Here is a 72,089-nt window from a genome sequence, read left to right as displayed (position 1 = left end):
GGACGTCGGCAGAAAAATCCAAGAATAGGTAAGATAATGTAAAAACATTAAATAAATGAGTACCTGGTACCGCGGTTGTTTTTTCGCCGAGGCGACTGAAGACGCTCTGCTCGGGGTCCGTTCTTTGAGGATGTCGGCAGAGAAATCCAAAAATAGGTAAGATAATGTAAAAACATTAAATAAATGGATACCTGGTACCGCGAGCGTTCTCGCGCCGAGGCGACTGAAGACGCTCCTCTGCTCGGACTCCGTTCTTTGAGGACGTCGGCAGAGATTCAGTGATGGAGAACGAGCCGAGCTCGTTGGCTGAAGCCGATGGAGAACGAGCCGAGCTCGTCTGGTCAGTGAAGACCGCACCCCAACGTATCGGGGCATCCCGACGAATCGGGGCATCTCGACATCTCGAGGCAACCCGGCCGAGGTCGGAGTAGGAGAACGAGCCGAGCTCGTTGGCCGATGGAGCACGAGCCAAGCTCGTCGGTGGAAGTCGATGGAGAACGAGCCGAGCTCGTCTGGTCACTAAAGACCGCAACTCGACGTCTCGAGGCTTCCCGACGAATCGGGGCATCCCGACGTCTCGGGGCATCCCAGCCGAGGTCGGGGTAGGAGAACGAGCCGAGCTCGTTGGCCGATGGAGCACGAGCCGAGCTCGTCGGTGGAAGTCGATGGAGAACGAGCCGAGCTCGTCTGGTTACTAAAGACCGCAACTCGACGTCTCGAGGCTTCCCGACGAATCGGGGCATCCCGACGTCTCGGGGCATCCCGGCCGAGGTCGGGGTAGGAGAACGAGCCGAGCTCGTTGGCCGATGGAGCACGAGCTGAGCTCGTCGGTGGAAGTCGATGGAGAACGAGCCGAGCTCGTCTGGTCACTAAAGACCGCAACTCGACGTCTCGAGGCTTCCCGACGAATCGAGGCATCCCGACGTCTCGGGGCATCCCGGCCGAGGTCGGGGTAGGAGAACGAGCCGAGCTCGTTGGCCGATGGAGCACGAGCCGAGCTCGTCGGTGGAAGTCGATGGAGAACGAGCCGAGCTCGTCTGGTCACTAAAGACCGCAACTCGACGTCTCGAGGCTTCCCGACGAATCGGGGCATCCCGGCCGAGGTCGGGGTAGGAGAACGAGCCGAGCTCGTTGGCCGATGGAGCACGAGCCGAGCTCGTCGGTGGAAGTCGATGGAGAACGAGTCGAGCTCGTCTGGTCACTAAAGACCGCAACTCGACGTCTCGAGGCTTCCCGACGAATCGGGGCATCCCGACGTCTCGGGGCATCCCGGCCGAGGTCGGGGTAGGAGAACGAGCCGAGCTCGTTGGCCGATGGAGCACGAGCCGAGCTCGTTGGCCGATGGAGCACGAGCCGAGCTCGTCGGTGGAAGTCGATGGAGAACGAGCCGAGCTCGTCTGGTCACTAAAGACCGCAACTCGACGTCTCGAGCATCCCTATAACCGGGGCATCCCGACGTCTCGGGGCATCCCGACGGATCGGGGCATCTCGACGTCTCGAGGCATCCCGACCGTGGTCGGGGTAGGAGAACGAGCCGAGCTCGTTTAGTTGATGGAGAACGAGCCGAGCTCGTTGGTGGAAGTCGATGGAGAATGAGCCGAGCTCGTCGGTCAATAAAGACCGCACCTCGACGTCTCGAGGCTTCCCGACGAATCGGGGCATCCCGACGTCTCGGGGCATCCCGGCCGAGGTCGGGGTAGAAGAACGAGCCGAGCTCGTTGGCCGATGGAGCACGAGCCGAGCTCGTCGGTGGAAGTCGATGGAGAACGAGCCGAGCTCGTCTGGTCACTAAAGACCGCAACTCGACGTCTCGAGGCTTCCCGACGAATCGGGGCATCCCGACGTCTTGGGGCATCCCGGCCGAGGTCGGGGTAGGAGAACGAGCCGAGCTCGTTGGCCGATGGAGCACGAGCCGAGCTCGTCGGTGGAAGTCGATGGAGAACGAACCGAGCTCGTCTGGTCACTAAAGACCGCAACTTGACGTCTCGAGCATCCCTATAACCGGGGCATCCCGACATTTCGGGGCATCCCGACGGATCGGGGCATCTCGACGTCTCGAGGCATCCCGACCGTGGTCGGGGTAGGAGAACGAGCCGAGCTCGTTTAGTTGATGGAGAACGAGCCGAGCTCGTTTAGTTGATGGAGAACGAGCCGAGCTCGTTGGTGGAAGTCGATGGAGAACGAGCCGAGCTCGTCTGGTCAATAAAGACCGCACCTCGACGTCTCGAGGCTTCCCGACAAATCGGGGCATCCCGACGTCTCGGGGCATCCCGGCCGAGGTCGGGGTAGGAGAACGAGCCGAGCTCGTTGGCCGATGGAGCACGAGCCGAGCTCGTCGGTGGAAGTCGATGGAGAACGAGCCGAGCTCGTCTGGTCAATAAAGACCGCATCTCGACGTCTCGAGCATCCCTATAACCGGGGCATCCCGACGTCTCGGGGCATCCCGACGGATCGGGGCATCTCGACGTCTCGAGGCATCCCGACCGTGGTCGGTGTAGGAGAACGAGCCGAGCTCGTTTAGTTGATGGAGAACGAGCCGAGCTCGTTGGTGGAAGTCGATGGAGAACGAGCCGAGCTCGTCTGGTCAATAAAGACCGTACCTCGACGTCTCGAGGCTTCCCGATGTATCGAGGCATCCCGTTGTAACAGGCATCCTAATATATTGGGGCATCCTGACGTCTCAGGGTAGGAGAACGAGCCGAGCTCGTTGGTCGATGGAGAACGAGCCGAGCTCATTGGCCGATGGAGAGCGCATCACGAACTCACGAACATCTTCAGGGAGTCCACGTAGATACTCCATCATCCCGAGACATCGGGGCATCCCAACCGTGGTCAGGGGAGGAGAAATAAACCTGACACCATGGGGTAATCAGGAGAATTGGTGAGCTTGAAGTAAACACGCAGACCATCATAAAACAAAATTCACAAAATGAAATTTATAGTTGAATATTGAGGGACCCCTTGGGGTTCTATTGGTGGTACGCGCGGAGATTTTCAGAGCTCCAGCTTCGTGGAATGGGAGTCCCGTCTAGAGACTCTAGTTTATAAGTTCCGGGTCGGCGGATGCGCGTGACTCGGTAAGGTCCTTCCCAATTCGGGGCTAGCTTCCCTTGCTCAGTTGGTCGGGAGGCTTCAGCTCTTCTGAGGACAAGGTCCCCTGGTCTGAAGGATTTGACCTTGACCCTGGCGTAGTAGTACTGAGTTGTCTTTTGCTGGTACTTCGCCATACGAACTCGGGCGGCCTCCCTTGTTTCCTCGATTAGGTCGAGGTTGCTTCTGAGTTGCGAAGAGTTGGAGCTGGCATCGTGATACTCAACTCTTGGAGAAGGAAGTCCGATCTCTAGTGGAATGAGAGCCTCCGTCCCATATGTTAGGTTGAAGGGAGTCTCGCCAGTGGGGACGCGGAACGTGGTCCGGTAAGCCCACAGGACATTGTATAGGTCTTCGACCCATTGTCCTTTAGATTTGTCGAGCCTGGCTTTGAGCCCCTGCAAAATAGTACGGTTCGTTACCTCTGTTTCTCCGTTCGTCTGAGGGTGCGCGACCGAGGTGAAGCGGTGGTCAATGCCAAGCTCGGAGCAGAATTCTCTGAAGTGAATGTTGTCAAACTGGCAACCGTTGTCAGAGATAAGGATGCGGGGGAGCCCGAATCTACAGATTATGGACTTCCAGACAAAATTCCGCATCTTCTGCTCGGTGATTCGGGCAAGGGGCTCGGCTTCCACCCACTTTGTGAAATAGTCGATGGAAACTACCAGTAACTTTCTCTGTCCGGTGGCCAGTGGAAATGACCCTAGGATGTCGATTCCCCACTGGGCAAAAGGCCAAGGGGAGCTGATTGAAGTCAAGGGAGCCGAGGGCCGGCGTTGAACGTTGGCGTTCCTCTGGCACCGGTCACATCTTTGGACGAAGTCCACAGCATCCTTCTGGAGTGTCGGCCAATAGTATCCTTGGCGTAGAATTTTATGGGCCAATGCTCGTCCTCCCAGATGATTTCCACAAATTCCTTCATGGACCTCGCGCATGGCGTAATCAGCCTCCGTTGGGCGAAGGCATCTGAGGAGGGGAGATGTGAAAGATCTCCGATAAAGCTTTCCCTCATGCAGTATGTACCGGGTGGCGGAGCGCTTTATTCGGCGAGCTTCTCGTTCATCAGTGGGGAGGACTTCGTCTTGCAGGTAGCTGATGAGTTCATTCATCCAGCTTGGCTCGAACTCAGTGCAGAGGGTCTGCTCGGGCTCGTCTGTACTGGGCTTTTGGAGATACTCCAGTACGGCCGCTTTGGGGAGCTCGCTCATGCGAGAGGACACCAGCTTTGATAGCTGGTCGGCCCTGAGATTCTCCGACCTGGTAACATGTTGAATGTGAAAAGAGTCCAAGGTCGAGGCGAGGTCCCGTACCTTCCGAAGATACCTCTGCATGGTCGGGTCTCTGGCTTCAAAGTCGCCCATGATTTGGTTGACGACGAGTTGAGAATCACTGAAGGCCTTCAAGTCCTTCATTCCTAGCTCTTTGGCTAGCTTGAGCCCGGCGACAAGCGCTTCGTACTCCGCCATGTTATTGGAAGCAGAAAATTCGAGGCGCAAGGCTTGCTCGGCGACCACCCCCTCCGGGCTGGTGAGGATAAGTCCTGCTCCGCTACCCCCCGAGTTTGAAGAGCCATCGACATGCAGGGTCCATGTCAAACTCGGGGTCGGCTCCGTTGGTAGCTCAGGTTCAGGCTCGGCCTCGTCTGGTATGGTGCACTCGACTATAAAGTCTGCAAGCGCTTGTGCTTTGATCGCCGGTCTGGGTCGGTACTCGAGGTCGAATTTCCCGAGCTCGATAGCCCATTTCGTGATCCGGCCCGCACGGTCTGATCTTTGCAGGATTTGCTTGACTGGCTGGTCGGTCAGTACGGCCACTGTGTGGGCTTGGAAGTAGGGTCGGAACCTCCGAGCTGAGATGACCAGAGCATAGACAGTCTTCTCCAGTTTGGAGTATCGGGTCTCGGCATCCCTCAAGATCCGGCTGGTGTAATATACTGGCTTTTGGAGCTTACCCTCCTCTCGGACCAGGACCGAGCTTATTGCCACAGGGGAAACAGCTAGATATAAGTAAAGGAGCTCACCCTGTTGAGGCTTTGTGAGCAGGGGAGGGGAAGCCAGGAGATGCTTGAGCTCTTCAAAAGATTGCTGGCACTCATCCGACCATAAAAAGTTCTTCGGCTTCTTGAGGGCTGCAAAGAATGGAAGGCAGCGCTCGGCCGAGCGGGAGATGAATCTCCCGAGAGCTGCAACTCGGCCTGTTAGCCGTTGTACCTCCTTGACCGTCCCGGAAGGCGTCATCTCCTGGAGGGCTCGAATCTTCTCAGGATTGGCTTCGATTCCCCGTTGCGTAATGATGAAGCCGAGGAATTTGCCGGAGGTGACTCCGAATGCACATTTGGCTGGATTGAGCTTCATCTGGTACTTTCGGAGTGTGGAGAATGCTTCATTGAGGTCGGCTATATGGTCTTGCACCATCTTGCTTTTCACCAGCATGTCATCTACATAGACCTCCATGTTTCGGCCTATCTGGTCTTTAAAGATCCGGCTGACCAGCCTTTGATAAGTTACCCCGGCATTTTTTAAGCCGAATGGCATCACTTTGTAGCAGTAGGTTCCTCCGTCGGTGATGAAGGCTATCTTTTTCTCATCTTCTGGCGCCATGCGGATCTGGTTGTATCCGGAAAAGGCGTCCATGAATGCCAGCAGCTCATGACCCGAGGTGGAGTCTACGAGCTGGTCGATGCTGGGGAGTGGGAAGCTGTCCTTTGGGCAGGCTTTATTCAGGTCGGTGTAGTCCACGCACATACGCCACTTCCCGCTGGCTTTCTTGACGAGGACCACATTGGCGAGCCACTCCGGGTAGGATATCTCCCGGATGAAGCCAGCTTCAAGGAGCTTGCCGACCTCCTCGGCTGCTGCTCGCTGCCATTCAGGGGCGGCGCCTCGCTTCTTTTGTCGCACGGGCTTGCAGGTTGGCTTTACTTGGAGCCGGTGGACCACGATCTCCGGATCTATCCCCGGCATGTCTGCAGGCGACCATGCGAAGACGTCCATGTTGTCTCGTAAGAAGTCGACAAGGCGACCCCTCTCACGCTCGTTGAGGCCAGAGCCGATCTGCACGGTTAGCTCGGGAGTGTTCTCTCGTAAAGGAACTTGAATTAGTAACTCACCAGACTCTACCCGCTCTTTCTGAGGGTTGACCCGTGCCTCGATGACCTTAGTCGAGGGCTGGCCAGTTGCTGGGACGGGCACCTTGACTGGTCGTTTTGCCTCGTGGGTCGCTAGGTAGCATCGCCTTGCCACCATTTGGTCCCCTCGAACTTCACCGACTCCCTGGCTGGTGGGGAATCGCATGAGCAGGTGGCGGGTCGAGACCACTGCTCGGAGGGCGTTGAGACCCGGCCTTCCGAGGATGGCATTGTAGACTGAGGGCAGGCGTATCACGAGGAAGCTTATCCCCATGGTACTTTCACGGGGGGCGAGCCCGGCTGTGACCAGAAGGTCGATCTCGCCCTCCACTGGGACTGAATCCCCAGTGAATCCGACTAAAGGAGCATTCATCCTCCGCAGCTGCTCTTTTGTCATCCCCATTTTACAGTAGGCACCAAAATACAAGACATTCGCCGAGCTTCCATTATCAACCAAGATGCGTTTTACATCAAATTTATTTATGATCATGGAGATAACCATGGCATCATCATGGGGAGTTTCGACTCCCTCTAGATCATCATCTGAAAAGGAGATGGTTTCAGAGGCGCGCAGGCGCTTTGAGGAGGTTTCTTCCCCCGGAGCTTCTCCAGCCGAGGCCCCGCCTCGGATGGTGTTGATGATGCCGGCGATGGGCCTGTTGGCATTTGAACCTTCAGGCTGTGCAGCTCCTTCGGCTGGCTTCTTCTCTTCACGCCGGCCTTGCACGAACCGATCGAGCACCCTTCGGCGGATGAGTGCTTCGATCTCATTTCGGAGCTGATAGCAATCCTCGGTATCATGGCCGTGATCCCGGTGGAAACGGCAATACTTCCGGGGATCACGCCGGGTTCTGGTATCTTGTTTCAGAGGTGGGAGCCGGATGCAATCCTGACTCTCAATCTTCATGAGGATCTCAGCCCGAGGGGTATTGAGGGGAGTGTAGTTTTCATACCTCCCTTCGGATGCATGGGCCCGCAGTGGAAACCTCGGGCGGAGTGGTGACCTTTGCTGTGGTGGTCCCCTCAACCGGGGTGGACTCTTCGGGCGGGGCGGATTCTTGGCTCGTCGCGGAGACTGGCTTCTGGGCTGGCCGCACTCCTCGCGGCATCTCTTCTTGGGGTTCTGCTCGGTCCCGCCCCGCCTAACAGCCACGGCTTCCTCAGCCTTGGCGTACTTCCGCGCCCGAGCGAACATTTCGGTGAGGTCCGTGGGAAAATTCTTCTCGATTGAGAAGAGGAACCTGTAAGATCGGGCTCCAGTCTTTAGCGCTGACATGGCGATGGACTGGTCAAGCTCCCGGACCTCCCATGTTGCGGCGGTAAACCGGTCCAAATACTCCTTGAAGGATTCTCCCTCCTTCTGTTTGATATCAAGGAGGGAGTCCGATGTCCGCCGCTGGGGCTGGCTGGCGGCAAAATTGCCAGCAAATTATCTGCCGAGCTGCTCAAAAGAAGAGACAGTACTTGGCTTCAGCCCGGTAAACCAAAGCCGGGCTGGCCCTCGGAGTGTTGCCGGAAAAGCCTTGCACATCATGGCCTCCGAGGCTCCTTGTAGGGCCATTAAGACCCGGTAACTTTCCAGGTGGTCAAGGGGATCAGCTTTGCCGTTGTAAGGCTCCACCTGAGGCATCTTGAACCGTAGTGGAACCGGTTCATCTTCAATCTCCGGAGAGAAGGGCGACTTCGTAATGAACTCGAAGTCGCCATCACGTCCTGATTTTCTTCCGTGGAGTGCCTGGATTTGGCGCTCCAGCTTCTCGACCTTCTTGTCGAGTTCGTCATTCTGGAGGACCGCTGCAGCGGTTCGTTCGGGTGCAAGTTGCCCTGGAACCGACTCAGCTTCTGAAGGTTGTGGCCAGCCTCCGTGGCCTCTGACTGGGTGCTCCCTCCAGTGGGAGGCCTGGACTTGAGAGTCCTGGCCTTGAAGAGGAAGTCCGCTTGTAGGGGACTCCGGTTGGACTGGAGCCGGAGGAAGCGGTGCCGTTGGGATGCCCCTGGGTTGCAAGCTTTGGACAGCGGTAGCCAAGGCTTGCACCTGTTGCACCAGGGCATCAAACTGCTTCGGCCGAACTTGAGGGGTTGACTCGGCCGGAGGCGGCGAGTTTTGGACAGAACGTTCGGGACTAGGTTGAGGATGTCAAGAGGCATTGGAAGCCCCTTTACTTCTTAGCTTCATGGCAGCGAATCGGGCCCTTCCTCTAGCGCCAACTGTTGCTGGAAATTGGACCCGGGGGCCGCCGCGAAACCAGGGGAGGAGGAGCTCCGCTGCCGGGAGGGCGGACGGCGGTGCGCCGGCCGACTGCGTCCTCCGTGGGGATGAAAGAGCGGAGAAGAGTGCGTCCTGTCCTGTCCTGCAAAAAAACCGGTTGCCGGGCTCTCCGGCGCCGACCCTCCGATGCTTAAGTCAGAGGGGGCCAATATGTGGAGAGAGCAAGGAAGAGATATGTGAAGAAATTAAAGAGAATATTGTGTTCAATTGTGTCTGTGCTGTCTTCTTCCTTTTTTCTTCCGGTCCCCTTCCTCTTTCCTCCCAGGTTCCCTTTTATAGAAGGGTATTATGTTACCTGGGAGGTGACAGGGGAATTTGTCTTCTTTTGTGATAATTGGGTACGATTTGGCCCATTAATGGCGTAGTGGAGAATAAGGCCGAATCAGGCCGGAGTCAGGGAGTTGTCGTGGGTGACCAGACCCGTTGGAGTGGTTGAACCGTCGGCCGTAGTGGGCCTGGGGTTCGTAGACGGTAAGTGCATCTATTACCGAGTGAACCGGTGGTCAGGGAGAGCCATATGCTTTGATGGTTCAGCGATCCGGAGATCGTCTTGGGCCGTGTTCATTAAATGACTGAGTGCTCCGGAGACTTGAGTGGGTCTCGTGCATTAATGATAGATCGTGCCAAAATACCTGCGGAGATCTTGTGCCTTGACGGCTCAGAGATGGCGGCAGGTGGCAAGTTGTAGTGGAGTCGTGTATATAGCCGTCAGATCTTTAAAAGGTTAGGCGGAGATCGAGTATTTGGTGAGGGCATCGGCTCGGCAAGGATACCGAGCCGAGCTGGTCGCCCAGCGGGGCGTCCTGTGGCGGGGTTGCTTCTAGTACTTTTGGTCGGCGCCCTTTGGGCGAGCGCCTTCTAACCGAGCGCCTCTACTTGGCGCTTTGGTTGGGCCTCTTCTGATCGGCGCTCTTTTAGCTGAGCACCCTTCTGTTCGGCGCCCTTTGGTCGAGCGCCTCTACTCGCCGGTATTTCCCTCTGGTCGGCGCTCTCTAATCGAGCGCCTTCCTGGTCGGCGCTCTTTCGCCGAGCGCCTTTCTGGTCGGCGCTCTTTGGCCGAGCGCCTCCATGGCGGTGTGACTTAGGTTTTTCCCCCAACACTAATTATTTTTCTATATGTGTGAATTTAAAAAGCTTAGTATTTAAGTCTTCTACGTTTGATTTCAGATCATTATTTTCTATAATTAATTGATCCTTTTCTTTTCAAATTAGTTCTTGTTCTTCAGATAGTTTGGAGTTTATTTTTCTAAGTTCTCTATTTTTCTTTTCTAATTGGTATAACTCAAAAAGAAGATCTTCAAAGGCATCTTGCAATTCATCTAAAGTAAAATCAGATGAGGATTCCGGTTTTACTTTATCTTCTTGTGTTATAGAGCACAAATTGTTTAACTTTGTTTCATCTTCTTTGGAGCTAAATTTTTTGCTGTCGCTCTAAGTTTTCTTCTTCTTTTTCTTGCTTGGCTCGCCTTTAGCCAAGGCTTTCTTTTCTTTCATCTCCTTCTTCTTTTCTCTGTTTAACTCTCCCTTAGCTGAAGCTTTACTTCTTCCTTCTAGATTTTTCTTGTTCGTCATCTTTAGAAAGTTTTTGAATTTTTTGGTGATTTAAGATATGTCCTCATTTTTAGCACCAGATTTCTCACTCTTTATTCTTTCTTCCTAATTGGAGGATATGAACGCTAAAATTCTCTTTCCTTCATTGCTATCCTCTTCTTGGTTCATCATGCTCGGCTCATTGGTCATGAAGGAACCCAAGAGCTCCTCTAAGGATAGTTCGTTTAGATCTTTGCCTCTTAAAGAGCTATCATTTTCTTTCCTAAGGCCCGGGTAATGATTCAAGAATCTTCTTCACATGATCAGCATTTGTATATGGTTTTTCTAATATTTTCAAATCATTAATAATATTTGAAAATATTTAAAACATTTTAGAAATAGAATCATATGATTCCATTTTAAACATTTCATAATTTTGTATTAACATATTAATCTTTGATTCTTTTATTTTATAGTGCCTTCATAAATTATTTCTAATATATTCTAAATTTTCTTAGTAGAAGAACATGTATAGATTTTATTAAATTCTTTATCATCAAGTGCATAATAAAGTATATTCATTTCTTTAGCATTTAGTTAAGCTAATCTCTTTTCAATATTGTCCCATTTACTTTCATGTTTGAGAATCTAAATTCCATTTATAGTTTTAGTGGGTGTGTGTGGCCCATATACTATTATATTCTATATATCATAACTTTGTGCTTGAATAAAAATTCTAGCCTTCCAATAAATGTACTCAAATCCGCTAAAAAGAGGAGGCCTAATAAACGAGTGTCCTTCAGCAAAAGATATTCCAAGGGTTTCCATATGAATCTTGAGCTCAAACAGTTTGGTCTTCAAAAGATACAAGAGCACCTGCTCTGATACGAATTATTGCCCATCACAAGCCAAGAGGGGTAGGAGATGAATTGGGTTTTCAAAACTTTTTATAAACTTAAACAACTCTTAAGTAAAACTAATCTGAAAATTAAGTACGCACTACAAATGAATGATAAATAAATGCAGAAGATAAGAGCAATCACAAACAAATCAAACACCACAATTTCATAGTGGTTCATAGCCAAACTCAAACTCCTACACATCCACTTCTTAGGGCTTCCTTCTTGGAAATTTTACTATAATCTATTATACTCAGTTGTTTTTCGAGCATCAAGCCACCATGTGTAGCTCCTCCACCCATACTGTCGTGCAACCTAAATCTATGGGACAGGGGGGCAACCTTATGCCAATGTTGCAACTTATAACTTTTATTTCAAATCCTTTGTACCATCCAGGACCAGGTCCACGGCTCAACCCACTCAACACTATAATGTTGTCCCATATGGGGTAACTTGCCATAGAATGTTGCTCAGCTGGCCGATCTCGTAAGAGTCCAACTAGTCAAATGAGTGTTCAAAGGATACAAGGTCCTGGAATCCTTGAGATTCTCAAAGGATGATAACATTTCGATAGTGGAACACATAGATCAGTTTTCAATCTAATGTGGTGAAGTTGGGCATAATGATTTCCTCAAGTTTAGAATGTTTGCCAATTTACTAGCTAGGTTCCCTAACTCTATTTTTGCATGGAAAGAGTTATAGAGCCAGTTCCGAACTAAATTCTACTGAATAGAGCCCAAGGTGTCTGTAGATAATTCAGCTTGACTGAACAATAACCTGGGGAGTTAGTGGAAAGGAAAATGGCTCAATTCAAGTGGGCTAGGAGCAGATGCTACACTTGTCTGCGTGAGGTCATGTATGTCAGTATGTGAAAATTTCATAAAATGGCCTCAATTTAGAACTAAGAAATAGATTTGTTGGTCAGGAGTTCTCATATCTCTTCCAGTTTACTACTCAGATGATAAATTATGAGGCTATCCTTCATGAGTAGGGGAGAGCATCCAGAGGGGCACAATCTAAGGGATCCACATTACGACATCTCGACATGGTTAAGATCCTCAACAAGCCAGACATTTGCAAGGCACTGATGGGATATCAGACTACTTTGAAGGGTGATGTTAAATGTCATTTTGACATCACTAGGATGGAGCAGATCTTTCATCACTGGTTAAAAGACAAGCAGATAAAGCTCCTCGAGTGCCTCAAAATTTCTCCTCCATAAATGTTGAAGGATAAGAATGACCGTAAGTGGCATAATAATCAACTTAATAACTATAACATTCTCTGTAATGCCATTTAGAAGGTAATTGTTGATGGAAAGCTCAAAATTCCAGAGAAGGATAAGAAGGTCATGGTGCTTGATAGAGATCCTTTCCTCGAGGTGAATATAAATGTATTTTTGATGAATTTAAAAGCCTTCATGCCGAAAGATGAAGCAGGGAGCTCCGATGAATAGCACGAAGATAGGATAGCTCCGGCCAAGAACAGGTTGGGTCCATAGTCTGCACGGAGAGAAAAGTTTGAAGATCTAAAGAATTGGAATTTCATCTATAATGAAGTCTCTTGCGATGGTTGTGCTATAAGGTTGTGATTTGGCTTAACTCTTGAGGAGCTAATAAAATATGACTAGCACTTCTCAAGAAATTCTGGACATCATCTTTCGAGTGAGAAGTCTAAACGAGGGGATATGTCATTTAGGTCAAGAATTCTTCCTCTTAAGCCGAAAAAGTAGCTAAAATGTGGAAGACACGAGGAGAAAGGAAAAGCACCGATGAAAGAAGAAAGGTAGTGGAAAATAGAAAGATTGGTCTAAAAGATCACAGGTGGTGGGAAGAAACAAGTTCCTTAGGACATCAAGGAGCGAGACAACAGGAAAGAATTGATGATTAGGGATGCAAATGGGTCGGATCGAACTGGGTCATAAGTGACCCGACCTTATCCAATTTCTTATTTGGATCCTAATTTTGGACCCAGATCCAACTTAATAGAAGATCGGATCGAGTCTACGGCTACAATTTTTGACCCAACGGGTCATTCGAGTCGGGTCGGGTCCATGTATCATTAGACCCAACCCAAAAAATTCGGGTCTGGTTTGGGTTCGGGTCAGATCTATTTATTCAGGCTTGAGAACAATCCACACCATCACGATCAAGTCCATAACCAATGGAGCAGTTATAAAATTCTAATACCGATAAAATCCATACAAAAATATAAACTCAAAGAGAAGATAGTTGTCTAAGTGTGCCACCACAATGTCTCAAAATAAATACAATGTGCCACCACAATGTCTCAAAATAAATACAATCTGTTTGTCGGTCACTCTATCATATAAAGATAACATTATATTAGGGTAGTCAAAATTTCAATACAAAACAAAAATTCATTCGGTAGCTTGAAGTAGGAGCTTCACAAGTTCAAAAATTGCCCCTTGAAATAAAAGTACAGATATAAGAATTCAGTACAACATGATCCACATAAATAACACATGTGTTTCCTTCTTCTTCTTTTTCCTTGCTCATCACTATTTGATTCTGCTAAACAATCCATAACTATTCCCGATATGAATCAAGATCTGTTTAGTCCCTTGAGCAATATAATACAAACTTGGAGGATTACAGAGCCTCTTTGACATTCAGATTCGCTTTACACATTGAGATATATTAGCAGCAAAACTTCAATTCTCTCATCAAGCAAGATTCCCATCACACAAGGATCAAAATCAAGCAACTGATTAGAATTTTATTAGACAAAAAAGTACTTCATAAAAGGTCTTTCAGCCATGAATACATTCATGTAGTGATGTCACATGATTGCTTTGTAAAAATGCAGTCCAACATGAATCCTTCGTGACAAATATACGCATGATCTCCTCTGCATCCACCGTTAGGAAAGCTAGATCTCAACCTATCAATGTGTGAGATTTATAAAGAACTGGAAACAAAACATGTCTAGTTTGCAACAATTACAAATCAGCTTCAGTCATTTCCTTGCAGGTAAAGAATAAGTAGAAAAGAGCATCAATGCAGACAGCAAGATAGCGGGATATGGCTTTGTGGCCGATGGCCAACTTGAAAGATCTCCGGAGACTTCCCAGGGCGAGTCAGAGGTATAGCGTACAACTACTATAAAGTGCCTCGGAACTTTGTGACTGTAAAAGCAGTAGAAGAGTTGTTACTCCAGGATTAAGAAGGACCAAGCTTCCCTGTAACTTTACGGAGGGGCACATCGCAATAAAGCCATAACATCAGTCATTGCTAGAACATTGCTGGGCTAGATAATGATGGCAAAATGTGTTATCGCCGAGGAAAAACATGACTCAGTTGGAAACAAGTATAGGCACGCATCTCATCACGTCTTGCTGAACAAGAAGAGAAGAAATCTGTGAGAGAATAGCAGAGATAGCTATTCCTAAGATTGTGTTACCAGCTCAGCTTCTCCTGCTTGTTTGCATCTCTTTCTCTCTCTGTTTAACTATATTACACCGTAGTGTCATCATTTTATCCACAAATTGCTCATGATTCCTTTAGTTGCTTGTTAAAGAGTTCCGCCAATCGGGTTATTCGACGCTCATTATTTCCTATTGCTCAAATTTGAGCATTTTCCATTTTCTCATATCAGCAAGTTCTCACCGTCGAGCGACAGAGGAAAGCAGGAGCAGAAGCCAAACTACAATGAACGCAATTGAACATAAGTTTTAGCTAGAAAGGCATCTAAAAACAAACCTAGCATGCATCAGCAGACCATAACTGCACTAAGAATGAAGGAACCTTGTTTTCATCCATCGGCCGTCTTTGTACGGTTATGGGGAGCACATGCGGAAAAAAAAAAAGTAAATTATCAACAGCAATCTCCAAAACCTCCTACAGCTCCCACATTGTAATAGATGACATGGAATGCAATCTGATGCCTCAATCAGCTTATAAATATCACCATTTTGAGTCTGCAGCACAAGCGTCAGACTCACCAATTTCCTCTTAACCAGTCCATATTGCAGTCCAACGCTCGTATAGAGTACACAAGCTTCCCAACGGGACCAACCTGCTTCTCAACACCAAAACTGATGGCCACTTGAATACAAGCCAGAAACCAGCATAGAACAACATCAGCAGTACCTTTGGCAACATTAATCATGACGATCTTGACTGTGGTTGGCTTAGGCCAGACAACCACACTTGGTACTTGGGACGCATTTGGGCCCAGTCCGCTAACCACCAGACGGACCCCAGCCTATGGGCGTGCATGTAGCAGGAAGAGCTGAAGATGGTCAATCAATTTCTCCTTCCTCAACATCATTTGCAAGAACAGTGCTTGGCTCACCATCTTCCTCCTCTTCGTCATCGGCTTTCATGTACATCCCAAGCTGTTCTAAAGGGTTACTGCCCCCAAATTTAAAACAGCCAATACCCCCTCCTTTAAGTGAGCTGGGCTTGTCTCGCCAACATAACTAGGTGCATGTTCAGCTGGAACAGCTCTAAGCAACTCTAGATCTTTTAGAAATTGACTGCTCTCATTGATCTCCGCAGTCTTCTCCATCCACATAATGCATAGAATATCCACCATCAAATAAAAGATCAAAATAACAAATGAAAGCCATTATGATATGCCTGAAAACAAAAGTTTACATGCCTGAAGCAAGGCCTGACGTGCTGCTTCTCTCTCGAGTTCATGTTTGTGCTTAGCTTCTGCTGCAGCTTCTGCTTCAGCTTGCTTTCGAGCTTCTTCAGCAGCCTTGGCTTCTGCTTGCAACCGAGCTTTCTCTGTTCATATGATTATAGGTAAATCATTCACAACATGAAATGAAAAAAAAAAACAATGAAAAAGTATTAACAATTGCCTCGTTGCTTCTTACCTTCCCTTTTTTGCCTCTCAAGCTCCTCCTTCCCAAGCTGAAGTTTCTCTGGATCCCTCTTTTCACCCTAGTCTCAGAAAAATGATTACACAGATCATGTACATGGTACAATTCTTGGGCAGTATACCACATGATCAGAAGTGACAGCAAAAGTGAGTCACACTTCTAACCAACCTGGTCAAGCGTGAGTTTTGAGGATTGTGTCAGCAAAGCGACTTCTCAATAAAGCTGCACGATAGAGCTCTTTGGGGGAGACAGGCCTCTCAGATGGAGTATTCCCCCCTAAAGTTTTCATAATGCAAAGGTGAGGGGGTCCGTGCATAATATGTGCTTAGGATCCTTGGAGTTTCGCAGTATTCTTCTTGGAAATTCATGCTTACCCTCTTGGTGGCTATTTGCCTCGGCAGATAAAGGTATAGGATCAGCATCCTGTTCTGGTTGATCTAACCCATTAGAAGATCCTGTAAGTTGCTAATAATACAAGCATTTAGACAATGAAATGATGAAAGAAGGAAACAATATCGATCTCCAGATACAAGAAAATTACAAGCATACCAATTTCCATGGATTAAAGGTGTAGCTCAATAACCTACTGTTTGCATCGAGCGGGTTTAAAACATCACTTTTTTCTTGGTCCAAAGCTGCCCTAGATCGTACATTTTCCTGCATACACAAATATGACAGACTATAATTTCTAAAGGATGATAAAATTTCTGAAGTATACAAACAGAAGGAGATTTAACAAGATATGATTCATATTGATAATAATATTGAATAGAAATGGAATGACAAGGCTAGAAAATTGCTGGCAGTCTCAAGCAACAGCTCATGCAGCAATTTCAAATGCTAAAATACCTTGATAACCTTTGGAGGACTAGCAACTTCCTCGTCTGACTCACTTCCTGAGGAAGTACCAGAGTCTGAATCTGCAGAAGGATCAGAAGAGTAGAATCACAAAGTATATTTGCAAGAACAAGCATTAAGCATCTATGCATACAAGGCACCAATCTTATGACAAAATAAAATGAGAAAAAGACCTCTGTTATGCAACAAATCTCATGCCCTTTCAGCTTAACCTGTATAATATGAAGTTTTAAATATTTGAAACAAAATTCTCATAAAGGGTAGTTGGTGTTCACCAGTTTTACGAGTTTAACTTAAATCTATAGTTTGAAGTGCCAGTCCTACCATACCAACTGAAAATATGCTGTTATTGCCAAGGTACATGGGTCTGTACGCTGTATTATCCACCCTAGCCCATATTGCTGCATAGTGACCACTGCCTACGAGTATTCTTTACACATCATAGGCCAAGACACAGAGGTGAAGACCTGAATCCTACTTTCCTATTTTAAAAGCATGTTTTACAATCCCCAACAGCCATACCGCCAGGAGTCAAAGAAACTATAAGAGACAGCATGTGGCTAGGATCTTTAATCCTCTAGGAGACATCTTAGGGTATAAGGCCTATAAGAGAAGCATTTAGATGTCTGGGATGAAATCCATAAAGGACAACCAGTTGCAAGTTAAAAGGATTGGTGTATTTTTCACTTATGGAAATTCACGATTTATCCCACATGTGGTTCATCATCCTCCATATCTCATTATCAAAGCATGCCATGACTAGCAGATGCCAGGCATATATCCTGTAGCCTACTACCCATGTTATGGCTACCTCTCTCCAGACCAGACACATGCAGTAGGAATTGCTGTACTTGTGGCAGCAATAACGATAGTTTATGCCCACGATGATACCAAAAAGGTATATCGACTCCACAAGCCAGCACCAAGCACCAAGACTGATATCATAAGTATATCACTAGGTGCACAACAATAATGATATGCAAGCTAATGTGTAAACAGAGTTATGCCCACAACAAATATACCACAGCCATAGACTTTAAGCTTGTAAGAACAATTAACATGGAGCATAGTAGTTATCTAACGTCAATCTGTATGATAGATTGCTTCGAAATTTTAAACTATGTAATACATAATAATCATCACAAACATTTAGGATGTTTTATAGTTTTACAATAATATGTGAGCCTAAGAAATTACCTTTAGTTGTTCAAAACATATTTTTATATCATAATAAAGAAGCCTTTATTGTTCTAAGGTTCAAACAAGAATTTAATAAAGAAGGGTATCTTAACTTTGTGTATCTTGTGACAAGCTAGTGTGACTTTACATGCCAATGCTTACTGTTGGCAATGTATAACATAATAAATGTATCATGCCAGTCCCGAGCCAAGAAAGGCACAATGCAAGATATTTTGGTGTGCTATCAACTTGTCATTACCGAATCCAGTAGGCAGCAAAATCCTTATCCAGCATGAAGATGAATCAATTTTGAGCCACCTAAAGCCAATAGCCAAACTTGTCGGTCTGTTTCAGGTCTTAACTTTGGTGGTTATCAATTAGTAATTAAGGGGACAAGCAGGCAGCTAAATCCATATCGGGCATGAAGTTGAATTAATTTTTAAACAACCAAAGCCCATGACCCAAACTTCTCAGTCTGTTTCACGTCTTGAAGATTTTATTCAATTGCATTCTACAAAGGTCACCTAGGAACTGGACCAACCGCAGTAGACTCTACTCACCAAAGGATATTTCAAAACATAGAGTCTGATCCACAAACACCAAAGCTACATAAAGCATAAACAGAAACTGATCCACCATAACCTGAATTATTTCACCATGAGGTCAATTTTGGGTCCAAATGGACACTAACCAACTAATTCTGGTCAAGCATAGCCAATGTGAGTCACGTTGGGCTGAACATTCAACTTGCATCCCTAATGACGATTGAGTCTAAGTTAAATCCATGCAAGGGATAATACTTGCTAGTTTTCCTCTAAGGCCCTGTTTACCGGTCCAATAAGATTCCCTGCAACTGCTTTAAAATTTGCTGGAAGTGGATTGGTGAAAAGAAATCAGGGCAGCTGGTAGTACAACTACTCCCTTTGCTGCGATAACCTATCCCTTTTCCAAAGTGATCCATCTTATCCCATAAAAACAAGGATTTGTTGTGTTGCTGGCTGCCCACTCTCTCTTAACCTCCCTACTTCCAACATGCTTTTAAGATGGACCTCTCACGTGGAAGATCTTTATCGCACCAACAAGATCTTCTGGAACCAAAATGGACCCAGAATGTCTACTCTAACTAAGAAAAGGACTTTGTCGCAGATCCCCCCCTTGAATATTTCAACCAACCTTCCATGGTTTGAGCTCAAAGCAATCAAAGATCAAGAAAGTAGTTGAACATAATAAGAGAGCCGTAAAACTAAATTCAATGACAAGATTGACTACAATCATCTAAGCCGATGTGCAAGAAGTGGCAATTCACTTGAAAAAGAAGGGCAGGCACAATTGTTATTATGTAGCTAGCGCTTCAACTAATTCATGACACTCACTAGAAATTCTAGCAAATTAAATTCAATATAACTTCTTAGGAATACCAATTATATCAAAATAAGCCATTCAACATCCCTATTACCAATTATGTAGCTAGCGCTTAAGTTGTCTTATTATTTCAGTTATTTAGTCTTTTTTTAATATTCTAGTGCTTTCTTATTGTATGCTACTGTGGTGAAAGATGGATCATATAAGACTTATGTAGCCACAACTTAAGCCATGTGCTACGATGCTAGACGAAGAGAATCAATAACTTCGAATTTAATTCTCTTTTTTGTAAAATTAGGAACCATGATTGGCAGAACCGTCCCGAAGCGCCCGGTTTGGGGCATGCCGAGCCGTACTAGCGGCGGACCAGGACGGTTCTAACAACCAAAACGAGAAACCAGCGACAGAGGGAGAGGAGGAGAATGAGAAGAGAGGAAAAGACAGAGAGAGAGCAGGAGAGGAGGGAGAGAAAGAAAGAGAGAGAAAGATGGAGGCCGGCCGACAGAGGGCCGGAGAGCCGTGCGGAGGAGGTGGAGGCCGGCCAGCAGAGGGCCGGAGAGCCGTGCGGAGGAGGGGCCAACTTCACTTAAAAATCAGAAACATAAAAAGGGGGCCCCTTCGGGACCCCTGTTTTGAATAAAACAGGGGAACCAGGGGCGAAGCCCCTCCTTCGCCTCTCCATGCGGCTCGTCGACCTCCGCCCTCTCTCCCCCTTCCTTCTCTCTCTCTTTCTCTCTCTCATGCTCCTCTCCTTTGCCCCCTCTACTATGTCGGCATGGGCCCAGCATGGAACAGCATGGAGATGTACCGACCCATGCCGCCGGGCTCTAGTTCCTACATAGTAGTCCTTGTCAGGAACCTTCTTTCCCTTGCTTGCCTCTACAGCATAAACATTCTGCATCTTCCCAACTTTCCCCTCTTCTACTTTCATTCCTCTAGTCCTATTCTACAATGGAGAACTATTAGGTGGTACCAAAGCACCTAATCCTAAAGCAAAGACACTTTGTTCAACATTCAATCAATCAGGATATGAAGACAATGCATGATGAGCAGCTCCAAAGCACGAAGAACAACTAGGAGTGGAATAGAGACTTAGCTAACTGAAAATGCTTATGATGGAGAAGCAAGAAGTTTTTGAAGCCTTCAAGGACCTAAAAGTGATAGCTCAGATTCACCATCATCCTCTAATAAATATCTCGGTAAATCATTTAAGTCACATATACAATCGCTGGTGGGCAGATCTGAAGCATAAAAAAATAATTAAGTGAGGCAACTCAGCAAACTGGAGGTAAGCAAGTCCTTGCATCCTTTTTCAAGGATCATAATGTAGTAAATCAGATTTGCCATCATCCTCTGATGAAACACACAAATACAATGCACAAAATGTCATGACAAACATGTTCATTAGAAATAGTTGAATGCGGTTTCTTAGCCAAATATCAATTATATGTTGCCAAATATGAGTCCTACAGGCATATCACATCAACGCATTGTTTCTGACACCAGGGGACAGCAATTGGTGGAGGTTGATCCATATGATCAGGAATTAAGGTATTGTATAACTGTGTTAAACAAACACATGCATGATAAGGAGGCATGTATCTTCGTATTATGTGTCTATCTTCACTAGTGCATGGCATGCACCACACACTCAAATACCACTGATAAAACTCATTTAATTGTTTCGAACCATGGCACATGACTGAACACATGATTAACATTGCATGACCTGTTATATATGATGCCAGCCCATGACCAGAACAGGCACAACTTAAGATACTCCTTGCACGTAATAACCATAAGAGATGATCACAGCAGGCAAAAGGGATGAATTAAGGATCAAAATTCCATTGCATCATGAACCTAACAGGCTTCCTCCATAGGATTACCAGTTGTACTGACCCTTTATGCAAGGGAATGTATAGTACAACAGTTGTAGCCAAATCAAAGAGCACCACAAATATGTGGTGGAGCTGATTGTAAAAGCCCAATAGAAGATCTAGGCACAGTGTAATCTATAATTGGGAGAAGATGTAAAGATTGGATAAGTAACAACCCTTTCAAATCTTGTGTCACTTGCCGGGGTAAACTATGTGGATCAACCATCTATGGAGGAAACATGCTATGTAGTGCCATCTGAGCTTGATGACAAGCTGAACCTAAAGATGGAGCAGCAAGAACCTCCCATAATACTAGCCTAGATGAACTATGAGCAAGTCATTCTCAAGCATCAATGCCTAGTGGAATGTTTACAGATAAAGATTCCATGGAACACATTGTGCACAACTAGCCTAGATGAACTATGAGCAAGTCATTGTCAAGCATCAATGCCTAGCTGCTTCTTTACATGTCAAGATTCTAAGGAATGCAATGTGCATGGGATGTGCAGATCACACATTCCATTGGACACCCTTGACTCTAACAAGAATAAAGTCAAACACGATGCCTACAACAACACATGCTCCTTTACCACTGCAATCGACGAATCGTGCACCTAATGAAGATAGAATCATCACCAGCTTAGACCAAGTGGTCGAACCTGCACAAAAAATGATGTGGACAAATGGTGATTGTAGATTCAGACCATATACTAGTCATAAACCAACATAGCCAAGCCATCAAGCTTCAGGGTAGGCCAACACGTGGCAGAAGTGGCTAATGCATGTGAACTACTAAAGATTTACTTCACAGAAGTTAGAACTTAGTTCCAGTTCCTCAATCTTTTATTTTTCATCTTTAGTGTTTTTCAATTGTATATTGAAAATTTCAAAAATCTAAGAAGCATATATGAGCACTCATCTAACTACAACTTACATACACAAGTAATTCAATAAGTTCCAGATAAATAAAAAATACAAAAAAGGAAGGTCCACAAGGGCATCACTATGGTATTTCTACAAGGATAATTGGACTGAAACTAAAATTACGTCGTATTTAACATGGCTTAAAAATACAGTTTCACAACTTTTTAAGCTAAGAAAAGCATGTATTCCAAGAAAGACGTTTGCTGAAGCTCAATGAAGCATGCTTCTCACATAGGTGGAAGTCTAAAAGCTGCTTTTGTTACTAACTAGAAAAATTAGTTTATGGCTTATGCTTATATAAATCACCTACCTTCTTCATAAAATAATAAGTCGCATCTCTTATGAGTATCCATATTACAAGTACAAATGGATTACGAAAAGTTAAGTTAGAGTAAGCTCTGTCGTACCGTATTGGTCCGTACCGGTCCTGTACCAATTCCGTATCGGTTCTGTACCGGTTCTGTATCGGTACGGCAGTCGTACTGGCTGATTTTTCAATGAAAAGCTTCCGGTACCGGATCCCATGCTGATCCGGTACCGGTCCCTGTCCGTACCAGCCCGGTACCGGTCCCTGTCCGTACCAGCCGGTATGGGCCGGTACGGCATACCCTGAGTTAGACCAACCCAGACCAAAAGGCATGAGTTTGTGGGATCATCTCAAAGCCTGTAATCTAAACCTTAATCTCCACAAGGTTGGAATTAATAGAGTCAAATCAAACTTCATTGGGAATCAAAAAGGCTCAATAAGTGCTTTCATATTATGTTATCAAACACTAAACAAGTCAAGAAAATATTCTCTTAAGAGTACTTTCACAGATTTGCTTCAAAAACAATCTTCTTTAGAAAGTAAAAGCAACACCAAAAAAATGTCACAAGTTTCTTCTTCTCTATAGCAAAATGGAAGCTACCTTTCCCACTTTCCCGCTAAATTATTAAAACGCCCGACTTCTGCTTTCTTTTTACTCTAACCTAGAGGATTGTTGTAGCAATTTATCCCCATGAGCAATTCGAGATCAAATCTGAAGTAGAATCAGCCATAAGCTGCTGAAATCAATCCAAACTTACACAGGCAATGTATCCCTTTATAAGTCTCATCAATCCAAAGGCACCCATCAACCTAAATGCACGATGCGCAACTTATTGGCTCTCTTTGTGAATTTACATATAAGTTAAACTGTCCTCATCTATTACAATGTTGATGTGATGCACAACAATCATCCACTAAGGCTGCCTAGCTTGATCTCATACATAATCAGGTGTGTATCATCAAAGCCATCCAGCCTCCTCCACCCCTTACTTCCCCGTCTCAGGTCATACATACCCAACACCAATTTAATCGGTCATCTATATACAAAATTGATGTATCTTGAGAAGGCTGGCAAGTAAGGACATGAAGACTACCAAAAAATATGAAAGTATCAAAACAGTTAATCTTCTCATTTATTTCAACTTTGTTTGATTGATCTATTTCAGCTTTAAAGTGTCATGAAGACAGTTTCACATAAGGAGTTTAATGAACCTCTTTAAACATGTCAGATTTCATGATGTAAGTTTGCCCAAGCACAAGCTCTGGACAAGCAACTAAATAAAATCTTGGATTTGTAGTGTGAGCAACTATAAAGCCATAATTTAGTAGAAGCATCGGCATTAGCTTTAAAGCATATACGTTTGGACGGAGAAAATTTTCATAAAAAGTGAAAGGTGCCATGATAGATATTATTTCCTAAACTACCAAGAAGTATTAGATGAGTTGTCAACATGAACACACCATCCAAAGTGACTCGCAACCCCACAGAAACACATTTGGAAGGAAATTAAATGACATATTCAAAGGAACTGCACAAAATAACCTAGAAAATGAAGATAATGTAGAGCTTCATCAAATACAAATAACCATTTAAAATATGAAGAATAGAACATTAACAATGCAGATATACATCAATGCACAAGAATCAATATGGCATGAATGCCACAAAAAAATAAATAAATAAAATTTCAAAATGAAACTGCTAAATCAAACCATACATTAATGAGTTAAGCAACAGAATAATATAGTAAGATACAAAGCAGGAAAGAAGAAGACTTAAAAACAGGCACAGACCACTGGAAGATGATCCTGAATCACTACTAGAACTGCTTGAACTACTACATTTGCTGCTTCTAAGTGCTGTATCTTTCTCTAAATACAAATAACCATTTAAAATATGAAGAATAGAACATTAACAATGCAGATATACATCAATGCACAAGAATCAATATGGCATGAATGCCACAAAAAAATAAATAAATAAAATTTCAAAATGAAACTGCTGAATCAAACCATACAGTAATGAGTTAAGCAACAGAATAATATAGTAAGATACAAAGCAGGAAAAAAGAAGACTCAAAAACAGGCACAGACCACTCGAAGATGATCCTGAATCACTACTAGAACTGCTTGAACTACTACATTTGCTGCTTCTAAGTGCTGTATCTTTCTCTATAACCACTGGAGGATAGCTTGAAATAGGAGGTCATTGCCACCAATATCCACATCTTCATCAGCTGGCTCATTGCCTGCACATAAACAAGAAAGAATGATACAAGTGTAACATGAAGTATCTAACTCACAAGTCACAACTGTGTAGAGTTGAGAAAAGCATTGGAGTGGAACAAGAAGTTAACCTTTGCAAGGATGCCTGGAGGAATTGCTAAGTCCGAATTCATTTAAAATCTGCAAGAGAAGTTAGTGCAAAGTTAGGTACATACATGGGGTAAATACATTATTTATAAAGTCTAAAAAATCAATTTCCACCTCCATTTCACAAGGCTCAGCTTTTGCTTTCTCCCTGACTGTTTCTCTTGCAAATGATCATCTAGAAGCTTCTGTAATTGAAACAGATTATCATCACCAAAAGAATCGATATCAATCTCTATCTCCTCCTCGTTAGTTTCATTTGCATTGTCGGTATGCCTCGTCAAAAAATCAAGGATGTGCACTGGAAGCTTGCCTAAAGTTTCCAAGCGCCTGCCCAGATTCTGCTTCTCCTCTCTGTCATCATTGGCTTGACAGTCTCAGGCATAACAATATTGTGATTAATAGGAGATGCTTTCCTCTTCTTTGGCTGCAACACCGACTTGGCACCTTCTGTTTCTCTTTTAACAGCTGCATCAACTGCAGCCAGTTTCTTTTCAATAGGTTTCCATCTTGTTTCAAAAAATTTGCCCATGATATCTGCCATGATATGTACATCATTACCAGGTGGATTATAGGTCATGGCATTGGTGAAAGTAAGCCTCACATCTGAGACAAAACCCCAAGGCTAGAATAAGCACCTGAAGCTTACTCTTAATTGTTCCCAAATCCATTGGATGCTTAATAACATGGAAATAATCTGGGATATTCAACTTCACCACATCAACAGGAGTATTAAACACCCATGCATACTGGTGTGCCATGAAGCGCTTCAGAAGTGCCTCACACTGTTTCATCAACATGGCATAGGAGTTGCTAATAAGAGGAGGTGGACCCCACTTGGTAGATTCAAACTTTCCCGAGTTCCCATGCTTCACTTGCGAAGCATTCTGACCCACAAGATCCTGTTTCTCCACACACCCATCACTGGAAGACGAGAAGGCAACCCCATTAGCACCTGCCATGCTCTTAGAGAGTATTTTCTTCTGGCATAATCAAACCTGCTAAAGCTCTCCTCTCAATCTAATTTCCAACTCCTTCCTCTCTGGAACAGACAACTTCGACCGAGAAATGACTTACAATGGGACATTGAAACCATATATCTTTCCATGTTTAAGCTTATACACTTCCTTTTTGGAGCACAAGAGTCCTCCGAGTCAACATGGCCTGGGCTACCAAACCCTTCTGACTCACCAGCTGTCTCAACTGCATGCCGGTAGTCTGGGACAAAACCCGAAGAGTATCCCCTTGAGAACTTCTGCATTTTTCCCATCATGGCGTGCAAAAAATCACCAGAGCTATTTCTTCAATTCTTTACAGTCACACACTCTAAAATAACATTTTTTTCTCCTAGGGTTGAAACATCAAATTTTGACAAGTCCACATGCCACATAATCCCTTCTTCCAAACTACAATAACTTATCTCTGTACAGTATAAATTCCAAAACTTGTCGGTGGATTTATACAAATTCTGGACCTTGATGGTACTCAATTCGAATTTCCCACCAAAATAAGTTGCCTGGTCTCTGTCTTTATGCTTCAGCATAGACCAATCAACACGCCTACCTTCAATCGGAAGTCTACGACAGGGTTTTGCTCTTTAGCAAGAAAACCTAAAATTGAAAGAAGGCAGAGTATTGCATCATTACCATAGCACCATACACTAAATAACCTAAAAAAGATGAGATAGGGTGTGTCTTCATTTCTGTTGCGCCATCTACCGCATGAAAAGATCCACCGAGTTTCTTCCCAGGAGCATTAGAACTCACAATAAAGCTTTGGCCTTCATTTTCAAAAAATATTATATGTGGGTATAGTTTGCAAACTTCTTTAAGAATTTGAGTTACTCCTTATGGTCAAGCACTTGCTAGTCATTAGTTCTTCCACCTTTATCCTTAATAAATCATCTTTAGGCAAGTTGTTAGAGACCTGCCTTTTCTTCACCAAAATTTTATTTTGCTCTCCTTCACACCCACAATGTTCTCTCATTAGGGACTTCAGGAAATATGATATGGCTTCTTATGGATGTTTGAATATTCTTATCAATCTTATGCTTCCTGATAGAAAAAAGCAGAGTTGGTGGTGGTTGCTATAGCAGTGGGAGTGGTAGTAGCTATGCATAGACATGAAACTATGTTAATCAGACCCTTCAAATTATCTTAAAGTACCCACATTTGACACTTTAAGATGGACATTAGTGTGACACTCAGAAATAATTCCATAAATAAAAATTCTTTCATATTGAAAGGAGAGATGCTTAGAAACACATGTGCACCTAACACACATACCCAGGCCCTGTGTAGCATAGCATGAAAACAACAAGGAATTAAAAAAAATGAAGATACACAAGTTACATACCAATATGAAATTAGAAAGAAGAGCAGCCCAAGTCTGCTGGATAATACCTTTATCTACTGAACCTTCAAATGCAATTTTCTGAGTAATGCAGTAAGAATGTTAGCAACTGATAGAACAAAACAATTCTGCTCAAAAAATGCTTCACAGATATGGATTTTGGTGAAGAATTTGCTAGTACCTTGACAAGCATTTTCTGTGGTACAACTTTGGACAGCATCTAAACACTGCAGACTACAGCTCCTAAACCTTTTTAATTTCCACCTTGTTTGCAGATAATGCATTTAATAGAAGAAAATGTAAATGGTTCCCACTTGTGATTTTTTTCCCTCAATTCTTTTTTCCCCCTCAAATTCTGTTGCTCATGCTTCATTTCTGGGAACAGTTATTGCGCAACAAAATTTGGATGGTAGAAGTTACCAGAGATTGCAGAAACACAAGGAAACACCTGAAAACATATGGTATTAACAATATACACATATTCAAGACATACATATATATATAAAGAAGATAAACCATGAATCAAATGGAGTTACACATCCATAATATTGTAGAACTACAGTGGAAAGGTCAAACTCGAATAGCAGATAGTAAAGTAGCAGAAAAAAAAGATGATCATTATAGAGTCTTGAAACTCATTGGGTTTGTGTAAGTGTGTAGAAATAACTTCCAAACTGCATCGATAATGAGCATGAGAAATGGGAATATAAAGATGCCAAAAAAGAGGAAGGATTAAACAAGAGTAGTATGGTTGATGTGAAATCCCTATGCACCAGTTGCTTGTCATTTTCATAGACTTGTCAGCGTCACCCTTACCTTCAATAACTTAACCCGATATAAGGTTATAAAAGAGCAAGATATGGAGAAGACCCAAAAGGCCAAAACTACAGGCAACCCCTGAAACGATGGTTGGATCGAGAACACAAATAGGCAATTAAACATCACTTCTGTGTTTGTACATAAAATAGAGATTAAGGCCCCAGAACAGAAATTGCTGAAGGGAATTGATGTAAACCAAAATGCAACATCTTTCATCCTCCATTTTATGGCTTGTATCACTATAATTGTTGAATTAAGTATTAGAAGGGTGCAATGCAATCTATATAAAAACTGGTCCATTGTATGCGGAATGACAAGAAATGGATTTATACACTATTTCTTGAACTCAGGATTAACCATCAACACCATCCACCTTACAATAAATGTACTGCATAAACAGCTTAAACAAAATTAAACAATTAAAGTGGAGCCGTTGCAAGAAACATTGAACAGCATGACTTAAAATCTTGGATTGTAGTGGAGTCTAGCTTCTTAAAAGCTACTGAAATTGTCTCTCATCATTGCATGGCTGCATCAATTTAATTTATCTATGACCTCATACTTCCACATAAAAGGTGCAGATTTAGCAATATGTACCATATTAAGCACGATAAAGCTATCAAGTGAGCTTTTAGCCAACTATTCCAACCTATTTTTAATGATCTATTTATCCAAATGAATGAAGGATACTGATTTCCCACACAAATACCCAGGACTACTAATTGCCTAGTCTTGTCACAACCTCGCATGCATCCAACAACTTAGGGGCATTTTCATATGTAAGGAAGAAGACCCATAATTCTTTTGTTGTTTCATATATGAGTGTGTGTGTGTGTAGTGTGCGTATGTGTGTGCGCATGCATACCAATATCAGTGGCAAAAGACCCTTACCGGTGCCACCCCGTCACCGCCGGTTTACCCAGTATGAGGCCGGTTTGGCATATCGAGTATCGGTATGCTCCTTGTACCATGTACCGATACTAAATCGATATGGTACAGTGCGCCCTGTACAAGCCCGGTTTGGTACATTATGGCGTATCATGATCTTAGTCTTGTACCGGTTATGAGAGTATCTAACACAAAAAGGTAAGAGGCAAAGAGAATCTTAATCACTAACAATCAATATTTTATCTACTAGTTAAGTCATATTGTGCAGTTGCACAAACCAGGAATAGCTTGGACAAAATGTGATAGCAAGAGGCTTCCCCAAGGCAAAAATATTGTACACTAGCTAAGGCTAGATATTATCGTAAGATTTACTAAAGCATTCTTAAAATGCAGAACTTTTAGAACATGCAAGCCATGTTAAGAAATATATATTTCTCATAATGTTATTCACATTAATATTTTAAAAAAATAATAGAAATAAGCAGATGATGTTGAAGAATAACATCGATAATTTTCTTTCATGCTGAAATTTACTAAACTAAAGAAATTACCAGTTCATCTTTAATGCTTGAGCTAAATACCAGCCGATCCTTGCGATGTTATAATAAGAAAATCAGAACCTATAGCATGCTAAAAGAAAAGTATAACAAATGAAGATAAATGCATATATGCATGTGCATATACATGGGTGATTGTGTTTGAATGTGGATTTGTGTATGACCATGCTAGCACATTCATGCACATGTGTCTTCATGTGTGTGTATAATGCATTATTTTATTATAACCTTGAACTATATCCATGCCTGCATACATCCATACATATGCATGTAAATAAATAAATAATATATGTATATGTATATATAAATATTTATGGATATACACACCTAGGAGCACCCATAAACACACATGCATATGCCTATGACTCAGCTTTCTCACCTGATAAGACTGAAACTGACAAATGGCCCTGCATCTGCTGTTTTAGCTGCATGCTTTGGTGCCTCCAGGGTCTCAAAAATGTTCCAAAAGTTAAGCCTCTCATCTGCTGCTGCAGATGCTACCTTGCAACCATCTGGGCTCTGAACCATGGAAAGAACTGGTGATATATGACCTATAAGCTCCGTAATCTTAGTCATGGATGGGTACTTCCACAGGGTGAGTTGATTATTAGGAAAACCATGTGAGCTCAACAGCTCCCTTTCATTTTTACTCCATAACAGTGCACTGACTTCGGAACCAGTATTCACTGAATCTAAGAGGTCTCCAGTTTGGGTGTTCCAGAATTTAATGCACCAGTCAGTCCCACCACCCCCAGATACAAGCAGATTGTGCTGAAACGGGCACCATGTGAGGGCCTTTACAGCAGCAGTATGATCATTAAATCTATGAAGCCATTGATTCCGAGTTGGAGGATGATTTGCAGAGGCCATTGATATGTCCCATATGTGCATGAGGTTATCACGCCCCCCACTTGCCAATTTTTGACCTGATAGCGACCACTTTAGCCCACAAACTTCTTGCTTGTGCCCTCTGAAGTTATGAAGAGTGCAGTTTTGCACTCTCACATCATGGTTCTTTATCATGCCATCCATTCCCCCAGTCGTCAAAATGTGATCATTCCAAGCAATTGATCCAACACGTGATCGACGAGCCCCCCGCAGAGTTCTCAACCTTTGGCTAGCTCTTGGATCCCACAACTCGACCCGAGAATTGTTTAAGCCAATGGCGAGCACCTGCCCATCTGGAGACCAACTGACACAAGTAACAGGCCCATTATCTGCTTCCACACTCATAAGCTCTGAACTAGACCCATTAGAGGCATTCCACAAATAAACTGCATTCCCAAGGGCAATCGCCAAGACATTGCTACTCCCCCAATCAAGCAGACTTAGATAGTAATCATTTATGAGATCTGGGGCATCTAATGTCCTCTCTGCATGCTTGGGTATGTGCCTCCACTGTTTCACTACACTGGACTTACAAGAAGAATCAAAGTAGACATCTTCAAAAAACTCTTTAACCGGTGCTGGGGGCTTCCTCTTGAATATGAGTATTCGGGTCCTATTCTTTAGGCAACATTCTGAAAGAAGCTTCTGGTAATACTCGCTCGAGCAGGAAGACCTATGAATGTTCTCTTTTTTTATCTTCTGCTTTGTTAGCAAGAAATGGGCCACATCGAAATCCATTGCAGACCTCACCGGGATGAATCTGTCGCACTGCATACAACCAAAAGTCAGAATCAATTGCCAGACAAAAGATTGGATCTTTTTACATGAATGATGAGTGTCAAACATAAGCATGCTATCAGACAAAAGAGTAAAGAAATTTATTCACATTCTTAATCACTTAATAGCAAAGCAATTGGAGAAACAATCAAATTGGTAATGCACAAAAACAAAACTTACCAAAAGATGATAAACTTAACAAGTCAACCTTTTTAATACACTAGCAGGTTGGCATGCGCTGAGTAAATGTAGAAGAAAATCTTACGAATATATAGGAAAGAAGACATTTTTCGTGATTCAAGGAGGGGCGGTGGGGATGCATAAGAATACACTAGCACATGCGTTGAACAAAAACAAAAAGTTTTAGTTGAATTTGGCTGAAACTGTCATATCCAATTGGAAATGGTTGAAACCAGCTAAAACTGACGAAAACAAAATTGATCGAAACCAAAATATTTCTGTCATTTCCACTTTGGTCTGAAATGGATCGGTCTCAGCCAAAGCATAAAACTGGATAAAAGAGATTTGTTTCTCTGATCTGGAAGTAAATTTTCTGACCTATTACATATTTAGATGGTTGGATCTATTTTGCATGGTCTAACAACCTTAACGAAGCAGGTCTATAGATTTTCATGTAATACATACAAAGGTTCACTAATTTCTTTTCTTTTCCCCACCCTGCCCTTCTTGAATGTGTGATGCACTGCATGGACTTGCTTGCTCTACTCTTCTAGCAACTCTAATAGAAAACATAATGGTAATCAAAGATCCATGAGCATTGGAGGACCTTGGGAGAGTTTGGAGACTCTACAATCACATGGAAATCCTTCTTCACATAGAGGTTTTCCTTGTATGATTGGGCCCTATACTCTCCTCTAAGGAAGTTCTGTTTGAGTCGTTTCAGACCTGATATTAGGGTCGTTGAGCTTTAGTCCTCTCCTTGGAAGAGGTTTTGGTTTGAATCTTACATGGTGCATCCCTAAGTATTCAAACTATGATAATTTATTTCAGGTGGGTAAAGAAGGAGAAGAAGAAGAATCCTTGTAAGAGTTCTCTATATAATTTTTTTCTCCCAAACTTCCTGCTTCTTATAGATTTTTGAGAGGCACCAAGAGCCATATTTAAGTAAGTTTTGCTTCAAGTCTTAGATGTTGAGTTTCAGACCTGATAATTTACTTAGGGTGGTTGAGGAATTCCTCTCCTTAGAGGAGGTTCTGGTTCGAGTCATACATGATGCATCCCCAAGTGTTCAAACTTTGATAATTTATGTTAGGAAGGCAAAGAAGAAGAAGAAATCATTCTAAGAATTTTCTATAGGATTTTTTTTTCCTAAACATGAATTTTCTTAGAGGTTCTTTAGTGCAAGTACAGAAATGTAGCTATAGATGTATGGGAATATTCTCATAATGTTTTTGAAATCTTATTTTGATCAGTATAATGCAAAAAAAAAAATCCTCTTTTTTAGCCAGAAAATTTTCTAATTTTTTTAGTATAGGTTGAAGTGATTGAAGTGTCTTTTATGACCCTCCTTAGTTGGTACCGGCATGCAAAGGTTCGAATCCTTTTACTCCAGATTATGAACACCCGATCGGATATATTCAAATTCTTGCAACTTTATATATTGGAAGATGTAGTTTTAAGTGTATAATAAAATCAGAAGTCCACAAAGAAGGGGTTAAAAGCTGTTTACCATGAAAATTAACTAACATGCCGGCCAGGACATGTGGCAGAAACATGGACTTGGCTGGTGGTTAATTATTGCTGACGAACAAGTCCAAATCACGAAAAAGCATTGGTGATCTAGCTGACATCAACTTAGTTTCACATAAAACAGTCCAAAATCATGAAAAATTCAACCAAGAACGTCAGAAAAAGCCATCTTTACAAGATTATATATCATAACACAAAGAGCGACATAAACTGGCTACGATGATAAGCAGGCAACGAATTCTTTATGTGACGGTGTCCTACTGCATTGCAAAATTCGATTTTTGAACCATATAATACTGCAAATATTAAGAATAGGATGCTTTCTGGCTTGCAATCTAACTAAATACCGAAAAGTGTTCTAATTAGGGTACCATATAACTCGAATCAACGAGACAAGAGAAAAAGGGAAAGAAAAAGAAAGAGAAATAAACCAAACACTCACAATCTCCGTCCGATTCATCAGAGAACAAGCTGGCGAGCGCAGGCAACCGAGGCGAGCTATTGATCGATCCTCCATTATCGATCACAGGAAGCAAGAGAACTGAGAGCGAAAGAAGGCTTCTTGAGAGAGAGTGGGAGAGAGAAAGAAGGCTTCTTGAGAGAGAGAAAGAGACGTTGGGCGTGGCGTGGAAACTTTTATAGCTGGAATTCGAAACCGACGAGGACACCGGCGGAGCCACGTCCACCGGCTTCGCCCCAGCGCAAGCGGAAACGCCGATCGGACGGCCGCCCTTCTCCCGTTCGAGAGACCACCGGACCAGCACATCTCCGCCGTCCAGGGCCTCCGCCACGTCAGCACCGCCCGATCAATCACGGGTTACCGTTGGGCCGACTCGACGCGCTATCGGCCTCCGCTGCGCATTCGTTGACGAGAGGGGTAGGAGAGAGAGAAAGGAATCGGGCGAGGTGGATGGGAGCTTCTGGAAGAGCCGAGAGACGGAGAGAGTACTCGTGGGATGGGAAGCAGCAAGGTCGGGTTCCAGAAGCATCCGGAAAAGGAAAGTCGATGGTGTGGATAAACGCTTCAACGCAAGCTGTGCAGATATATGTTCAGAATTTTTTATGAGGGATGAAACATCTGCCGTCCAGATGAGATTGCTTCATGTTAATCACGGACCTCACAGGAAAAGAATTCCGTATACAATCGTTTAAGGGGATGGCTGATACTGTGCCTTCGCTCCTGGCTTTGGTGCTGAGATAGTAAACACGTGTGTGGATGATGGACCCAGCCAACTCGTGACAGCCAGTTAAATCTGGGCTTGGTAGAGGTTTTGATCTAAGTTCTTGTCCAGTCCAGCAATTGAGTCAATAGCTGGATGGGTGAGATTTTATAAGATCCATCAGATCTATAAGTTGGGTATGAATTTTGTTCAGACATTGTGTATGGATTAGTTAGAAATCCAACCAAGTTCAATAAATTATTTTGGGTCTGTTTGGCTATTTTTGCAGCTGAAAATTCTGTAGGATTTGTGGATGAAATAAGTAAAGAAATAAGAGAGCATGCCAATATATCACCAAGAAGCAGAAAGTTTTCATTGATCTCAATCAAATTATAGAGCTAGCATCATCATTGCATGAATGTAATCAAAAATAAAGTAAAAGAGAGGGGCAAGAAGCTTCTCTAGTAGATAACCTAGTTCGTAGACTGACCAATATAAAAATGAATTGGTCTTCAACTCGTCTTATCGGTAAACAGTTTGTTGGAATTATTGGGTCAGGTTATGAATCTCAGATTGACCCTGACCCAACCCAATTCCTTATTTGGGTCATAATTTTGGATCCAGATCTAACTTAATAGAAGATCGGGTCAAGTCTACGGCTACAATTTTTGACCCAACGGGTCATTCGGGTTGGGTCGGGCCCATGTATAAATCGGATCCGACCCAAAAAATTCGGGTCCGATTTGGGTTTGGGTCGGGTCTGTTTGTTTAGGCTTGGTTCATCAAAGGTGGGAACAATCCACACCATCACGATTAGATTGATAACCAATGGAGCAGTTTTAAAATTCTAATACTGATAAAATCCATACAAAAATATAAACTCAAAGAGAAGATAGTTGTCTAAGTGTGCCGCCACAATGTCTCAAAATACATACAATCTGCTTGTCAGTCACACTATCATATAAAGATAACATCATATTAGGGTAGTCAAAATTTCAATACAAAACAAAAATTCAACGGCCTACATTCGATAGCTTGAAATAGGAGCTTCACAAGTTCAAAAATTGCCTCTCTTGAAATAAAGGTATAGATATAAGAATTCAGTACAACATGATCCACATAAACAATGCATGCTTTTCCTTCTTTTTTTTCCTTGCTCATCACTGTTTGATTCTTCTAAACAATCCATAACTATTCCCGATATGAATTCAAGATCTGTTTAGTTCCTTGAGCAATATAATACAAACTTGGAGGATTGCAGAGCCTCTTTGACATTCGGATTCGCTTTACACATTGAGATATATTAGCACCAAAACTTCAATTCTCTCATCAAGCAAGATTCCAATCACACAAGGATCAAAATCAAGCAACTGATTAGAATTTTATTAGGCAAAAAAATTCTTCATAAAAGGTCTTTCAGCCATGAATACATTCATGCAGTGATGTCACATATTTGCTTTGTAAAAATGCAGTCCAACATGAATCCTTCGTGACAATATATACGCATGATCTCCTCTGCATCCACTGTTAGGATAGCTAGATCTCAACCTATCAATGTGCGAGATTTACAAAGAATTGGAAACAAAACATGTCTAGTTTGCAACAATTACAAATCAGCTTCAGTCATTTCCTTGCAGGTAAAGAATAAGTAGAGAAGAGCATCAATGCAGACAGCAAGATTAGCTTGATATGATCAGAGAAAAACACATGTAAATTCCAACCAGATAAGTATAACTGGATGCAGAAGAGCAAATAACTTGTTTTTCTAAGATGATGATATGTGAAAATCAGTGCAGAAACCTGGTTTCCTCGAAGATAGTTTGCAACACTCAGTTGTACACAGGCGGAGTTGATTATAGCCTGTTATAAATTATGAGTAACAAGTCAGTCCTTGGTTAATTAAAGTTCAAACGCGTGGAGTTTCAATTTGCTCTGTCCAGATCAGTTAAGCACAGCAAGAAAGAGGCAAATTTTAACAAAAAGCTTTGTCCCTAATTAAACACAAAAAGCTTGTCACCTGCATAAGCTAATCATCAGTGCTAATAACAATAGTTGTTTTGTAATCTTCAACCTTGTAATTAGTATGAGAAGGTGGGTCATCTACAAATGAAACAAATATGAAATTAAAAATTGAAATATTTTAAAGCATTAGTATATGATAAAGTTAAGGATGCTCTAAAAATTGAACTTGCAAGATGAGTCAAGGTATTTTAAAGTGAAACTTGTGTGCATATCAATGCCTCAACCATATCTAGGGATAGGCTACTAGGAAAATTATCCAAAACTCTGTCATCATTGTCGCAACTGCATTTGAACTCTTAGATTCTTGAATCAATAGCATCTGTATTCTCCAAATTTTATAAAAATATAAATTTGTAGTTGAACTTTTTGTTTGTGAAAAAAATTTAGTTATATAATGGAAAACCTTTAAGAGGTTACAACTAATAGTGCCTTAATCTAAAATTAAACAGCACATATCTTGATTTGGTAGGTAAGTCTAAGTCCAAAAGACAAGTCGTTTATCAAAAGGACATAATATGTCAATGGCTTAGTCAATTAAGTGAAGGGATGCAACCCTTTAATATGAGACACCTATTGACTTACACCCTCTTATATATATAATTAGGGTATAGGTCATTTTGATCCCATACAACTTAAGATCCAATAAATAGTGAGAGAATAAGAGTTGATTAGTGAGATTTGAAAAGTGTGAGTGAATTAAGGGTCTACAAATTATTGTCCAGTTAGGTGTGCATAAAGAGAGATGCCACAAAGCATTTTTCTACAAAGATTTTCTTAAGGGTTTAGGCACTGCATTGCATTTGGTACACGGTCTATCAAGCATTTTATTTGAGTGGTACATTAAGAGGCTCTAGTGTTTCATTGTATCTTAGAGTTGAAGCCATTAAACTTTAAACACGTAGGCAGAGGCAAATTCTACCATGAAGAAAGCATCTTCCATAGCGTGCCTTAAGCTAGGTTCTATTTCTCCAACCTTTTATTTTTTTTGTTTGTTATGATTGTTTTGCAAACTATAGATTATCTAGAGTATTTTTTTTCTAACACACACAGAAGAAATCAATTTCTTCTTTACATTCATGGTGGCATATGTGTTGCAGTCAGATGTAAGTGCATTACGGTGGGTATATATGGAAATGAACCTTACCAAATTTCTTCTTTTTCTTCTTTTCTTTTTATTTAAAAATTAAGATAGAAAAAGGTCCTATACTGGTATCTAGTAGTCACTAACTTTGCCAATGGAGCCTCAGGCACCCTCAAGCTTGAAATTGTTACTACCAATAATGGTCATAGTAACAGTACAAGAGCACTAAATAAAATAATATTTTCCATTTCGGTGAGAGGAAAAATTTTCACTTGCCTCCATTAACTGCTACTTGCATGGTATAAGAGTAGGCAATACAAATGTTAAATAATATAATTCTATATCCTTTTTCCAAAGCAGCCAATATGGTGTATATAAACGCTCTCTTATGTTTATGATCTGGCCGGTTCCTGCTCCTGGAAATTGGAAAAAAATACCAGCTTTTGACTTCTATCTGCTTTTCTCAAGATAGGAAATTTACCGTAATCACAGCTCCTTTGTAATTTAAGAACAGAAAGCAGATAACCTAATTCATAGACAGACCAATATAAAAACGAATTGGTCTTTCAACTCGTCTGATCAGTAAACAGTTTGTTGGAATTATTGGGTCAGGTTATGAATCTCAGATTGACCTCGAGCTTTTGAGTTCAAGTTTGGGACCATCATGACTATGGTTGGTGCAGATATTCAGCACAAGGAGAATCTCAGTTCCAACTGTCAACAAAACTGTGATAAATAATCCAACACCCATGTAATCTACATGATTTTAGTGAGCTTGATCTAGATGAGATTTAAGTCTGACTGATAAGGGAACCTCGATCCAGATGTCGAAGTCTAGCCTGTTGGCCCATGCTGACAAGGAAATATCAGACTTATAAGGAACCAGGCTCTGTCCACGGTCCACTCTTCGAACAGCCCTGGAATTTTTCTTGCTGTGTGATAGTGAGTTATAATCATGTATGATTTTGCATGAAAGAAATATTAGGAGTGACCGGACTATTTGCTTCAAAGAAATACTCGATAGTCCGCTTAATATTTCTCAGGATAGCACTCTAAAATAATGATCTCTGTTACACTCCTTTGCTCAATGCTGCTTTCCTTGAAATAATGTTCATATTGATATCATAAATTGCTGCTTTTCTAAAGATCTTCTGCAAAACTTACGACACGTTGGGAGTGTTGCATAATCTTTCATGAAGGCAACCAGGCTGCAGGCTAAGTTGCCAATTGTCGTACTTCAACCGAGATACCTACTTTTTGGAACTCAAGTTTCCCTCTTGAGTTGCCAGCCCTTTAATCTACGGATTCCACGGAAAATGGTCTCATAGATATGCTGAGATGCATGTCGCTGTTTAGCAACAATTTTATAAGCAGAATCTCTCTATGAAAAAATCATAATGATCTGCTGTCTCAAAATTTCTTTGTTAACTGCAATCTGCAATCTACGGGGGTAATGAAATATAAAGGCATAGACACACAAACTTTGGAATAACACAAGAGTATACTCAAGGACTGAGTACTGGCGACCATAACCATACACCGAGTACTTCTTCGCTGATTTAAATATCTTCAGGAATTCCTGTTTTCCTCTGCTGAGGCAAAGGACTGAATTCCAACTGTAATACGTTTTGCAGACCTTTCTCAAGAAGCACCATTCTCATGGAGCGATCATTGCCTTGTGCCCCAACGTATCATATGCCATAAAGCAACTGAGACAAACATGCCTCGCAAGCTAGGAATACCCCCTTGGGGGCAAAAAAAAATCACAGAAGGAAAGCAACCAGTATATGAACTCTATAAACGAACATGCTCCGAACTTCATTTATTGTTAAATGGAAATGATACTGCAAATATGCCTCTTTGAAACATTTACGGAGTTACAGCAAGCTTGATGGCTTGGTTAAAAGTGCACCAAACCGTACAAATGATTATTACAGGGGGCATATATATATCCAGACGGAATATTCAAAGCGGGAAAAAAGATCCAGGGCTTTTCACAAGATGTTCCTGTCTGTCCTGGAATTGGCATAAGAGCCCAACAGATGATAGATAAACAAAAGATAAATTCACACTAAGGTCAAAACACTAATTTGACCCATTTCCAAATCACAAAAAACTAACCAAAATACGTGCTCAACTCCTCATTGTTGAAGACTTGGGGAGATATAAACATCTAAAGGACAAGACCAAGATTGTTGAATATCAGTAGCAGATAAGCATTGTAAAGAGAGATCATGCGTTATGCAAAGTCCAACCTGCGCCACGAGCGAAAGATCATATTAAGATATTAAAATATAGTAACAAGAGGCAAAGAAGATTCGGAAGTGTGACAGCAGTCACTTATAATACTTCTCCAGGAGCAACAGCCTTTGTTAACTGAAAGTGTATCATACCTGGAAACCACAGCTTGCAAGAATCTTAGTAAGCTGAAGTACCAATATACTAGAGAAAGCATGGAATATAAAAATGACATGAAAAATGTGAACAAGAGCGTGAATGTGAAGGAACAGAATGTCTTTTTAACCATATAATGAATTGTAGAAATCGAGTATGAGACAAACAATGCCAAGCTGGCAAGATTATATTTCTTATATAGGAACTTCACAGAGAGATGTCTCATCCCATTTGCTCTCAGATGACACTCTCTGAACCATGTGTACAGAAGCGGCACATTCGGGGACCCAAATTGCGTAGCATATGGGAAAAGGCGAAGGCCAAAAATACCAGGAGGTTTATAGTTCATGTTCACTTCCATCTGATACAGTTTCTTCTGATGAAATTTCCTCAATATTGAGCTGGTCTATTTGATCTGAATCTGACTGAGTTTTACTCGAGTCTCCACTCTGTGCATGATCAACCTGCTTATCTGTTAGTTTCCCCCAACAACCTAAAAGAGAGTTCCTGCTTGCCTTTCGCTTCCCACGAATGCCCTTGAAATCTCCAATCGGACTCTTTCCATCTCGTTCAAAATTTTCACAATCTCGTGGAACAGGCAATTCAGTTCTTTGACAGCTAGTGCCAGGCATGTCACTTGCTGGGGATGTGCACGATCCAGAAGCCACAGACAATGCTACCATTTGGAGCACTTCAGGAGATGGTGACACTGTCGTGCCTTGTTTCTTTCCTTGGCTGAAAAATGACGACGGGGATGGTGAATTAAGATTAAAATTCAGAGTTGGGATGCTTTCGCTGAGATCAGTCCAAGGGAAACTGGGTGCACATGCCATTAATGGTGGTACAGGAGGAATGGTGCTTGAAGCAGCGCGATCAAAGTTTTTGGCAGAATACACAATATCAGGGATCGGTTGCGGAAGCCTCTGCATCTTCCTTTTCCTTTTCAGACTTTTCCTTGGATCCTTGGGCTGGCAAGGGGGAGGACCCGGAATTGTGAATGGAGGGATTGTTGGTCTCTCTTCTCCATAAAGCAGGCGAACTGACTCAGCAATTGCTGAAACAGTTGGGGGCAAATCAGGTTCTGGTGGCCTGGATGGTGGAATGCTGACTGCTTCTCGAAGCCAATGGGGAAGCTTGTTCGTACATGAATTGCCAACAGCATTATCATTGTTGGGAGGAGAATTAACAGAAACGGGCTTCTGTTGGGAACTGAAAGGAATTACTCTGTTGAATACACCAGAATGAATATTATTATGGGAATCATGTAACAAATTCAGTGATTTGTCTGAAATGCTAGGGAAGTAAAGATTCTTTTGAGCACAAAATTCATCTTCATTCTTCTGTAAAGCGCAGCTGCTCGGACAGGTCATGCTTAGAGAGCCTAAGCCATTGCCTGCCAATGAATTATGCTGAAATGACTGATTAAAAGGTATCTTAATTTTTTCGAGTCTATCAAATGGTAGGGCAGAAAAATCTCCTGCATAACTTGTTCTAATTTTGTCAGATTTCCATGCTGTGAGTGGTGGGTAGTTCTCATTCATTGTACTGATATAACCGTCTCCAGATGTAAGATCCCCACAGCCCAACTGAATGTCTGTAAGGTGAGAGCAAAACTTAGGTGATTCAGTCCCAAGACTGGCAAATTTACTTCCAAGCAATGCCCGAGTCATCATTCCATCAGACATTCCAGGAAACAATATAGGCTTCGAAGATTTCAGTGCTGTGAAAGATGGCTCATCCATTATCTTGTGCTGCTCCTCAGTCCATCTTGCGGACAAGTCTTCAGCAGTTCTATGCTTTAAGAACTTCAACTTGGGATCTCTGAGCATTGCGTCCCAATTACCCTTTCCATGCCTACGAACACCAATCCAGAGAGCATCAAGTTCGTCTTCCGACCATGCATCTGGCTTTAATCTTTTCTTGAAGAATTTATTCGTTGCAGATTGAGTCCGCATTATTATGTTGTCAAGAACCTTCTTATGGTTTTCAGGTAACGATGAACGTGCAGTTGGCATTGGACCTAGTCCAAGCATTGGAGGTAGCTCTGCCATCTGTGGTTTTTGCTTCAGATTATCACTCATATGTTGCCTAAAGTTTGGCACTGAGGGAATATTTGGCAAGTCCTGAATAGAACCATTAACATAATCAATATTTGTGCCCAATGACAAGCTTGGAAATAGATCTGCATGTGGCTTCATCAAAGTACTTGATGGATATGAAAACTTGGACAGTGCCTTATCATCAAGAACTAAGTTAGGAAGACCCAATTTCTCTTGAAATGAAGCAAAAGAAGAACCTGAACCATCTAGAGGATCATGGGGGCCCTTTCTGGAGGATGTAGGTGGAGGCTGCATAGGAAGCACCATCCAATTATAATCCTGGAGACTAAAGATCTCTATTCAAATAATTGATAAGAGAGAGAGAGAGAGAGTGATAGCAGAACATACAGGACAAAAGGGAAAGTAGCTGTCAGGAATCATATTCTTTAATTGGTGATGCAATGCCTCTCCAGATGTATCGGGCAATAGAGATGTATCTGCAGTTGTTTCTCTACCTTCAGAGTTTGTATCTTTTAAAGCTCCAGTGCTGGCAGCAGGTGGCAATGGAATTTCTGGCAATCTATTGCTCAATTTTCTGTGTTCATGATTTGATGTTGGTAGGTTCAGTAGCGATCCAAAATTTTGGGATGTCGAGTTCACCTGATTAGCATTAGGAGCACATAGTCCCAAGACAGGTGGAAGATTGCTAGAAATTGAATTTGGAAAGTTTGTACTTTGGTACTGATGGCTAGGTAAAAATATATCAGGAGAAAGATTTCCAGGAGGTCGGACAAAAAAATCTAGGTGAGTTCCATGAAATCTTCTGTATCCGTGCTTTGAGAACTTTCCAAGTCTTGCAGTAGACTCACTCTCATTCTTAGTTTCAAATGGTTGAGATAATTTGGTATCATCCATATTGATGGAAGAAGCCTGTTCTCCTGTATCCAGAGGTTTGCTGATATTTAGGTCCTCACCTTCTTTGGCAGAGGGAATAACTGGTTGCATCAGTAAATCAGGCTTGTCAACAGAACTAGGGAACTCTCTAATGTGCCTCCGAGCAATCCGCTCCTTCTGTCTAGCACGGAGCTTAACACTGATTGAAAATTGGGTTAAGCAAGTTCCAAGAATAGAAATGGACATAAACAGATACAAAGCACTTACAATTTTTCTTTCAGCGCCCGGCCAGCAGGTGTATATTCTGGCTTTTGTTCCTCCTCTTCGTTACCACTCTGCCATGACCAGTGATTGCACCCAGTGAATTTGATCAAAAATTGGAGTATAATAAAGCATTAATATGAAGGTTAGCACATTAAAGCACTAAAAACATAAAGCATTAATATGAAGGCCAGCACATTAAAGCACTAAACACAGCTAATGCTATATGAGAATTTGAAAAATATGCAATGAGATAACCATAAAAATCCAAAATCAATCAACTGGGAAAAGGTTCACAAGTAAATGATTGCAGTGGTAAGTAGGACCAAGAGAAACAGTAGCTTAGTAGTTGGATTAGCATCCCACACTGTGGATTTGCTAACAATTATGATTCTAGCCTTGATCTAGAAATTTGGATCCAAATTCTTCAAACAGATCTTGAAAACTAAGAGATCATGCATCATCATAGATAGACCTAGGTTATCAGGCATAAGGAAAAATAGAACCACATGACACAAATAGTACATGGTACAACATAAAATCAATACCATAAAGTTTCAAATTCTTCAGAATTCAAATTATATTTGGATCCAGAATGAGATACTAATAATGTTATTAAAAATAGCATCCAAATCCTGCAGATCTAAACCAAATCCACTCTGTTTTTTGCACTTCCAGCAAAATTGACAATTTTACTCCATAGTAAGGACTCAATCTTGAGGATCTGTACCATATCGATGGCTAGTCAGTATGGCACGATTCTCAAAATGTGGGCAGTTTGTAGAAATAAGCATTTTTTTTTCCCAGAAAAAGAGAAAATGCACATAAGAAATGAGCTGTAGGTTGTCGATACGCCTTGATACACTTCAATATGGCATGATATCATGCAATACAGACCAGTTGGCCCAAATACCAGTGAATATTTGCTCCTTCCATACAAGTTAATGGCTGGTAAACATGAGATCTCTACCCTTGCTCCATTTAATGATTTGTTCTTTAGCAAGAAAAGACAAAATAAACTATCTCAGGATATCACAAACAAACAAATCAAAGAATGACCATACTATAAGTAATAGAAAAGATGTCAAACAACAAATTGAAACCTCCTTTAATTAAATCAATAGTCTCAAGGTTTCCTTGAATTTTTCATCTTTTTTATCTTCGATTTTCTTGTAAGTAAACAAAAAATGTTATAGTTGATCAAAAAACTATCATATATTTTCTCTCATCCTTTCATTAGGTCATCTACAGAATATTTGTCTAAGAAGTCCTAATTTTAAAGACCCAATCACAAACTTATGAAAGTAAATAAACAATAAAGAATATTGCACTTAGAAGTTATGTATCAAGAAATTATTATGACTGGATTGGTAGTCATATGTTTTGACCTTCTTGCGTGGTTGTACTAGTTATTTACACTTGGTCGTTAGCAGGTAGAAACTGGTAAACCTACTAAATACATTATAGAAGCTTATAAAAAAGTCAGTGGCCATTCTATGGTAACATTTCAGGCATACTTTAGAAGTATCTAATCATATAAAGAATTCTGCTCTGTAATCATGCATTTGTAACAATCATACAGATAACCAATTCATGTAATCAGGCTCGTCCAGTAATTTTTAAGAAACATCCCATAATTCAGTTCTAAACCAAGTGCCGAAATACATGTGTGAATACATCAAATTTAATTTTGTTTTCCAGAGAGATTTTGTTCCTTGTATCATATAGAAGGCTTTAACCAAGTTGTCAAAGATCATGATGCAATTAAAAGAGATATAGGAAAGAATCTAGAACTTTCCCTATATTACAGGTCAGACTATTCATTAAAGAAATGTTTATTTAAAACATATATTCCAAAAGAAGAATAATATATCATATTTTAAGAGTGCATTTAATCAGAAAAATAAAAGTAAAGCAGTTTAGAAAGAAATCAGATGAACAAATTACACATGAAAAGTCACTTCTAGTCAGGATGTTTTCCATTAATAAAATGGCCAGAAATCACCATGCTGACTAGTTACAATGGTAAAAAAAAATTATGGATCGCATTCTAATACCTCCCAGACTTCAGTTTACAGGATAGCACATGTTTCCATAGTTACACTAATATCTTTGTTCGTAAGTCATATAATATGTTACTATTGTGAAACTGAACTAAAGCAAAATTCAAGTTTCACTGATAAACATTATCTAACAGCATCTCCTGTGAGTAGGTTTGGATGAAAACAATACCTCGCTTAGAGTTTCACTTGGTATTGAAGCAAATGTTTCTTTGTAAGATATTGCTTTTCTCAAGCGCTTCCCTCGACCAAGAGATGCTTCCTCCTCGATCTGATATTTTTCCCACCTACGTCCCAGCATAAAAAATACAAGTATATCATCATGCTTGAGAAAAATAATTAAGTTTCTATATTTAATCAAATCAAAGAATGAAATTAGAAATGCAATGTTTGAATGCTTCAGAATATGTCTATATGCAAGCATAATTTCCTTCTTGTTGGCAATTTCTTTTCTTTTGGGAGAATATGGTGGTTCTCCACCACCACTCAAGTTTGAACCCAACACTTCTCACTTGGAGAGAAAGGTACCAACTAGTTGAGCTAATAGCTGTTGATTGTTGATAAATTCATTAAAAAATGTAAATGATGATGAAATGAAATTAGGTAGACGTTTAGGGCATCATACAAATTTGAGAAACCTTAAATGCGAAGAGTTATATACTCTACTTAGGTAGCACACTGTCCCAAATAAACACCAAGCAAAGAGTCATGGAATCTACTTGTATAAACATTCACAATTTTGGTAACCAAGGTCTCTGCACTAATAGTTGGCTTCATTTAGCACCAACTCTGGGAAAAAGAAAAAAGAATAGAAAAGAAATAAGAAAAAATCCCACATGTTGAAGTTTTTACCCCATACAACAGCACCAGCAGGTTTTCTTTCGCTCAAGTGTTCCAAGATCAGGCATACTAGAATGCACTCCTTGAATCTTAACCCCTGAAGTCAACCAGGCCAGATAATTGGACCAAGCACATTCCCCAATCCTCATAGGGAGCTAAACAAATCCTCAAGACTTAAAGATAGAAGAGAAGAAACCAAAGTACAAGAGAGCAAAACAACACAAGCCTACAGATTCTTATGATAAGCCACACAAAGTTACAAAACGGAGGTCCTAATCAATGGTCATACTTTTCTATTTCTGAAAGCTTTCCTCCTTAAGAATGTTAGATGAATTTGAATCTACAAAAGCTCTACTGCTCTAACACTTGCATTACATGCAAGGCCAAGCAGAATCTCATAATAAGTTTTTTCCACTTTTGCAAAAATGCCTCCGCAAAGTTGGATTTGTTGTATTTATCCCTCCATAATTGATCATATATACCCCTCACATTAGACATCTTTCTGCAGAACTAACTCCACAATTGATATCTTATTCAACAGCATAAAAAGCCAGCTGTTTACCTTGTAGAATGACATGAATATTTTTGCAGTTTTGCGGTCATATCCCTTGAAATCTCCAAACAGTATAACAGGTATAGCAGAAAGATTTTCTTTGCCTAAATACCCCTTTAATTAATATTAATAAAATATATTATATAAAAATATAAGATAATGTAATAAATATGATACGTGGTTATATATTTAATACTTATAAATAATTGTGCATATGACATATATGATTATATATTAATATTGCATAATATACACTGATGTATTTATAATATATTAACATGTTATGTTCTACTATATAGTACTATAAGTGCGATATTATATTAATAAAATATATAGTATTTATACAATTATATCAAATATTGCTTTATTATATTATATTACATATTAGTTGTACAATTCATGTATTGTATAAAATATTTTAAGAATACAAATAGTTTTATGTTATGCATTTCAAAAAATTATATATTTAATAATATATAATAGTAAAGAAAGTATTTTTATTAGTATAAGTTAATATATATTTAATCATTATTTTGTTAATATTGGTCATGACATAATTTTGTGCATATTGTATTAACTGTATAATATATTTATTTGAACAAATATAGATTATTTGATCATTAACTATAATATAGCATACGATAATTATATTATTACAAATACATTTATATAACACAGTATGGTGATATTTAATTGATTTAATGATTATATAATAGAATTTAATACTTATATTTTACATACTATATATAATATATACTTATGATACATTATTAACAAATTTTATATCATATATTATGAAATACACTACAAGCTAAATATTAGTTAAATTAAATATTAATGTCAATAATATAATACTATAAAAAAGAAGGGTATTATTGCAAAAGGGTATTCAGGTCATTTTAGAAGGTAGATGGCTAGCCTTTGACATGGCCTGGCTGGATTTTAACTAACAGAGTAGCACTAGAGAAATATCTAATATGAAGGGTCTATGTTCAAAAATCAGTTTTTGATGGATAAATAAACAAAAAGGAAATTTTCGCTAGGTAAAAAAAAAAGTTAAGTTTTTTTTTCCTCCAGATCTATGACTTTGAGATCTCATAAAGTACCTCAAGCTTTCATTATGGTACTTAATGTAGTCTACAATACATCAACTCTTGTCATTAAGAACTAGTTCCCACAAAATGCCCTAAGTTGTAAACAATGTAAGCATTATGACAGACTTGAAGCTACAAACTAGAACGGTTGCTTTTAAGATGCGGAGATGCATCATTCTATTTTCATATAGACAAATATGGAATGAGTTCACTAAGGTTTCAAGCCTCTCCACAATCCATTGTTTAATACCGGTTTCACATAAAGGGCTTGCTAATCACAAGGCCAATACAAGAAAACTTTGTTGACTCAAGAAGAAATTGAAGCATGGAAATTGGGTGTTTTATCAAGCTATCATGATAGACTCCATCAACCTATAAGAAGAGGAAAAATGATACTTGGTCATACAACAAATATAAAAAATGAATTTTGTTTAGCCAACCTCAACATAAAGAACTTGCTAATCACAAGGCCATTATAAGAGAACTTTGTTTACTCAAGAAGAAATTAAAGCATTGAATTTGGGCGTTTCATCAACCTATCATGATAGACTACATCAACCTATATGAAGAGAAAGAACATTACATAGTCATATGACAAATTTCAGATTTGAATTTTGTCTAGCCAACCTCAACATTTATGCCAAATCTTCTGCAAACAACCCCACTGTCAAATAATTGCACCTATTAAAGCTGAGTTAATTTTGTAATAGGACACTGCTGTAGGATACACCAATTAATTTTATTGGTTACATGGTTAAAGGATTTGCAAGGATGGTGTCAAATACTTATATCGTGAAATATCCATGAACAAGAAACAAGGTCACAATCCAATGCAATATAATGGTTCAAAATTGATATCACATCGATAAAGGGTAGGTACAACATGAGCCATATTGTAATACCGGGCCCAGGCCCAATCGCCCAACCAAGTCCTACTTAGTTTAGGCGAGAAGGGTGATTTCAACCAAGTTCTACTAAGTTTAGGTGGAAAAGAGCGCCATGCTACCCCTTCTAATCCCACATCCCCTTCTCAAAAACTTGCTTATGTGAGAAACCGAGTTCAATTCAATTTTGAAGGGGCCATACCCTTTAAAACCCATACTCCCTTCCTTCCGATCACTCTCTTTTCTGTGAGAAACCAACACTGCCTCCATTTCTCCAATCATGTTTCGCTCTCCCTCTCTCTCTCTCTTAAACACCATCCCCACTCCCTCTCTTGGCAGAACCCTGTAAGGTTTTCCTCTATTTGCTTACTCTCTTATGAGGAATCCAGTGACAGCAACCCTCTTATCTTTCTTTCTTTCATGAATATTCAATAAGTTTGAAACTTCTATATATTCTATTTCAAGTACTTAGTTTCTACAAACAAATTCTGCAATATTTATTTTCAGCAAAACAAAATCTGTTTTGAATTTCTGTTATCAAATTTTCTGAATATCATATTTTACTTTCTAAACTTTTTACTTTAGATTTCTGTATATTGGTAAATTATGTAATTTAATTTCTTTGAAACTAATAATTATTTGATTTAAATTATGGCTGATAAATAACAAGAATCCAAATTTCTGGTAATTAAATCTCTTATATCCTAGGAACTTAATTGGCAAAATAAAATTCCATTTTAAATTTTGTAAAACAATTTTTTGTATGTCCATAAATCAGTCTTCAGATTTCTGAATATTATATTTATATATTATAGTCTACAACTAACTCCTGTAAATTGAAAGTTATGTAATTTAATTATGAACAGCGACTTCAACAAAAATTCAGAGTACTAAATTTTATGTATATATTATATTCAGTAATTTAAATTCTGTATACTCTATTTCAGGGACTTATTTCTATAAAAATTAATCTGAAAATTTATAACATAATAAGGTAATTAGAATTTAATTTAGAATATCATAAGATATACTATTTTGAATAAACAATATACAGAATTGATTTTTAACTTTGTTCATTCCATGAGGATTTGGATCATGTTGATGTCACGTAATAATTAGGTTTTATCTACATCCTAGGGTATCGAAGACACAGAATTTTATTTTAAAACTTATCATGGCCATATTTTCTAGAGCTTGTTAAAGATTTTGACATCAAATAAATTATAAATTGACTGATATGCAACTTATGAATGTTATGCAATTTTGTCTTGGATGAAAATAAATGTGTAAATTAAAAGAATTAATCTTATTTTTTTAACCAAATGTTATGCATATTTTGTTTATAAATATTCTTTTGTTATATATGCACATTTTGTTTAGAATTTGACACAAATAAGTTATAAATAGCTTTGATATATTTCGAATATTGCTTAATAATGTTTCTGCCCTACCAATGGAGGTTACACATTGACACTTTGATTATTTTAGAACTCATTATTTTGGCCCACTTTATAAGGTATGAATTTGGTATTCTAGCCCACTCTGTAAGGTAAAACTGTGGTCTGGCCCGCTTTGCAGAGTATAAATACAATTTTGTGGCCCTTCCAAGGGTAAAAATGTAGTCATTGTCATAGTCTCATAGGTTGTTGAGTAACTGAGTTAAAATACCATCCTTTAAAATTGTTCTTATGTAGATTAGTGTTTAAGCAAACTGCAATATTTCTATTATAATTTTTTTCTTATATGAAGGTAATAATTATCTTATATGCTTAATATTAGCAAGAAAATTTACTAATTTATTATTTGTTTAATCTAGTTGAGGTATTCATTATTTAGTGGGTTGTTGAGCTCATTATTTGCTCTTTTCTTTCTTTATAGATCCAAAGAGCTAGTGGCTGAGGGGGTGCCATTATTAAAGTGCAACTAGATTAAAAATTTTCAACATAGTCCAGAACTAGTCTTCATATTATTTATATAATTGCTTAAAGAATTTTATAGGTTTTCTTTCTTTGATTACATTAAACACTTGGAGAGTTTTCTTTTTTCTTTTTTGATGAGACAGACATATCTAGTATGAATACATCTAGCAAAATCAAAAAATAAAATATCATGGAGCGGAGACAAAATGGTCGACATATCTGTTCACAAAACTTCACCAAAATATTGTGCTACATAAGAGGCGACCCAATCCGCTGCCCCATTCGCCTCTCTATATATATGCCTGGCCACCAGGGCACACACTCCCTCAAGTTCCACAAGATGTCATACAGGAGTGGGTGGGCGACCGCCATCCCCGCCTGACCATGGATCCACCCAACCACCATAGCTGAGTCGCCTTCGACAGCAATGAAGTTAGCCCTCGGAAGGAGAGTTGTTGAAGTTAGATACTTATGAAGAAATTTCTTGTAGTTTCTTATTAGTTTTTTTGACCTTGTTAATTATTAAAGTTGGAAATTTTAGTTGCTCTACTATTATTCCACTACCTTTATTGAATCTATTATTTATCATGCTTATTTTGATCTAATCAAAAATTGGTTGCCTTGCATGCTTGTATGGCTATGCCCTATGAGTAGAGGCGGGTTACCATGTCTCTGATTCATGAATTTGGGACAGAGATTAACACATATAGAGGATCATGCTAATGCTGACAGAGTATCAATGTGTACATATGGATATGCCTCAGTGTTGGTACAACCGTTTTTGGCCTCCAAACTCCGATTTGGGTTTTCTTTATCATGTTTTCTTGCCTAAATGTGTTTTTGTAATAAATAAGATGGAAATATCAAGTTGAGGGCCCTACATCGACATGCATAAATATCACAAAACATCTCATAACTTGCAAGCTAAAATATATTTAAACAATATATGTTTTAAAATAGATAAAGAGAATATCTTTATAATGTGATTTAACTATATTGACACCTGCAATCCAAAACCATTCAAATGATAACTACTATCATCAATAATCATGTACTAGGAACTAGCTTACCTATTAACTTTTTATTAATTTTTAACTTTTCAATTCTTTTTATCATGGCATGAAGAACAAGCTATTGCATATACTTCTCAAAGCATTACCTTGAACCACCCTTTGAAGAGACTTCTATAGTCAGGTAAAAAATAAAAGAGAATCAACCTTTAACCCATTTTGATGCGATACCCAGGAATAGCACTTGGTTTAGGAGCAGCTCAAGATTGCTTCAAGGCAGACCAACCTTGATCCGCCCTCAAATCGCTTGATCCACCCTAAGTTCAGGCAATTTAGGGGCAGTCTACATGGTTTTATCTGAATCCAAATTCCCCGTGCTGAACCGTCTCCATGCACCGAGAAGGCCTCGATATGGTACATATCTAGAGGTATATAGAGAACAACTCAATATTTCAAACCTTGTAACTACTCGCATTGGACAAGCTTTGACACCATGATATTAGAATTTGTAACAAGGTTGCCAACCACTAACACAGCATGTTTTATCTAAAATTCATATCTACATGTAACATTTTTCTAGAACAAGTCAACAACATTATGCATGTATCCTTTAGAGAACTTACAAACTTCCACAATGATAAAAACAAACTAAAACTAATAAAACAAGATCTCACACAATATTGGCTTTCATAGGAACTTGTCCTTGATAGCATTTCCCATCCACAAAAATAGGGCAGAAAAATTAATGCCACTCTAAAGTAAGCAGAAATGTTGATGTTGATACACAATCTAACAGAAAACTGTCTTCACATCATTATCTTTTTCACAAAACAAACATATTAACAATTGAGAGTAAGTTTGACAAAGATATAAATTTGGTCAAACTAATGATGATTAACTTTAGCTGTCCAATGTAAATGCACATGTCTCCATGTCGGTTAATAAAGATGATATATGGAAAAGTTAATGTAAATATCACAAGGTGTAAACATGACACTTTAATATGCTTAGAAATAAAAATAAAAAAAGGATGGACAAAGTTTACTGACCTGACACGTAAAAGTCTATCCCATTCATTTTCCTCACTACCACCAACTGTGTTATCTTCTTTTGCTTCAGATGTTTGCTCACAACCATCACCAGCAATACTAGCGACCATATCAGCACCCCCTGGTTCTTCATTTAGTTCATCATTCCAATCCACTGACTGTTTAGCCAAATGATAGAAGAAGAATTATTATACAGAATGGCAATACTGCATATACAGAATTGATTTCAAAATACCAGTTCCTAAACAGAATTGTCATAGAAATTGAAGAAAAATAATGACAAGAAATAGTATTCTATGTGATTACTATGTAACCATATAAAGAAAAAAAATACTAAGTGGTCTTTAGAGGATTAAGGCTCCTTGCCTCTCTATTATAGAAATATTTTATTACTAAAACCATGCTGTAGAGAACTTAATAACAATTAATAAATGCTACCAGCGACTTGTGCTCAAAAAATATTACTGCCATTTCCCAGAGAGAATATGTAATGAATGAAAAGCTCCAAGACATGACTGAGCTGAGACAATACCACCTTGATCAGCGTTTGGCATTAAAAAGGTAATTCAGAAACTAGCATGTAACTCATGAACTAGCATTCAACTCTTTGGGGGCCGAAATATATAATTATGGAAAGTATTTTGTAATGGCAAAAAAAAGTAGACATGCTATTGAAGTTTTTAGAGTTCAATTTGAAAATACCAATTACCTATATCTTTAAAAGATTTATTAGAAATGTCAAGGAATTAGGTGAATAAATTGAAAAATGAAAAGATATGAGTGTTCCTAAGTCATCTTCTAATTGGCTATCCAAGAAATTTGGGCCATCATTGCAGATTTTTAAAAAAATTTAAACAGTTTAAAACACGTGTACCAACTAGTTTATTTCATTTTTGAGGTGAAAGATTTTAATAGATAGGATAGTTTCCATCCTCCCTCACAACTGAGAATGCATTGATTGAAAATATAGATGGCATGTATATACTCAAACCAAGGTTCACAATCTCGGTACCGAATACCGTATCGGTACCTCATCAGTTCGGTACGGTATAGCACATCTCTGTACCGAAATAGCTCTCTAACTATTTTTTCCAATTTTTATCTCGGTATGTCTCGATAGGGACCAGTACGTGCCTCAGTACGGACCAGTACGCACCTCGGTATCGGTTGGTATACCTTGCTGTAGGGTGGTACGTCTCAGTAGGGGCAGTACAGGGCTTATACTGACTTGAAGGTGTATTTCATATCAGTTTCCTGCCTGTACGGTATGGTACATCCTATACCAAAAGGTACATAGTAGTACAGCAAACCATGTCTTAAACTAATATATTTTAAACTAATTCTTTAAATATCTAATCAAGGTTACCGATATAAAATGATGCTTACTTTTCAAATCATTATGGTAATATAAGAGTTGGAGTCTCAAGAGGAAAAGAGGTTGCCTGTGCAATTGTTGGTCCGAGAAAAATAGATTTGTTTGTTGGAAAAACATTATATTGAAGAGAAATTGAGTTTCTTTACTACCCATAGAAACTGACTTCCTTGAGAGAGAAGAAATTGAGTCCAACGCGAGGAACATTTATCTTTTGCCAGCATGAAAGGAATACAAAAGAGCCTAATATGTCTAATTAAATTGTTACTCCTCCAATCACTTAAAATTTAGATGGAATCAGGGCGAGTTTCCAAAGCTGATGAGGTGGGAAGAACTTGAATGGAAAAAGAACAAGAGCCTAATGGAATTATTAATGCACTCCACTTTTCTGGTATTCCACACTCTACTTGGAAACTCTTTTAGAGAGAGAAAGAAAGAGAGGTAAAAAATTGGATGGTTGCAACTAGCAATTATAGAAGTGCACTCATGAATCTAAAAAATAATAGACTAGTCTTCATGCTATGACATTGGAGTCAAGGGAGTCATGACCGGACATTTGCATTAGACAATATCTGTTTGGGAAAATAATTTTTTTATACATAGTTTGTTATATTTGTGTCCCTATTCTAATAAAAAAGAGGGTCTCAATGCACGAGGCTCCCACCACTATAGGGTATGGGGAGGGTTAGATATATACAGCCTTATCTCCTCGCGTGGAGAGGCTATTTACTATATTTTTAACTTATGACACCCAGGTCACAGTAGAGCAACCTTACCATTATACCAAGGCCCGCCCTCTATCCCAAGTTTGATCTTTCCTTGTGTTTGTTAATATAGATGAAATTTTGTGTCTAACCTTGAAAGAAAGAAGCTAAGAATTTTCTGAAACCAAAAAGTTTAAACCAGGTATCTATTGAAATTTTATGTGGATAACCAAATAGAAAGCATTTTGTAACTTGATAGAGAATTTGTTCATGAGGATCACTGTTAAATGTTGAAATACAAAGCAATTAGTTATAGTATATTACATTTGGCATAGCATTGGCATAATGTGGAAGAAGAATGTATAACTAAATATAAGCCATGTTAACAAAATATATCTTTTTCATAACATTCTACAAGTTTCCTATTTCGCTAACACTTTCTTCCTCAAATTTAACAAAAATGAGATATTAACTTCTCTATCAGTAAGTCTAGCAATCTTAAAAGCAAAATTAACGTGCTTATTGCACCTGCTTTCATCAACTATGGAAAAGTCTAATGTGTTCTCACACAACAAGTAATGCCTTCCACTTCTATTTCTTACTATATATGAAGACTCTTTATTATTGAAATAAAGAAGCTTCCAAGCAAGGTATGTCATACCGTCCTGAACTCAAGTTCCAAATATACTGGCAAATCTCACTCCCCTTAGTTTTTCTTATGGTCTGAAGTTGCATGAGTGCTGAAAGACATGTGCGAGCAACATGGAACCCAATATGAGCAAAATTACCATTTTAAAGTGTACATTTTAGTGAAGGAGATTTGTACACTGCCATATCATTTAAAAACTTTTATACAAAAATCCACCAACACATTGGACCTATGATCTTTGCAGCATAATCTGGGCTTTTGATGGAATGCTTGAGGAAATTTTCAAACAACCCAGACAACTAATAATCCTTGGCATTGTGAGATTTGACTCCAAAAGAATTTTGATAACAGCGAATGAGAAGCACAAGAAAAGAGATAATTGACATGAGAATTCAGTTTTGGCTTCAACTTTCAAGTAGTACATTGGAACCTACTCAAGTGTTTGGCCATTATGAGTCTTAGATTTAACTTATGGATTGCACATCATTTTTTGGACATAACAGGTGGTTCTTAATTACATCACTGCTCAGCATTGACTAATTGCTTTTCTGGCTCTACACTGATTATGTTAGCTTACATCAACTTTATTCTTTTTCTGATAAACATCAAGTTTACCAATTGTTTGACAAACCATGCAACGAGTTTCCTTTTTGTGTTTTAGTCTTTTTATTTTAGTTAAAACTGTTTGTCAGCATACATATGCATGTGCAAATTTATTAGCAGTAAGAAAAGTTAATACTTTCTGATTTCCATCAAAATGTGTCTTTGATATCAAGACACATCTCGTTCATGAAGCTATCCACATCTATTAGAATTATTTGTTAAAGCAACTCTTCCTTCACTCCAAGGATCTAAAAAGTGGTAGTGGCATGCAGGCAGTTGGGTGCAGAACAGAACATGCGCACTATTTGGGCACATATGTAATTGGTATGGAAGAAATAAATAAGGTCATTAACTAGATAAGAATAAATGAGAAATTACAAATAAACAAGCAAATATTAAAGGAAAAAAATAAAGTATACTCTCACTCTTATTTAACAACCTATCTTAGATATGGCATGTTAACCTAAAAAAAATATCTCCTTAGGCACTATTCTCTAATATTCAAAGCATAAGGGGTTACCAGCATAAGCTCCAAGAGTTCTATGCAGGCCCCTTGCCCCTACATGTGCATCCAATAAGCCACTTGTTGTATGGTCACATATGGGGACCATATTGAGCCAATACAATGTAGTCACTAGACTGCATATTTGTGTTTAGATACAAAGGCAACCATACCAACCACGTTTTAAAACAGTGGTCCAGTCCTGGCCCACCATCCCCCCCCCCCCCCCCAGCCTCCCAAAAAAAGAAAATGCCATGATTACTTGGCCATGCACCATTTTATGTATGCTGTCTGTATATGTGGTATTTACACCCCATGGGCTCACAATCTTGTATTGTTGCATAGACCTAAGATTGATACCTTCATTAGAGAACTTATATTATGTCCAGCTTTGTTATTATGGTAGAAAACAAGGTTTTAAGTACCAAATCATACCAATCCTTACCAGGCATTACAATGCCGGACCGCTAGGGAACCAGTTGACTCACACCAGGTACTAGAGCGGCACACTGTACCAACACTCAGTATAGGTATATCCTTTGGGTGTTTATACTTAAAAGTTAAAACCTTGTTAGAAAAGCTATGAGTCACTTTCTCATCTTAATATCAGAGCTTTGGAGTTGCCACTTTCAGATGAACAATCTATTTATCTATCTTCATCAAGAATTTTAATTATGGCTACGAAATTAACAAAATCATCTTCTATGTAACTTCATAATAGAATTACTGCACCAATGCACATTCTTCCTTGCTGAAAGCAAGATCAGTCATCTAAAGCATTAGGATGGGGTAGGAGTAGGTTTCTTTTTCTTTTTCTTTTTCTTTTTCTTTTTCTTTTTATTTTGTTTTGGGAAGGTGGGGAGAGAGGGGGGAAGATTGGGGAAGGGTTGCTATTCTGATGCACTTTGCCTGGAATATTAATCATCTTGACGTTAATGAAGAATTAAGTAAATTTATCCATAGCTTTTGATTTTGCTGTCTAAACTCATCCCACAATGTCATCACATCTGGCAACCATTTTGACTTGGATGAATCATTTTCAACCTCCTCTAAAATATCCACTCTCCCCCAAGCATTCTTACAATGTGGGACAAATTTAAAAACCAAAAACAATACCAAAAATTTTCCCAGCCTAGCAGAAAAGTAACAATATCAGGCATAAAATCCTGAAGTTGAACCCAGATACCATCACGGCATAGAGGAATCACTACCATCAACAACAAGTAGATATTGGAGATAACACACAACATTCCTCAAATGAAAGAAGATATATGCAGAAATATTAAGTTCATCATAACCCAAAGTCTGTGCGTTTGAGGGATACTATATGAAGAGAACCCAGGTCTGGACTGGATCCTAATCATCTGTTCCAATAAGAACCATATAATGACTGAAGCTAACCCTGGCAACCATGACTTGTCCTCAACTCAAATCACTGAGATAAGCTTGCTACAAATTCAAGTAAAAGAAAATTCACGGTGGGAAGCTGTCTTCATGCATGGTGGATGCAAGTGATTTCTTTTCAATGCTCTAGCAAAATGCTAGATTCGGGCTATGCAGCATCATGACTCTGGTATCAATGCCGTTCCGTCATGTGTACCCTGTGTTTTTGCAACATTGTTGCCTTAGTGGTAGACTCTTTTATTGTTCCTTCTACTTTAGATGAGCCACTGAAAGCAAGTTTTTATCATTTTAACTGAGAAGACCACAATCCATGGATTAAAGCAATTATGGTTCTGCATCAATCCTGTTGGCCTGAATGAACTCATCCCTGATGAGTTAGAACTACTCTCAAGGACTCAAAAACAGATATAGCCACAATTTAAAGCTTTTGTGTTCACGGTCCTTACAATATTCAACTTTTCTTGACATTTTTGACATGATTGTGGTCAGTTTTGGCACCTGTCATAGGCCACAAAAAACTCTTTCTCCTTTGGAGTTGTACAGATAAATGTTCAAATTCCATCATGAATCACGTTTCAATCAACATGCGATAATCCACTTAAGGTGTTAAAGGGAGCCACAACAAAGAAAGTTGCAGACCTCATGACCAAAAAACTTACAAGAAAAGTTCTTACAAATATGCAAGTTAGAAGTATGTATCGAAGTAGCTTTAAGTGCATGTAGGTTTTGTTGGAGAAATATGCCCTCAAAACATGATTCTTTCTCTACAAAACCTTTGAGATTATATGTTTGACTAGTTTCATGTACAGCATCCATATGGTTTTAGATATGAGTGTAAAGTTGACCTTAAAGTTGGAAAGAAAGCTACAACTTGCACCATTTAAATTGATGAATATGATCAGTCATACTAAGTCACAGGAGTGATTGGTCAATTCCTACACCTGAAATGATACAGCTCAGTGAGGGTGCATATAACATTCATTTGGCTTCCTTAGTGAAAGTGTCTAGGCATACAAAAGTGACCATTCCTCTAGTCCTTGTGCATGCAAGCCCACTTTAACATACGGGCGTTTCACGAAAGGTGGTCAATGGTAGCAGAATGACCTCATGAAACAATGCTATGAGTTTCAGATGCATCCAATTTATATCGGACATATGTAATGATCCTTACACCTGACAATATCACTATCTATGTGGTCTTTTTGTAATCCACATTCAGGTCAAATTCTAGCACTGACTATAATACAATTTGCAGAACTTATCGCACAACCCTAAACTTAACTGCAAGTGGTAGTAATTTGTCCAACAATTGGAACAATCTTTTTACATATTAACATTGTAATTGATTTGGCATAACAAAGAAACCACAAAGAAAGGAAAACTTCTGGAAGAAGTTAACTAAAACAACCAAATAAGGAATGTAGTAATTCTGATAACAAAAGTAAAGTACCATAGAAAGCTTGGAACTCACTTTTACTGCACCAAGCATATCATTCTCTAAATCCCCATCAGTACTTTCAGAGGCTGTTGATTGTAGGTTTGACCGATCAAGAAGCTTTAAAATTGCATTTTCATCCCACGCAATCTTTGTGCAACCATCAGTGCATTTATCCTGGTACACATCTCCCAGACCACCAACCCTCCTTCTATGCTTATGCTCACCATCCGCACCAGCATCAATTTTGCTGCTTGAAGCTTCTTTTGGATCTTGTCCATTTACAGTATCAAAGTCGTCAAAAAGTTCTTCTGTTCCCCATCTAAGAATGTCCTCCACTTCCTTTTGAGATTCAGACTTATTCACAAATAGTTGGTCAAGCATCAATTTTTTCTTAGCAAGCTGCAAGATGCGCTCCTCGACACTAGCACGTACTACAAGTCTGTACACCAAAAGCCTGTTTGATTGCCCAATTCTATGCGCTCTATTCATTGCTTGTATATCAGCATGTGGATTGAAATCGGAATCATATATAAAAACAGTATCTGCTGTGGCCAGATTTATCCCAAGGCCACAAGAGCGTGTGGACAATAAGAATACAAATCGAGTTTTGTCCTGATTAAAACGAGCAATTGCTGCTTGACGATCTGCCACTGATATTGAACCATCCACTCTTTCAAATGTCTTAGGACCAAATTCTATAGTCAGGTAATCCTCAAGTATATCAAGAAGTTTTGTCATCTGCGAAAATATGAGGATGCGGTGCCCATCCTTATGTAAAATCTTGAGCATAGAATGCAATAATGCTAGCTTGGCTGATGCCTTTATGCGCATTTCATGAAGGAACTCCATTGTACCAGATTCAGGTTCAGTTCCTGGAATGAGATATGGATGATTGCAGACCTTCCTGAGCTGCATGACAATATTTAGCATTGACTGCAGAGCACCACCTTTTCCTATGTTACGTAATATCTGATAGTTCTTCGTAAGCATGGCACGGTAATATTCAGCCTGAATGGATGTCAACTCAACAGGAACCACGCGCTCAGTCTTAGGGGGAATATTTTGCATTGTGTCTTTTTTCAGCCTTCGAAGCATATGTGGGGCAACAAGTTTCTTCAGCTCCTCCACCTTTTCTGCTGTTGTAAGGTCATTAAACTTCCCTTCAAATGCTGACAAAGAGGGGAATGAAGCAGGCTGCAAAAAATTTAGTAAGTTATACATCTCCCCTATGTTGTTCTGCAAAGGAGTTCCAGTCAATAACACACGGTGCTGAAAAGAAAATGTGTTCAGCAAACTAAAAAGTTTACTTCCAGAATTTTTCAGACGATGCCCCTCATCAACTATAAGAACTTCCCAGGAGACACCACGCAGATGAGATGAGTCTGCAAGGACCATCTCATAAGTAGTCAACAACACATTGAATTTATATGATTTAGTTGTCTTATGTGATCCAGCTGGATCCCTAGCATGCCATTCATATTGACGAATAATAGATCTTGCTTTTGCACAACCATGATACTCCACAACATTCAAATGAGGGGCCCACAGTGCAAACTCAGCCAACCAATTAGGCATTGTGGAAAGAGGAACTAAGACCAGACATGGCAATTTAGCCCTAAACTCAAAATACAAGGATGAGATGAAAGCACAAGCAGATACAGTTTTCCCCAGCCCCATCTCATCAGCAAGTATCACATTCTTAGACTTATGCCAGCATTTACGTAGCCAGTTTAAAGCTTCTAACTGATGTGGAAAAAGTGAACCTCCTTGAAGCTCCTTCGGCTGCTCTACCAAAGAAACAACTTCATTAGAATCACCTGTAGTCCTTGGAAAATCATCCCTGGCATCCTTATCCAAAGTTGTAGATTCAAATTGTTTGAATTCAGCAATCAGATGAGAAGACTTTTCAATGACAGGTTCATCTAATCTTTCCCAAGTACACTCATCATAAGGGAGACCGCGCCATTTAATCAAGGCTTCTTCTGTACCATCCTTAGAAACACTGAGAGAAATAACACGCTGTGGCTCACACCACTGTTCCTCGCAAATATTTATAACAGCAGTCCCATACTTTGCCTTGTAATTTTCCAATTTTCTTTTGGCTAAAACTTTTAATTGGGATTCAGAAACCCAACTGTTATGGATGTTTGATTTCCCTACCCATTTAACAAAAAAATCATACATAATACTATCCTTGTCATTAGGCCCTGAGTCCTGCACTGCTTCGGAAGATATCCTATTTTCAGCACTTGTATCTGGTTGAGTCTCCATGCTTGCGGCATCGATGCATTCTGAATGATAAGAGACATCTAAGCAAGAAGGCCCCGGTGTATCAGATTTCCCATTTTTGCTTGAACTCACAGCTTCTGCTTTTATGTTTTCAACAGAGACTTTCTGAACAGTGTCTTCGCCGTCTATGGCATCTACCAAAGAGTCCTCTATGACTTCACAAGTTTTCTCAATGATGCAATGATCAGTGGAAGATTCTATGACCGACGCCATAACTTTTGCTTTATCCAGACATTCATTAGCATTATGTGTTTTGCCATTAGAGTATTCATTCATACCTTTTCTTTCGCCAACCCATTTTGCTTCACTATGGCATCCCTCCATGAGTGCGCTTTTGCCATCCCTCTTATCTGCAACTTTACTGCCATCATAACAATCTTTGAACTGTTTGCCATGATTTTCTGAAACATTACAACTATAAGAAGGCAGTCCATATGCTATCCTTCGTGAATTACTTTCCGACTCAGCTTCTTCTGGAGAAATAGCAGATTTGATTTTTTGAGCATGAAATGAAGATATCAGAGTGCTAGTTTGCACCCGACACCCCAAAATTCGGTCAACCTTACAGACAGAAGAAATGTGGACTTATAACAATGAGTTCAGGTAGCAAATAAAAATGAAATTATGGAAAACAAATTTTACCCTTTAATCCTCCAAAAGAGGTTTAAAAAGAAAAACGCATATCTACCTGTTGTCCTCCATCCCAAAGATTCTCATGATGTTTTATTGTCTTATCTATACCCAACCCTTGTTCATATATCCTTCGTGATGAGTGAGACATTCCCTCGAGGGATACCTACGCATATAATTAAACATTGACCATCAAGAAACGATAATAAAATATTTTTCACAATAAAAAAATGATATAACACAATGCAGAAATATGGACTCAACAACAAGAACATCAAACCAGCTGCCTACCTAATGCATAACTTAAAAAGAAGAAAACCAAAAGTAAGACCATCTGAAGGTCATAAAAAGGAAATACTCCTTTAGAGATGCAAGCAAATGAAAAGAAGGTCCATATTGATAGAACCTGCTCATCACATTATAACAGTCATCCAAAGAAGGCTTCTGCAAAAAATATAAAATTGCAAGACACTAAGGATAAAGAGAAAGAACTAAAACAAACATTAGATCTAAGTCTCATCTAACTTCTTACAGTAATCATCTAGTAATCTATAGCATTAGATTTTTTTCACTTTTTACAATTTTTCCTAAAGTTTCCTATGCTTTCACGTATGTTCCTTCTTATTTGAATAATTGAATTCCTTCCACTCTTACTAGTCTGAAACTCTGCACCTTTCATGGCATTCGTGCTCCCACAAGCATCCCTACTGAGTGTCAAAATGCCTTTTTTTTTTCCTTATCTGATTGTTTTAGGTGTTTTTGAAGGTTGAGAGTTGAGACTATATCCCACTGTGGCCACAACTTTAATTTGTGCAGTCCTGACACCCAGTCAGCACTGAGACTTCCGGCCACATGTAGAGGATTAGAAAGACGGGACAAAGAAGGCTGCTGCATGCCACTCCCCTCTTACAGAAGAGAGAGAGGGGCCTGCGGAAGAAATTAGGTGCCAAATAAATAGAAAGGGTAGCAAGAGAACAAGGAGAAAGGATTGAAACAAAGAGATAGTACACTCACTTAGTCATTAGTTCTTTAACGGTCCTTGCATTTTTTCAGTCAATAATTACGTCATATAGGAGGTGAACAGAGATGGTCTATTGGTTTTGGTTAAAATAATGGAATCATTAAATTTCTTCTGCATTCCCTCTCCCTTCTCTTTTTCATCTTTCCTTCCTTTTGAGTCTTGAGATCAACTCTTCATGCAGATTTTCTGCATAAATCTGATTTTATTTTCAGAGTTCAGATAATGCTGATATGAAATAAATTTTAGATCCCAACATAGTGTAGTTGTGATCTCTGAGATCTCTCATCTACACCACGTAGGCAAGAAGAACACACTCTGCAAGTGGTCTGCAACATCCAAAGACTTCAAAATAAAAAACAAGGGAAAACAAGCATTTAATACCCCAGCAGTCTCTCCTCAGACATCCAATGATGGAAATTTCAGAGTTGGAAGAACAAGCATAAATTCCAGGTTAACCCAACAAAGAAAAGGTGGCAACCACCCTAACCATGGGATACACAACTGCCCTCATGTTTACATGCAGCAATTGCTGAAGCTAACTCATCACAATCAACACTCCAATCATTTGGCTTAATGACAGTTAATTGGTTATCTTGTGAAATCATTGATCATCGTCTCCTACCAAGGAAACTCAAATGGTAACTACACTGAGCTATAGGCATCTTGACAGGAGATTACATTTGGCAAGACTTAGGCCCCATTTGGCAGAGCTTTTGATAGACCAGAAAACACTTTCTAATCCTCCAAAAGTACTTTTGAATGAAATAGGAGTGTTTGGTAAAAAAATCGGAAAGTTGTTTTAGTTTTACCAGAAAGCTAAAATAGCTTCTTAGGAGAAACTTCAAAATGGAGCTTCTTCGGAAAAGCACTTTTAGCATACGTCGAAAAGTTGTTTTGATTTATAAAATTTTTTTCTTTTTGGGCCAAAATACACATGATAAAATATTATAATTACAAAAAATGTCCCTTCATATTATATTAGGCAAGACTTAAGCCACATTTGGCAGAACTTTTGGTAGGCTAGAAAGTACTTTCTGACCCTTTAAAAGTACTTTTAGATGAAATAGGGGTGTTTGGTAAAAAAGTCGAAAAGTTATTTTAGTTTTGCCAGAAAGCTCAAACAACTTCTTGAGAGAAGCTCTAAAATGGAGCTTCTTCGGAAAAGCACTTTTAGCATACATCGGAAAGTTGTTTTGATTTATAATTTTTTTCTTTTTGGGCCAAAATACCCATAATAAAATATTATAATTACAGAAAATATTCTTTCATATTACAGAAATCTGCAAGGGTTCCTAAAAATATTAATATATAATAATAATTATTATAATATTTTATAACTTTTTATTGTATTATACTATAAATATAATATTATATTACATTATATCAGAATACATTGATATATTATGTTATATAATATCAAATTATGTTATATTATTATGCTATAGTATAAAATATTATATTACTATATTATAATAATATTATATTATATTACAGTAATATTATAATATATCATATATTTATGTATTAGTATATATTATATTTTATTATGCTCTGTTGTATAATACTATGCAATATCCTTTATGATCATTTTTTCATACCAAAAGTACTTTCTCAATTTATTTACCAAACACATATTAAAGTTCCACAAAACTTTAGAAATATAGTTACCAAACAACAAATAGCTTTTTTTATAAAAGCTCTACTTCAAAAAGCTCTACTTCTGAAAACTCTACTGCCAACAGCTCTGCCAAACGGGGCCATAGGCACCTTAATCCCAAGTATTACGTTCTTAAACAGCACTTCCAAAAATCAATTAATAAAATTGTAGTTAAGATTATCAATGGCAGATTGTGTAACTTAATTTACAAGTGTTTTTAGCAATGTCAATATGATGCATCCTTCAAACCCAAAGGTCAATTATCTTCTCTGATAGCAAAGTAATACTCATGTAATCATGTAGCAACAGGGCACACAGCAACAATAAAGCATGGTTAGGCTTCCTAATCCAGAGGTCATTACAAAAGCATGATTGATGAAGCAAGAGGCATAGGTATTTAGCACCTGAAAGTCTTTAGATCCAAATATGAAATTCAAAGATTCAAGCATAAAAAGACTCAGGTGCTATTGGGCCATGAATGCACCTGAGTTTCTTGAAAGCTCTGGTTCCACTATCATTAGATATCCAGGCATTAGCTAATAGGCATTGCATCCCATATAACAACACTTGAAGATGATTGGTTCCGAGATTCTCCTCTGATAAGGCATATTAAATTTTGTGTATTGAATTTCAGGAACAATTCATTAGCATGCATTGCTTCATAGTTCCAAGTATGCACTGTGTTGTCCCTCTTCTTCATATGCACTTTCCACAATGAATTGTTAATGAAGTTTGTAGAACCCACCTCCCCACCAAATTAATCATAAGAGGACATCCTAATGTCTCTCACTCCCTCACAACGCCCATGATGAAGCAAATAGATCAAACATATAAGGTAACACATAATTCTGGAATTTCATTTGGAAATGCCTCCATGGGCAACTCCCTCTATAGTGCTCAGCCATCATAGATATAGTTACCACAATCCTCGATGCCTTTGCGCCACCTAAAAGAAACCATCACTGAAATCCTGCAAAACTACAAAGACAACATCCAAACATGGAAGAACTCTTTGGCAAATCTTCTGTGCTGAGTACATGGAAAGATAGTAAGTTGGGTTGGTGATGGAATATAAAGCACAATAGCCACATTCTATTGTCTCTTATGGAAAAGCTGTATGATGATCTGTTTTACAAAAATAACCAAGTCCAACAATATTATCAATCAGGCTATCTCTTCCACTCCAGACTTCTTCAACGAATCAACACATATAATAACATCACATCTTCTATCCTTTAGCAAGCATTCAAAATGTTGCCTGACTAATATTCACTGTCAGGTTCATCCGATGTGTCCTCAACAAGCCAACAAATTAGTTCACTAATTCAACAGTGTTGTATAACCCCTCAATACGATCTTTTAGCAAGCTCCATGCATCTGAAAGTGGTTTAATTCTAGAGTCGTCAATGCCTGATGGAACCACCTAAATGTCTCATATACCAAGGAACATGATGTCAAACCAATTACCATTAGGAGCGCCATACATTAAACAACCAGAATTTACATTTGAAGTAGAGATTATGCTAGCGATAACACTCAAAGGATCCATTAATGTATTATATTACTTTTAATATCAAAAGGTTGATTTTAATAATATTTGAAGAGTTGACCTAGTCAGTTTTTTTTCAAAGATTAAAAAATTACGAATGCCACAAATCCTAGAGCATATATTTAAGAAAACATCTCACTAATGAATACAATCTGGATCCAACAATCAATGTAAGTGCTCTGTTAAAAGTTAAGATTACTGAACTACCACTTTCAGAAGCATGAGTGCATGCATTTGTATGTATAATATTACATCCTATAATTACAAATTCAAATATGAAAAGTACAATGTGACACTCATCATCACTCGTATGATAAGAATGTAGCTACCACTATATAGAACATGAAGTAAAACAGAAAGAGCTACCTCAGCCTGTTTTTGACGAGCACATTTTGCCATTTTAGGTTCTTCCTTTGCGATAGATGCAGAATGCTGCTGATCAAATAATTTGTGCTTCTGAATTGACACACTGGTTTCTGGACATGCAGAAGTTTCCTTTGATATGTCATCGCAAGCAGCTGTAGCAATATGTTTTCCTTTTTCAGTTTTAGATCTCTTATTTTCTACCTTGTTAACCTTTTGCTTTTTTCTTCTGGATTTCTGAGAGGATGGAACTAATGGAGGAATAAATTTCTTTCTTTGCACATCACTTTTGCACAGGTCAGACATCTCTTCCTGAGATTTTTCACTTGGATCTGAGCTCAAAGTTTTAGCAAGAGAGTGGACTTCCTTACGAGTACTTCGTTTCCAGCGAAATGGTGAATCTGGTTTCTTTGCTATTTTATTATCTGCCGCTGTTGAAATGTCATCTCTGGATTCCCCATCACATGAATGGCTTGATTTTATGCTATAAGATGCATCAACATGCGAGGATTCGAACTTCTTTTCAACAGATGGAGCTCTATGATGTAAAGTAGCTTTCCTTTTGTTATTTAATTTACTCTTTCCTGGAATGGAGCTTCTACCAGAGAGTGATGCCTTGCCATGGCCAGGTAATTTATGTACAGTACTAGATTTTTCAAATATACTCTTAGTTCTTGCTCGTCTTGGATTGGACTCTGCATTAGCTAATGTTTCCATATTATCTTTTTGCTCACAACACTTTGGGCATTGCCACTTCCCAGGTGGTGCACGCTTTTAGAAACAGAAAAACATAAAAGAGGCGGTTAGCATGCATTCAAAACATCCTAATGATCAAGGTTCGCCATCTCGGTACCCAATCCCATACCGGTACCACACTAGCACTATGTCGGTATGGTAAGGAGTCTTTTCAGTATACCAAATATTGGTATACCACCGGTACGGGATACTGGTACTGAACCAGTACGGTACACCCCGTATTATCCGGTTCGGGCCAATATGGCGAACTATACTAATGAGCACTAATGAAACAAACACAATGACAAATAAATGCATACCTTGAGGGGTGGATTGAGACACTCAAGATGATAGGTTCGAGGACAGCTATCACAGCAGAGCAAATTGCCACCAAGATCACATTCTACACATTCAAAGTAATGCTGCAAGAGAAAGATGAAAAGGTATATCCATATCCAGTGAGACAGAGAGATTGTATAGAGTTGCCAACTATCACAGAAAGAATTGATTGCCATAAGATTTTTATCCATGATACTGCAAGATCTCATACAGTTGGAAAGACGAAGAATAGAAAATTCTAAAGTTCCAGTAAACAAGCTATGAGCAACAGATACACCGGCAGCACAGAATCATCAGAGCTGAGGGATAAAGAATAAGAGGCTGAGGTTTAAGAAGCTGATAAAAAGTAGAAATTTAAAACCAGAAAAAAAGAAACTTCTTACCCCATCATGTCCTTTGACCTTACGAGCAAATCGAGAAATGTCAATATCACCTTTCAGCCTCCTCTTGCCTGAAGAGCTGATCCTCAGAGAGCCTGAAGGTAGCGAGGAACCTTCTTTTCCATTAGAGAGATCCCATCCGCTTGACAACCGTCTCCGCTTGCGCTTCAATACCCAATTCCTATCTATCATGTTATCACACAAAGACTTGTCTTCCCTCATCTTCAAGGCCTCAGTCCTGCATGACTGGCTAATGGCACAGACAAGCATGATAACAGCTCATTAGTTGGGCAGAAGGCTTTAGCATCACAACCAAGATGTGGCCAAGCACTTTGAGGTTAAAAAGCTGAAGAATCGACAAATGCGACATTCAAGGAACTTGTTCTCAAACATTGCATCCTATACACGAGTACATCCTTTCTCATTCATCTCACTGATGCAGGTTACAAGAGAAATACATAGATGATAGATAAAGCACTAAACATGATAGCATTGCATATATGAGACCATAACGAAATTGTGCTAGAACCTAGACGAGGTATACCAAGGAAACAAATCAATAGAAGATACGAAAAGTAATTTTAAAAGAAGACAATATATTTACTCTTCCAATAGTAACAAAGAGCATCTGCAAAACAGATCCTTAAGCTGCTCTAGTCTTGCATCCTATATATAAGCTTTGCATTCAATAATTTACAAGAACATGTCTAGTTCTCATAACATGTCGTTACCCTTCGTTCTTTTTCTTCTTTTACCTATTGCTTCTACGCCCACCCTGCAAAATGCTGTTCTCATTTTCTTCCTAGAAGGTGCCCTAGTGTAGCCAATATCTTATTATTTAAAAGTAGAGAGTAGAAGAACCTGAATATTGAAAAAAAAAAACAAAATGGTGGAATAGGGAGATGTAGCCTGTACAAAAAATGCCAAAATCCAAGAGACCACAGGATTTCTAGGCAATCGAAGGCAAGCTTTTCGCATATCTAAAACCAAATAGCCGAGCGATTGAAGCAACAAGAATAAGAAAGCGGGGCACCTCAATCTGTGCCCATGGAATTGGGTTGGATTATCCTACCAAGCAACCAACCATTCCATCGCGAAACCAAAATAAGATTATAATCAAGAAAAAGAAGAAGAAATCAGAGCGAGCTGTTACCTCTGGCGGCCAAGAAGACAAGGAGAGGAAGCATATGACTAACACCGCCGCTGCCGTAGACCTAACATCCGTTGACAAGGGATAAAGGAATGGAAGCTGCTCCACGGCTTTTATAACCGGCCTCCATCGCACTCTGGACCCAATTAAATTGGCATTAAATTAGATTAGATTAGAAGTAGAGAGGAGTCTGAGATCTCGCTATTTCTCCCCTCTGTGTCTCTCTCTCTCTCTATATCAAGTAAGAAAGGAAGAGAGATGGGGTTCTTTGAGATGTACGGGAATCTGGAGGAAAAAGAGGGTCGGGGTCACCAATCGAGGATAATGGGGAATATCATTTTGTTGCCCGGCTCCGAGTGGCGAGGGGCGAGCGCACTCCAACCCCCACCCCCTCCTCACCCCCCGACCCGGCTCTCCCGCCAATCGGGGAGCGCCACGTGGGGCGTGGCAGGCGCTGATAGCAGCGGGTCAAGGGAACGGAACGAGGCAGAGACTGAGACGGCAGCGCACGGCGAGGCAACAAGCACTGGTCGCCTTCCCGGTTGGAGGAATCGATGGCCGTGACGGGGAGATGGATCGGCATCTCGCCTGCTTCTTTTAGATGCCTGAATCCGATGATGACAGAACGGGGAGGCAATGAGGGGGTCGGGGTGAGTGGCTTTTTTTTTTTTTATTCAGTTCAATTTTACCTTTTTCTTTTTGAGCTTAATGAACGTGTTTGACTTGGTTTTAAAAATTATATATTTTATGTAATGTGAGAGGAAATAGAATGTTAAAGAGATCTGCCGTAAAGATTCCTTCCGGTGCACATAGGATAGGGTGGTTTGGCAGCCGCCGAAATTTCTGCGGAAGATTCGAGGATGGAGGGACCGGTTTCTGTTGACCATGCGCCGATGCTCGGAGTTGATGATTTGCACATCATACTAGATTTGGCTGACTCGGAATGCTCGAATCTTTGACGAACGCAGTATGTTACCGAAACTTGTGATAAAAAGTATCCTTGTGCAAGCAGCAGAGCTTAGTCACATCATACCTGTCGAAGGGACTTGGACAGCTCAGGACATCTTAAGTTCTCATTCTGCTTCGGCAGCATCTGGTACAGTGTTTTTCACCTAGGAGCTCCTACCCTTGAGTTTCCTCAAGATCAACTTTGATGGGTCTATCTTGGATGGAGGTACGAGGGGCAGCGCGGGTTTTGTTATTCGAAACCCGTCTGCCAAGATCGTGGCTGTAGGGGCAATTAACTTTTCGACATATCGATTTCGGATGCGGAGCTGCGTGCCGCTTGAGCGAGCCTTCGTCACGCCTGGTATGTTTTAAGGGCTAGTTCCATCGTCCTAGAGAAAGATTCGGCCAAGATCATTAGTTGGGTCCGAGGGGAGCTAAGGGGTAATGATAGTGCCGGCCCTTTGCTCCGAGATATTTGGGCAATGGTGGGGGTTGAAGGGGTTTTCCAGGCCAAGCATGTGTTCCGTAAAACTAATGGGGCTGCGGACTAGGTGGCTGCTTATGTAGCCAGTCACTCCAGTAGTACCCTGCAGGCTGGAGATGGGAAGTTGCCTCTGGCACTCCGAGGTATTTTGTTCTTTAATTTTATTTGATATATCCGTACTCGTCAAATATGATCCACCTGCCTCAGTAGTAAAAAAAAAAAAAATCCTTTGCGTGAAATCTCTATACCCATGGAATAAAGAAGGAGAGAAAAAAATTAAAAAATTGCTTCCTAATCGTAACACAAGAAAAATAAAATATATAAAAAAAAATCAATTATCCTCTGGCAGAAAAAGAAGCTTATGCATAAAAAAAAAAAATCATCCCACGTACAAAAAAAATCATTCACATCCGCAACACAAGAAAAATAACCTATAAAAAAAATCAACCATACTCATGCCCACCAAAGAAAATCATACACACGAGAAAAAAAATAATCATCCTACGTAAAAAAAAAAAAAAGGTCACACACACAATACAAAGAAAATGGAACATAAAAGAAAATTTTAATTTATTTTCACGCACAAAAAAAAATTGCATGCACCAATAAAAGAATTTTGTATCCCACGCACAAAAAATGGATCGGTCATGTTCACAGCACAAGGAGAATAGACTATAAATAAAAATTTCAATTATTCTCATACACAAAAAAAAAATCACATGCATAAAAAAAAAAAATTGCATCCCACGTGGAAAAAAAAAAATTGTGCACACGCACAATGCAAGAAAAATAGAAGATAAAAGCAAAAATTCAGCCATTCTCATGCACCAAAAAAAAATCGCATGCATAGAAAAGAAAAAATTAATTGAAAATTAAAATTTGTTTCACACTAAAGTACATTTACATAAAAAAAAAATTATTTTTTTTGTAGTGATTAAATGTTATCTACTTGATTTTTATTGGAATTCCTACAAAAGTCCTACTTTAACAACTTTATAGACCCATACTCATTTAAAGATCAAGAAAACAAACTCTAACTAAACTTTTAACTCTCCGATAGTAAGGCATTCCCAAATTTGTAATGCTTGATGTTGGGTACTTAGAATCCGTGAACCTTCTTTATTCTCTTAAAAAATGGGATCCTACAGGAAATATTTGTGAACTATAATTTTTCTTTTAATTTTTATAAGAAGCTTTTAAGCTCAAAATTGTTTAGACGTTCCACTGAAGGCCTTGATGTTTCCCAAAAGGTTTTTCTCCAGGATATGAAAATCCATGGGCTTATCTCTTGTTTTCTTTTATACTGTTGAGTAGCTCCATCTAGGCATACTACTCCATTCTGAACTTCATCCAAAGATGTTTACACCACATCCAAACCGATGGATGATTTGAAGGTCGATATGCCAAAGGAGCTGAAAGCCGAAATAGCAAAGGTGCAAGCCAAGTGATTATGGAATAGCCCAAGAGGGAAGAAAGCTATCAGTGTAGGATGAGGACTTTTGATGGATTAGAACCCAAGGGATGGATAACCAAAAGTTACCACTACTCAATACATAGAGGAATAGAAGTAGTGCAAGGGCGGTAACTGTCATGCATAACAATAGCAATCCACATGATGTAAAATAACAAGAATAAGTAGATACACCTATCTTACTACTATCTAAAACATGGAAGGAGTGGTAGCACTATTCAAAGTATAAGAGTAGTGGAGAAAATATAACTACCACACATGATAATAATAGCCTTTGTGACACAAACTAGCAAGGATAAGTATTAAAAGTTATATAATGACACCTATCCCAACAGTTAATGGAAGCTACTTATAAATATTAAATTATAATCCAAAAAGAAGAACCCTTCTACCAATCAAACAACTAGCCTTTATCTTTATCTCTACTGCCTAATCTTTAATTTACCATTGCTTTTATCTTTTAAATTTCTTGCTCTTTTTTTAGCTAGTTTAACTTTAGT

General features: G+C 39.8%; 2 protein-coding genes and 1 pseudogene across 8 annotated transcripts; all 3 read right to left on the bottom strand.

Annotated features, from left to right (window-relative positions):
• Nucleotides 1-13,634: 13,634 nt before the first annotated feature.
• Nucleotides 13,635-27,450, bottom strand: LOC103713522 (transcription factor GTE9-like; annotated as a pseudogene). The gene is made up of 12 exons (XR_015968790.2): nucleotides 27,184-27,450; nucleotides 27,006-27,083; nucleotides 24,768-26,260; nucleotides 24,638-24,686; nucleotides 24,375-24,529; nucleotides 16,620-16,690; nucleotides 16,320-16,427; nucleotides 16,145-16,235; nucleotides 15,939-16,046; nucleotides 15,765-15,831; nucleotides 15,542-15,672; nucleotides 13,635-15,439 (listed from the first exon to the last, which is right to left on the bottom strand). The product of XR_015968790.2 is annotated as a transcription factor GTE9-like (transcript).
• Nucleotides 27,451-29,641: 2,191 nt separating this feature from the next.
• Nucleotides 29,642-33,665, bottom strand: LOC113460903 (cell division cycle 20.2, cofactor of APC complex-like). Its single transcript, XM_026807132.4, has 2 exons — nucleotides 33,084-33,665; nucleotides 29,642-30,922 (listed from the first exon to the last, which is right to left on the bottom strand). Exons 1-2 carry the CDS (start codon nucleotides 33,156-33,158, stop codon nucleotides 29,642-29,644), a joined length of 1,356 nt encoding a protein of 451 aa, XP_026662933.3. The 5' UTR covers nucleotides 33,159-33,665.
• A 5,738-nt stretch (nucleotides 33,666-39,403) lies between these two features.
• CHR4 (chromatin remodeling 4) lies at nucleotides 39,404-69,337 on the bottom strand. Of its 6 annotated transcripts, none has more exons than XM_039116381.3 (12): nucleotides 68,966-69,337; nucleotides 68,690-68,822; nucleotides 67,540-67,786; nucleotides 67,138-67,239; nucleotides 66,086-66,853; nucleotides 61,551-61,658; nucleotides 58,607-61,423; nucleotides 51,902-52,059; nucleotides 44,725-44,839; nucleotides 42,499-42,566; nucleotides 41,746-42,430; nucleotides 39,404-41,646 (listed from the first exon to the last, which is right to left on the bottom strand). In XM_039116381.3, exons 3-12 carry the CDS (start codon nucleotides 67,756-67,758, stop codon nucleotides 39,637-39,639), a joined length of 7,050 nt encoding a protein of 2,349 aa, XP_038972309.3. In that variant the 5' UTR covers nucleotides 67,759-67,786; nucleotides 68,690-68,822; nucleotides 68,966-69,337; the 3' UTR covers nucleotides 39,404-39,636. The 6 variants fall into 6 exon arrangements, with proteins under 6 accessions (XP_038972309.3, XP_088560432.2, XP_088560431.2 ...); XM_088704306.2 differs by having other exon boundaries at nucleotides 67,138-67,455; nucleotides 68,966-69,326; XM_088704305.2 differs by having other exon boundaries at nucleotides 67,540-67,782; nucleotides 68,966-69,326.
• Nucleotides 69,338-72,089: the final 2,752 nt, after the last annotated feature.

The sequence above is a fragment of the Phoenix dactylifera genome, chromosome 9 (assembly GCF_051530095.1).
Source record: "Phoenix dactylifera cultivar Ajwa chromosome 9, Ajwa_hap1_PhDact_Kaust_v1.1, whole genome shotgun sequence".
NCBI classification, from domain to species: Eukaryota; Viridiplantae; Streptophyta; class Magnoliopsida; order Arecales; family Arecaceae; genus Phoenix; species Phoenix dactylifera.
This window is presented reverse-complemented; position numbering and strand designations above follow the sequence as displayed.

What these genes read in the sequence shown, in the direction of transcription:
- CHR4 (XM_039116381.3), bottom strand. Translation starts at nt 67,758, where the DNA reads ATGAGGGAAGACAAGTCTTTGTGTGATAACATGATAGATAGGAATTGG. An exon ending in CTCGTCAAAAACAGGCTGAG is followed by an intron (nt 61,659 to 66,085) that starts GTAGCTCTTTCT and finishes TTATATGCGTAG; the next exon opens with GTATCCCTCGAGGGAATGTC. An exon ending in GCTACTTTCCCTTTTGTCCT is followed by an intron (nt 41,647 to 41,745) that starts GTATGTTCTGCT and finishes CTTCCTATGCAG; the next exon opens with CCTCCACCTACATCCTCCAG.
- LOC113460903 (XM_026807132.4), bottom strand. Translation starts at nt 33,158, where the DNA reads ATGGAGGATCGATCAATAGCTCGCCTCGGTTGCCTGCGCTCGCCAGCT. An exon ending in TGATGAATCGGACGGAGATT is followed by an intron (nt 30,923 to 33,083) that starts GTGAGTGTTTGG and finishes GGTTGTATGCAG; the next exon opens with TGCGACAGATTCATCCCGGT.